Raw genomic sequence first — 71,193 nt, 5'->3', positions numbered from 1 at the left:
AAATGAAATTCATACAATTTAATCATTATTCCAAGCCTAGCTGAATTTCATATGTAACAATAGTAGCCCATGTATTTCATAAAATTTAGAATTTTTCCATGAATTTTCCATCTTTCCAATTTAGTCCCTAAATCATAACTTCATCAAAATTCTATTTACAAAAGATGTTTGTCTATCAACAACCTTTCATTTTGTCCTATAAAACTTCATAATTCAACTATACTCATCCATGGAAAACCCTAATGCTTTAATAGTTTTACAAATTAATCCCCGAGATAGCTAGATTAAACTATTACGATCTCAGAAACATACAAATCATTAAAAACGAGACAAGAATACATACCTAATTAAGCAAAATAAGCTTGCTTGAACTTAGGTTTCCATGGCTAGGGTTTCCATGTTTTATTTTAAGAAAAATGATGAAAAATGATGATATTTTATTATTTATTTCTTTTATCATCATTATTTTATCATCTTTCTAATTTAACCCTTCACTTAATTAAATTTTTCAATGATGAATAATCATCTTTATCTACTAACTCCTCTAAACGGTCTATTTGCCATATAAGGACCTCCAATTTAAAATTCCGTAGCTATTTGGTATCTTTAGCTACTAGAATTCAATTTTTACAGTTTATACAATTTGGTCCTTTTTATCAGATTAGACATGAAATTAGTAAAATTTCTTAACGAAATTTTTATACGATATTCTTATCATACTGTAGACCATAAAATAATATTAAAATAATTTTTCTTTTGCCTCAAATTTATGGTCCTGAAACCACTGTTCCGATTTCATTGAAAACGGGCTGTTACAACTCTCCCCTTTAAGAAATTTTCTATAACACACCTAACTCATATCTGTCACCGAAACAGGGTTATAAAGCATTACCTAAATTTACAGATCAAATATAATTATTTCATATCATTTAACATCCTTGTCAGAAATAAAAAATGTTCAATCATTTTTGTCCCTTACATGAGCCATTGAGGCCCAAAATATGCATTGGAAACAAGTCGGGACTAAACCAGGTACTTAGAGAACTTTTCGCAAAATGTCAAAATTTTTCCTAGGTGTAGGGGACACACACCCGTGTGGCCAGGCCATGTGGGCATTCAAAATATGGCACACGGCCGTGTCCCAGCCCGTGTCTACACTTGTGTAACTCTCTGACTTGGGTCACACAGCCAAGTCACACGCCCGTGTACTAGGCCATGTGTAGGTGCAGGGGTCACACGGCCAAGCCACACGCCCGTGTGTCAGGCCGTGTGAAAAATATTGAGTATTCAATTTTGAATTTAATGATGTAGGGGACACACGGCCAGATCACACGTCCATATGCTAGGTCGTGTGTCATACATGGCTGAGACACACGCTCGTGTCTCTACCTGTGTGGACGAAAATAGGTCATTTCCAAGGCCACTTTTCTCACCCAAATTGTCTTCCACCTAAATCAACACTTTAACACATTCACAAGGCAATAAAAATCATTCAAATTAAGCTAAAACCAAGTTTTGTATATGTTATAACATCCCATGTATCCAAGTATTCAATTTCCCCTAATTGAACCAATTCACATACAAGTATATCTTACCAATTATACTAACTCAAACCAATTAATAATGAGCCTATATAATTTCCATCATTTAACCAATTCAAAGGCTCATCAAACACATTAAAACCATATATAAACACATCAAAATATGTCATTCACAAGTCATTCCAATGGCTAGTTACAACCAAACATTTACATTGCCATCATTGGTCATATTTAGCCTATGCATGCCATTATAATCAAAATTAGTTTACTATATATATACTGAAAAGTCTACGGGATAATGTGATGTAGCTCTGACCAGCTTCCAACCTTTATAAGCCTCCAAGTACTATAAAACAGAAGAAATAAAACAGAGTAAGCATTTAATGCTTAATAAGTTCGTATAATAGGAAATTAGCTTATCATTCATTTACATTTAAGGTAAGCATGCAAAATTCATCCAAAGAAATTTGGCAATTAGCCTAATCACATATAACCGCATCAAACATGTTAGTCATGTACTTCATGTAAATATCAAGAAACAAGGATGAGCTCACCATGTAACAATTTTCATATACATATTTCCATATAATATGTACATTTCTATAATAATTCATTTCAAGTTCAGATTATCCCATGTCAGAATTTTGCCCGTTGAATTTATTTGAAATATCGATGGCTACACAGGTAGTACACTCGAAGTGTACAAAACTGTAATCCGTCAATTCATATTCGAGAATGCTCATATGAGCACATAAACAGGAAGCTCTCTCTCGAGTTATATAATAGGAAGCTCATGTGAGCCATGTAATGGGAAGCTCATAAGAATCATATTTAGGATGCTCATGCGAGCCAATAACGGGTAGCTCCAAAGAGCCATTAACGGGAAGCTCCGGATAGCCATATATCGGGAAGTTCAAGCGAGCCATATCAGGAAGCTTCGGAGAGCCATTAATCGGGAAGCTCAAAAAGACCCTTTAATCGGGAAGCTCACGAAAAGACATATATCGGGACGCTCATAAGAGCTACTAATCTGATACTCTCTTTTCCTCGATCTAACTCTGTATTATGTCTATCCGGATCTATACGAATGAATTTAACTCAATTTAATAAAATTCATATTCAATTCAATCTAATACGCATCTTTGGAAAAATTACTATTTTACCCTATACTTTCAATTAATTACAATTTCGTCCCTAGGCTCGGAAAATGAAATTCATACAATTTAATTCTTATCCAAGCCTAGTCAAATTTTGTATGTAATAATAGCATCCCATGTATTTCATAAAATTTAGAATTTTTCCATGAATTTTCTATCTTTTCAATTTAGTCCCTAAATCGTAATTTCATCAAAATTATTTTTACAAAAGTTGTTTATCTATCAACAACCTTTCATTTTCTACCATAAAACTTCATAATTCAACTATAATAACCCATGGAAAAACCCTAATACTTTAATAGTTTTACAAATTAATCCCCGAGATAGTTAGATTAAACTTTACGATCTCGGAAACATAAAAATCATTAAAAATGGGACAAGAATACATACCTAATTAAGCAAAATAAGCTTGCTTGAACTTAGGTTTCCATGGCTAGGGTTTCCATGTTTTATTTAAGGAAAGATAATGAAAAATGATGATATTTTATTATTTATTTCTTTTATCATCGTTATTTTATCATCTTTCCAATTTAACCCTTTACTTAATTAAATTTTCCAATGATGAATAATCATATTTATCTAATAACTCCTCTAAATGGTCTATTTGCCATAGAAGGACCTCCAATTTCAAATTCTATAGTTATTTGGTGTCTTTAGCTACTAGAAATCAACTTTTGCACTTTATGCAATTTGGTCCTTTTTATCAGATTAGACATGAAATCAGTAAAATTTCTTAACGAAATTTTTATACGATATTCCTATCATACTGTAGACCATAAAATAGTATTAAAATAAATTTTCTTCTGACCTCAGATTTGTGGTCTCGAAACTACTGTTCTGATTTCACTGAAAATGGGCTGTTACAAAACTTCTCCCCCTTAATTAGTGAATTAAATACGATTATAACCAAGTATTGAACCATTAATGCATAAATATGGAACACATTAATAATGAAAATAACATTAATAATAACATAGAAAGTTTCACCCTTTGTAGTTCATTGACAAACATGATCAATATGAAAAAAGGAATCAGATAACTCAAAATTTTGAGAAAACATCGAAGATAAACTAAAATATGAATTCAAAGTAATTCAAAGCATGTTACTCTAGCATCTCCTTTTTTTTGTTCCAAAAATTGTTAAAGGACACTATCTTGGGGCAAGAATGTCCAATTTGTAACGTTGAGCTCAAGTCCTCAAATAATGAAGCACCCTCAATTGATTCTATAGATATTGGATGCTTTTATTCAACCCAATAATTTCCTAATCTAAGTTTTGTAGAAAAATGTTTTATGCAATCGGGATAGGTTTGCAATTATGGGGGAAGTTACAATTGACTTTGTATCTACTCCGATATCAACTTCTTATTCTTCATCAATGACTTCCTTCATATCAGCAACAACATGTTTTCCTTACGTCCATTCAGAAGAATAATTCAACTCTAAAGGATTAGGAACATAGACTTCATCTTCATCAATAATCTTAGAATTCTACAGTATAAAGATCTAAAAAATCAAGGATAGGAATGGTAGTGATAGTCTGGGAATCTTTCATTTGACATGCTTGACTATTATATTAAAAATCATTTGCCCTAAGTTAAATTTGTTGAAACCTTGCAAAGAAAGATAACTATCTTTTTTGTCACAACATTCTATTGGTTATTGGGTCACCAGTTCCTTGTTTAATCACATAAAGAGCTGCATAGGTAGGAGGCAATTCAGAAGCTTTTAAGTTTTGGCCTTCTGGGCATGTTGCTTAAATGCCATTAATCAATTGAGTTGCAATTTCATCGAAGGGCTCGTGCATATCAACATCATCAATGCACTAGTGGTGCAAAAAATCACTTATCTTTTCAAGATTCGAGAAAACCAAAAATCTCCAAGTTTTGAAAATCGACAAGAGAACATGTTGTTGATGTAAAAACAAGAAGATACTTTATCTTACAACACATCTAATCAACTTGTGACTAGCAACAACGATAATTGGATGGCTTCCTAACACCCTTAAATAACTTGTACCTAAAACCATGGACAACAAGGAATTAAATAAGGTGAATCTCTTAATCTTAAAAATAAAAACTCATGGCTAAATTTATTAAATTAAGATCTTTATCCTTTACAATGCTTGGCTAGTCAAGTATTTATAGGTCTTTAAATTCTAAATTTTAAAAGAAATTAAACTCCTAAAAACAAATTTAAATTTTTTGTACAAATCTTATATAATTAAATCTCGAAATAAATATTTAACCTCCTAACTAAGTAAGATAAAATTTTAACTAAACTATCATAACTAACCATAATTAAGTAGTTTTATTTACAATATTTTTCTAATAATTAAATATAAAACTCCTTTAAATAATAAAAATCCTAAAATAAGATAAAAATCTAGTTTGGTGAACAACATAATCTTTCACAACATAATGATAAATAAAAATAACAACTATATAAATATTATTATAATCAAATAGTAGTAAAACCATCAAATATCAAATAATAATAAATAAACACCTCAAATAATAATGAAAATTATACATTTTTTGTGATGAAAACATAATCTATCAAATAGTGCTAACATATTGTTTTTTTCAATAATTCTTTAGATGATGTTTTGAATGAATGTCTTTCTAAGATATATATTTATAGTCCTAAATATTAGTTATGATTGGTATATAACTATAACACTAATTATGTGATAATTAATCTAAAATAATAAGTGTAATTTAATATGGATTCAAAGTCTAATTAAGTGATAATAACTAATACATAGATAATGAAAACATTAATAAAATAATTGTTTTTATATTACATTACATTATATTATATTATTGATTTTATAGATTTAAAAAAAAATGAGATAATAGAAGTGGGCATCCTTCGACATCACTACATCCTCCTTGCACCCATTCAAGATTCTATTTGTGTTTGTGATGCCGTGGTAGAAGGGATATGGAACGTTCAATGGCTTGATTTGGTTCTCCCGAAAGAGATAATAAAGTGGATATTGGCATATAGTCCTCCGCCTTTGGAACCAGGGGAGGACCACATATAATGGATATGGCTATTTAGAGTAAAATTCTCTTAGAATCATATAAAAATTTAAATAGTAACAAGTGGCCTAGTTGGAATGGCAAGCGATAAATTCATATGGAGAATAAAGGCACCACAAAGGGTTTGAATGTTCCTTTGGTTATTAGCCAGAAACCGACTCTTGACGAATGAAGAATAAACTAGGCAAGGTATGTCCTATTTTCCTTACTATGATCGATGTGGATTGGATGTTAAGTTAAGTTTACATGCTGTTAGGGACTGCGATCTCTCGAGATTGGTTTGGAAATCTGTTGTACTTAGAAGCAAATCAAATATATTTTTTAGCTTACTGATTGAGTAATGGATTATTTAGAATATTGTTAATGAAGATAGTATTAGTTCCCAATATGGTGAATGGCCCACTTTTTTCTCTATCACAACTTGGTTTCTATGGAAGAGTCAAAATGATTCTATTTTCAATTAAATGAGTCATAACAACCATTCGATCGTATCTTCTTTGGAGATTGGACAATGTCTATTTTTATTAAAAAAGTGGCTGGAAATTGGGCATGTATTTCCATGACAAAGGATCATTGGCAATTCCCGTCTCAGGGATGGGTGAAAGCAAATGTTGATGGTTTGGTGTAAACTTTTAAACGAGGAGCAGCCATAGGTGGAGTGGTGAGAAGGTTGGATGGTAGCTGGATAGCGGGTTTTGAAATGGTGGTGAGTTTATCAGATATCTTTCAGATTGAAGCTCGAGCACTACTTGAAGACTTAAAGTTTGCTTGGGCAAAGTGGCGTCGTAGAGTGGAGATTGAGAGTGATAATTCAGTGTTGGTAACCATTATTCAGAATGGTGTAGCAACAAATAATAACTGCAATGAAGTTAAACTCATTCAAGATTGGTGCCTTAATAAGAATTGGGAAGTGAAGTTTCGACAAATACTGAGAGAGAGTAATAGGGTGGCAGATTGTCTCGCATTAGAAGACAGAGGCGAAATGGAGCAGTTGATTATTCATCAGGAACCACCGGCGAGTGTGAGGAGTTTATTAAACAACGATAACCATTGCGCTTCATATCATTTGTTTGAGGGAGTCTGATGTAATCTTAGCTTAATGCTTTTCCTTTTTCACAAAAAAAAAGAAACATAGATAATACAAATACTAATTATTAAGTGGTCTATTTTCTTTATATTAAGTTCTCTTATATATATGAATCATACTATTTTTCGAGTAAGAATTTTCGTTAAATCAAATTGATTTACTTAGATGTACTTAGTATTTATAAAAAAAATAATATTTAATTTTATTATAAAATCTATTTATTTCCTTTTGAATTTTGATATATAAATTAAGAATAAATAAAAAATTTATACATTATAGGTTAGATTACCATTTTATATAAAAATGATATTTAATTTAATTAAAAAATATATTTAATTTCTCTTATATATAAAATGTTAATCTGGCAAATTTAATTTTTATTAATTAAAAAAATGATTTCAACATTATTAATTTTAATCATATTTATATATAAAAATTATATTTATTTAACTAAAAACTTTTATTTATTATTTTTAAATCTCCAATTATATTCAATAATTTTGTATACTTATAATGTTATTAATTAATAATATATTATGTTATTTTTAAGTAGAACTTTAAAAAGATATCACCAAATTAATTAATTTTGTATTGATATGATATTATATTAATTAATATTATATTAATTATTATCACATAATAATATTAATAAATTATTATTTAAATGTTAATTTAATAATATATTTAATAATAAAAAGTATTCTTATCAGTTTAAAATTTTTTCTAAACTCATGTATTTATACATATTATAGTTTAAACTTTGATGTTATTTTTCCATATGTGATATAATCATTTATTATTTATTGTATAATTGCATAAGTAAAGATGTTTTGGGTAATGGCAGTAAAATCCACTGTTGGGGAGATATTTGGATTCCAAGTGTAGGGCATTTGCTTAAACATACCCCAGCTAGTACTATTTTGATTCTCATTGTTCCCTTAATGAGATGGTCACAGAGGAAGGGTCGTGGAATCTTGAGTTGTTTCGGGTTTGGTTATTAAAAGATGCGATTTAGCACATTAAGGGTATACCCTCAATGCATGCTCGTGATGAGAATTGGGATTGGGTCTCTGAGTATAACCGTTACCTACGGAAGACGGAAGTGTTCGATCTTTGACGTCAAACTTTGGGGCATTTTGGAGGGTCTTAAGCTAACCCAACGTGAAGGTCATGTCAAGGTAATAATCAAATTTGATAGCTTGGAGGTTGTTAAAGCCATTCAAGGAAGCATTTCTAGCATGTCGAATTCGGCTTTGATTAGACATATACAAAATATTTTAGTACAAGAAAAATGGTGGCTCTTGCTTTAAATTCCTAGAGAGCAAAATTAAGTTACGGACTGTTTAGCCAAACTAGCTTTAGTCAAGAAAGAGGATTTGCATTTTTTTATACCCCTCCTAAGACGGTTCTAACCTCTCTAGGACTAGACAAGTCAAAGGGTGTTTTTCTTTTTCTTTTTCGAGTACTTCTATATAATTAATTAGTTAATATTTTCTTTTCATAAAAAAAAAAGATATTGTGACTATACCAAGTAAATTTTAACGCGGTTAGCATTATTGTTGCAGTAGCATATTAAGAAATGTGGATTTGAATATGTTTAAGTGATAATACTTTAAAAATTATATAAAAAAGTGTGCAAATCACATTATGATTCAAGACATGCATACAAAATGAGTATAGCATAAACAAAATGAGTGTTAATCCATAAATAAAATGAATACAAGCGAGATTATAGCCTTTGTCCATCAAACTTAATAAATATTATTAATTAACAGTTGACTTATTAAATGGAAGTTATTTGCGGTCCAAAACCATAAAAAAGAATTAAGGAAAGAAAATAAAAGTAAAACCTTCAAATGCCAAACCAACTAGATAGAATTTTATTGTAATGAAAATTTTGGGAAAGATGAATACTCCACTAATTAATAATAATATTAAAGCTTAAATGAATAATTATCCTTAAACTATATTATTTTTCTATTTAGGTATTAATTTTTTTATCAAAATAACGGCAATTAAAATATAACACATGGAATTTTTTATTAAATTAAATAAAAAATAAAGTAAAATATTTATCCTTTAATAATTAATATTTACTTTCCCCCCTTTTTTTCATTTAATTTCTTCCTTGCTATCTTCATCCTTTAACCATTGCTTCACCTTCATTACAACCTTCAAAGACAACCGTCACCCTAATAATTTATGATAACAATTTTTAAAAATATGCAAATGTTAATAGAATTAAAATAATAATAATAAAGTCATATTTTCTTGCACCAAATATCCTTCAATTGAATAAGGTGTATGTAGTGGTGGTAAGGGCAAGTTGAGGGTTTGATACAAACCTTCTTTTATTTCTCTTTGAAACTCGGGTTGTTCTATTATATAGCCATGAGTGCATTCATAGGTGTTGTTCTTCACTACTTTGGTATTTAAATATCTGCTTTTGTTTCTTCAAAAGTCTTCAACTTTAATAGCCAAAAAAAGAGGAAAAAAAGTCATCGTTGTCTCATTGTGTTTGGAGGTTTCGAAGAAACAATAAAGTGATACGATCGAATATTTAAGCAGAAAAAGTGCAGAGAAAGAGAGAGTTCAGAGAAGAAGGATGAAGAAAAAAAATATACATATTTTCATAACCATCTACTCCTCCTATTGATGGGTGTAATTAAAAGTAGAAAATGGTTTAGAAATGACAGGTTGTCGTTGTCAGTAACAGCTGCCCAATTCGCACCGTTTAAACTAAACGTCATGACTACCAAAACATATCGTTTTAATGAAAATTAAACAAAAGGTAAACAGAAATGTAACAGAGATTGAAAAATATGATCATTATTTATCTTCATTCCATATCAACTATTCCTCCCTAGGAATACGATCCTTGTCCTTAAGGATCAAACTCTGGATATTGTTCTTGTAGCTCAGTCAGTTTCTCCCAAGTAAAGTCTTCAGGGAAAGTATTGGCATATTCCACCAAAACTTCGATTGCTGCATAATTCCCTTGTTTCGCCATTCTTCTCTCAATGATTCGTATTGGTGTCTTACTCAGAGCACCATGAACACTTGTAGGAGGAAGTGTGGTAGTACTCGCAACTAAACCAATGTGCTTTTTGAGTTGTGAAACGTGAAAGATAGGGTGAATACGAACACCCACTGGTAGAGTAAACTTGTACGCAACCTTACCCCTTCGAGCCTCCACTAGATATGGACCAAAAAATCTTGGACCAATTTCTGCTTGGTTTTCTTCCTGTGAGAATGTTGCCGATATAGGTGAAGTTTAAGATAAACCATGTCACCGATCTAGAACTCTCTGTCTGATCTGTGTTTGTCAGCTATCTGTTTCATATGTTCTTGGGCTCGTTTCAAATGAAAGTGTAACATATTTCTAGCCGCCTCTATGTTTTGCAGTTCACTATCAACACTCTTCACTTGAGAAGATCCGACAAGATAAGGCATAAGGTGCAGGGTGCCTGGCCATAAAAGGCTTCATAAGGAGTTGTTTGTATGGCCGTATGAAAGGTGGTACTCTACCACCACTCGGCAAAAGGTAGCCACCGAACCTACTCACGAGGTTGTTCCATTGACATGCATTGTAAATAGCTCTCCAAACTATAGTTTAAGACCTCAGTTTTCCCATTTATTTGAACAATGATTGCCAAAATACACTGATAAAAATCTTATCTCTATCCGACACGATACTCTCAAGAACTCCATGGAGCTTGTACACATTGTTCAAGTACTGTTGAGCCACTGTAAGGGCAATAAAGGGATGGGATAAGGTTAAAAATGATCGTACTTAGTTTGTCAATGACCACAAAAATCATGTCTTTTCCCTTAGATAAAGGCAATCCCTCAATAAAATCCATACTGACAGCTGCCTATGCTCGAGTAGGGATAGGTAAAAGTTGCAGCAGCCACGGATTTATAGTGGTATTGTGTTTACATATTTGGCAAGTCTCACATTCGGTGACCTATTTTTTTTGCATCAGTCAAGAGTTGTTAGAAATCAAACCCACTCCAAGCATAATCTAGAAGCATGAGACGTGGAGCAATTTTGTGCCATGCAAAGTGCTGAAATTTTAGCCATACAAAGTGCTCCATTATTGAGATGTTTTGTGGCTGGAAATTAAGTGGATTAATAGCCACATTTGTTGTCACTTTATCAGCCTATAAATAGAGGCTTGAACTTGTGTTGTAATAAAAAAAATGAGAAGAAAAAAGAAATAAGAGAAGCAACGTGAGTGAGAGTGAGAAGGTTAGCAAACCTTGAGTGAGTTAAAATCTAGCAGCAGCTAGACTATCTAGTCATTGAGAAAATATTTGTAATCTTCGTATTGTAATATATTGAGTGTGTAATAAAAAGTAAATTTTCGGCCCATCACGTTTCCAACAAGTGGCATCAGAGCTACGGTTCGGAGCTTGGTTCGGAGTTCGGTTCGTGTCCGGTTCGTGTCCAGTTCGGAGTACCTTTGGTGTTCATCTAACAAGTCGATATGGGCGACGTAATTCAGCTACAAGTTCCACAATTGACGAAGACAAATTATGGAAATTGGAGCATTCGAATGAAGGCTTTGCTCGGTTCGCAAGATTGTTGGGAGATCGTTGAAAAAGGATACATCGAGCCCGGAGATGCCGCTACAGAAGCAGCTTTATCAAATGACGCTAAGAAGGCGTTACGAGAAGCACGAAAGAAGGATCAAAAGGCCTTGAATAGTATCTTTCAAGGTATGGATGAATCAACCTTCGAGAAAATATCAGATGTGAAGAACGCGAAGAATGCATGGGAGATTTTGCAAAAATCATTTCAAGGTGTAGAAAAAGCTAAAAAGGTACGCCTTCAGTCACTTAGAGCTGAATTTGAAATGTTAAAAATGAAGAGCTCCGAGAATATCGATGACTATGCCAATTGTGTAAAATCGGTGGTAAATGAAATGAAACAAAATGGAGAAACTCTTGACGAGGTAAGAGTGATGGAGAAAATTCTACGGTCACTCACACGCAAATTTGAGTACGTAGTCGTTGCCATCGAAGAATCAAAAGATTTGTCAAAGATGTCGCTCGAAGAACTTGTGGGTTCTCTGCAAGCCCATGAGCAAAAGATGAAGCTAAATGAAGATAGTGAAAATCTTGATCAAGCCTTGCATAGCAAGTTGTCCGTCGACGACGGGGAAACAAGTAATAATTTTAGCCAAGGAAGAGGAAACCGCAGAGGATACCGTGGAGGCTACCGTGGTGAAAACAGAGGAGGAAGAGGATCACGAGGACGTGGAAATCAATCATATGGGAGATATCAAGAAAATAAAGATTATCAAACATCCAACCGTGGACGTGGATCTAGAGGTCGTGGCCGAGGCAGATTTCAAGAAAATAAATCTCAGGTACAATGCTACAACTGTAACAAGTATGGACATTTCAGTTACGAGTGCAGATCAACACACAAAGTGGATGAAAGAAACCATGTAGCAGTCGCAGCAGAAGGCAACGAAAAAGTGGAATCAAGTGTCTTTCTCACTTACGGAGAAAATGAAGATCGCAAGAGAAGTGTGTGGTATCTCGACAACGGTGCAAGCAACCACATGTGTGGAAGAAAGGAGCTGTTCACAGAATTAGATGAAACAGTTCATGGAAAAATAACTTTTGGAGACAACTCACATGCAGAAATCAAAGGAAAGGGCAAGGTTGTTATAACACAAAGGAATGGAGAGAAGAAGTACATCTCAGACGTTTACTACGTACCAGCTTTGAAGAGCAACCTGATCAGTCTTGGTCAACTCCTAGAAAAGGATATGAAGTTCATATGAAAGACCGCTCACTCGCCATCAGGAACAAAAGTGGAGAATTAGTTGTTCGAGTTGATATGACGCGAAATCGTCTTTTCACCCTCGACATCGAGTCTGGAGAAGTAAAATGCATGAAGACGGATCTGAAGAATGAATCATGGTTGTGGCACTTAAGGTACGGACATCTCGGATTTTCTGGCTTGAAGCTGTTGTCGAAGACAAATATGGTGAATGGATTACCAAGTATTAATCATCCAGATCAACTGTGTGAAGCCTGTGTCAAAGGAAAGCAGCATAGGCAGAAATTTGAAGTAGGAAAATCTCGAAGAGCTAGAAGACCATTGGAAATTGTACACACCGACATATCTGGTCCGTACGACATTGAATCACTCGGTGGAAACAGGTACTACCTAACTTTTATTGATGATTATAGCAGAAAATGTTGGGTTTATTTTCTCAAAGCAAAATCGGAAGCCCTAGAAAAATTCAAGGAGTTCAAAGCAATGGTGGAAAAACAGAGTGGTCAATATTTGAAGATACTCAGATCCGATAGAGGAGGCGAGTATACTGCAAAGCTTTATGAAAGTTTCTGCAAGGATCATGGAATCATTCATCAGTTAACAGCCAGACGCACTCCACAACAAAACGGAGTTGCAGAAAGGAAGAATCGGACAATTCTGGATATGGCAAGAACATGATAAAAGGTAAACACCTTCCGAGAACTTTCTGGGCTGAAGCCGTTGAATGCGCAGTTTATCTGTTGAATCAATGTCCAACAAAAAGTGTAAGACACAAGACACCAGAAGAAGCATGGAGCGGTCACAAGCTAAGAGTTGGACACCTCAAAATTTTTGGATGCATTGCATATGCACACGTTCCTGAGCAACAGAGGAAAAAGCTTGACGATAGAGGAGAGAAGTGTATCTTTATAGGCTATGACAAAAGAAGTAAGGCCTACAGACTTTATAATCCTCTTACTAAGAAATTGATTATCTCAAGAGATGTCGAGTTCGATGAAGCGGATTACTGGAGATGGAGTGAAGAAGAAAAGAAAGTGGAAGGATTATTTTTCAACGAAGACGACAGTGATGTCATCAACCAAGAAGAACAAGGCGATGATCAAAGTCCTGGTACAACAGCCCCTTCGTCACCAACCAGCAGCAGCAGAAGCAGCAGCTCAGATGAAGCACCCACAAGAACACGGAGTTTCAACGACATCTACAATTCTACGGAACCTGTAGAGACGCAGTTCGATTATTCACTATTCTGTCTAATGACAGAATGTGATCCAGTGACATACGAAGAAGCAATTGAAGACAATAAATGGAAGAAGGCCATGGACGAGGAGATTGCTGCAATAAGAAGGAATGACACGTGGGAGCTAACAAGTCTGCCAGAAGGACATAGCCCGATTGGTGTCAAGTGGGTGTACAAGACGAAGACCAACAAAGAAGGAAAAGTAGAGAAATACAAGGCAAGACTAGTCGCCAAAGGCTACAAGCAAAGACAAGGAGTGGACTATGATGAAATATTTGCTCCAGTCGCAAGAATAGACACAATTAGGCTTCTCATAGCGGTCGCAGCACAATACAAATGGAAAATCTATCAGATGGACGTCAAGTCTGCATTCCTGAATGGCTACTTGGAGGAGGAAGTCTGCATAGAACAACCACCTGGATATAGCATACAAGGAAAGGAGGACAAAGTCTACCGATTGAAGAAAGCTTTGTATGGATTGAAGCAAGCCCCAAGAGCATGGAACACAAGGATCGACGAGTACTTCCGAAGAAATGGATTCATCAAAAGCCCGCACGAGCACACCCTGTACACAAAGAAGAATGGATATGGAGATATCATGATCGTATGCCTATATGTGGATGACATGATCTTCACCGGAAACAATCCAGGTATGTCTGATGATTTCAAGAAAGCTATGACTAAAGAATTTGAAATGACAGATATCGGTGAGATGTCATACTTTCTTGGAGTCGAGGTGAAACAAATGCAAGATGGAATTTTTGTCTCTCAAAAGAAGTATGCGGAGCAGATTTTGAACAAGTTCAAAATGAAGGATTGCAAGCCAGTAGTCACGCCAGCTGATCCAGGGATGAAGCTAAGTGTTGATTCGACAAGGGAGTCGATAAATCCGACGTTGTTTAAAAGTCTCGTTGGAAGTTTAAGGTATTTGACAATCACACGACCAGATATTACATATGCAGTAGGATTGGTGAGCAGATTCATGGAGAAGCCGAAGCAAGACCACTTAATTGCCGCAAAAAGAATTTTGAGATATATCAAAGGTACGATGAACCATGGTTTATTCTATACCCACTCACAAGATTCAAAATTAGTTGGCTACTCAGATAGCGATTATGTGGGAGACTTGGATGATCGGAAAAGCACTTCCGGATATGCATTCCACATCAGTTCCGCAGTTTTTTCATGGTCGTCAAAGAAGCAACAAACAATTGCTCTCTCAACATGTGAAGCAGAGTATATGGCCGCAGCAACTTGTACATGCCAAGCAATGTGGTTGAAGAATATTTTGGGAGAAATAGGTGTTTCAAATGAAGGTCCAATTACCATCTACGTTGACAACAAATCCGCTATATCACTTGCCAAGAATCCGGTGTCGCACAGCCGAAGCAAGCACATCGATACAAAGTATCATTTTATCCGAGAGCAAGTGAAAAACAAAAACGTGGAGTTGGTCCATTGCAGGACAGAAGATCAACTGGCAGATATTTTCACAAAGCCGTTGAAAGTGGAGACATTCAACAAATTCAAAGAGAAGCTCGGTATGAAAGTTGGGTTTGAGGGGGAGTGTTAGAAATCAAACCCACTCCAAGCATAATCTAGAAGCATGAGACGTGGAGCAATTTTGTGCCATGCAAAGTGCTGAAATTTTAGCCATACAAAGTGCTCCATTATTGAGATGTTTTGTGGCTGGAAATTAAGTGGATTAATAGCCACATTTGTTGTCACTTTATCAGCCTATAAATAGAGGCTTGAACTTGTGTTGTAATAAAAAAATGAGAAGAAAAAAGAAATAAGAGAAGCAACGTGAGTGAGAGTGAGAAGGTTAGCAAACCTTGAGTGAGTTAAAATCTAGCAGCAGCTAGACTATCTAGTCATTGAGAAAATATTTGTAATCTTCGTATTGTAATATATTGAGTGTGTAATAAAAAGTAAATTTTCGGCCCATCACGTTTCCAACAAGAGTCCCCTCCAATATAGCAAACTGGAGAGTCTGTGTCAAGTAGCATGTATCCCCGAATGGCCACCCAAGGCATGCCCATGAAATAATTCAAAAAGTTTTTTATAGTAAAAAGTTTTTTACTGTAAAGGCAGTAAAGGGATGTGACAAGGTTAAAAAATGACCGTACTTAGTAAGTCTGTCAATGACCACAAAAATTGTTTATTTTCTCTTGATAAAGGCAATCTCTCAATAAAATCCATACTGAAAGTTGCCCATGCTCGAGTAAGGATAGGTAAAAGTTGCAGCAGCCACGGATTTACAGTGGTATCGTGTTTACATCTTTAGTAAGTCTCACATTTGGTGACCCATTTTTTTACATCAGTCGACAGTCCCCTCCAATATAGCAAACTGGAGAGTTTGCGTCAAGTAGCATGTATCTCCAAATGGCCACCCATGCCACCCCCATGAAATAATTCAAAGAGTTTTTTCCTTAGCTCAATATTTTGTCCCACCACTGCCTTCCCCTTTCGACGTAAGACTTTTCCATCCCACGAATATTTTGGATGAAGTTGAGGTTGCTGTTGTAGTTCAAACTTATCTTCTATAGAGTTGGACCAATGAAATAGGAATCTAAAATTTGCCCCCAAACCTCAAACCATGAAATACTTCCCACGCATTGCAATAATTGTCCTTCTTGTGAGTGATCTATTCTCGATAATGTATCGATAATTGTATTTAAGTGCCCCTTCCTGTAGGTGATGGAGTAATCATACCCCAACATCTTTGCCACCCACTTCTGTTGGTAGGGAGTGATAGCTTGTTTGTCAACTAAAAAATGAAGGCTTTGGTGGTCTATCTTGATATGAAAATGGCGACCAACGAGATAAGAATGCCATTTTTTTTACGACCAATAAAACCACAAACATTTCCTTATCATAGATCGACAAGGCTTGATGGCGAATTCCTAGACCTTTACTGAAAAAGGTAATAGGTCTCCCTTTTTGCTGTAGGACAACTCCCAATCCTTGGCCACATACATCAGTCTCAACAGTAAATTCCTCCTAAAAAACTGGAAGTATAAGGAAAGGACCTTGGTAAACAGCCTGTTTGAGTTGCTCAAATGCAACCTGAGCATCGTGAGACCAATTCCAGGGAACTTCTTTCTTTAGAAGAGCAGTGAAAGGCTTGGTTATCACACCACACTATGAAATGAATATTCAGTAATAACCTGAGAGTCCCAAAAATCCTCTCAAGCCTTTAACCAAACGAGGAGTTAGCCAACTACACACCCCATCAACCTTGGTAGGATCCATATAAATTGAACCAGCTGAAATGATATGTCTCAGGTATTCGACTTGGGTGGTGCCAAAGCTGCATTTCCCTTTTTTGGAAAAAAGTTGATATTGTTGTAAGAGCTCCAAGACTTCTTTTAGATGAACTATGTGTTGAGACCAAGTAGTGGATTATACGAGTATATTGTCAAAGAAGACAAGTACAGATTCCTCAAAATATGTTTGAAGACTCGGTTTATCAACGATTGAAAGTTAGAGGGAGCGTCTGTCAGCCCAAAGGGCATGACAAGGAATTCATAGTAGCCCTCATGAATTCTAAAAGTTATTTTGTGGACATCTATTTCTAACATTCTAATTTGATGATACCTAAAACGCAGATCCAGTTTGGAGAAGTAAGTAGCTTACCCTAACTCGTTCAAAAGCTCCTTAATAACTGAAATTAGAAACTTATCTTTTATGGTCAATCGATTAAGTTGTCGATAGTCCACACATAGTCGCTAACTACCGTCTTTCTTCTTGACCATGACAATGGCAGATGAGAAAGGACTGTTACTGTTGCGAATGATCCTGGTTTGCAACATTTCGATGACCAACTTTTCAATATTAGATTTTTGGATAGCAAGGTACTAGTAAAGCCTAACTTTAATTACTTGAGCCTCGTCCTACAACGGAATGCAATTATCTTACATTCTGGAATGGGGCAACCTTTTTGGGAGTTGAAAGACATCATCAAATTTTGCAAAAAGCAACTCTATATCCTGATGAAGGGATGATGAAGGCATTGCTAAAGTTGTCTGATGACTGGTTGTGAATAACATAGGCCAAGGTCCATATTTAATCATTGTAACACACTTCAATATATGTGGTGTAGTCAAGATATGAAAACTGCCAGGGAGTATGCCTTGAAAAGTGCAGGATTTGCCTAAATAATCAAATTGCATGTGCAAAGATGAAAAATTCCAAATAATTGAGCTGAGAGATAACAAACACTGAACGCCAAGAACCAAGTTACACCTTTTGACTGAAAGGATCAAGAAGTCAGTAGAGAAGGTACACCCTTGTGCTTATCATGTTACAGCTCGACATAGCCCTTGTGTTGATAGTTGAGCCCCATTAGCTACCGTCACTCTCAAATGACAGAATTGGTCAATTGGAAAGTTTAACTTTTTGACTAAGCTAGAATCCACGAATTTATAGGTGCTACCGGAATTCACTAAAATGATGATTGTAGCAAAAACAATCGTGGCAAACAAATGCATGGTATTGTGATCCTAAGATCCATGCAAAGTGTGTAAGGATAAAACTGGTGCGACGATATCACCTTCAACTTCCACTGTGCCTAGTTTATCAAGACAATCTTGAAATTCCTCAAAGGTTGGACTCTGGTTATCATTCTTGTGTTCCTAATGAGCGGTTATCACAAGTTGGTACAACTAAGACCGATTGCATTTGTGCCCTGGTGTATGTTTCGCAGCACACAAAAAACACAGTCATTTTCTTCTCTTCTCGTCCATCTCAGCTTGGGAGAGGGCTTTGGTAGGAAGCTTATGACCCTGGGACGTAGCAGGACGAGCTACTGAGGGCGAAAAACTACCAACAGTACTAGAATCCTGTCCTTTGTGAGCAGAAAATAGTGACCTTGCATATCCAGAAGTGCCTCCCGCAAGAGTTAATTTTTTAGGATTGCTACCAACAATATCTTCCATTTCAAGAGAAAGTATGTACCCTTGTACTATAGTAGTAGGCTTAAATAATCATAAGTACTGCCCAATCTCAAGCTTAAGATTATAAATGAAGATGCTTAAGGCGTAACTCTTAGGTAAACGCGGTCAATTAAGGAGACTCACAAAAGTATCATGATAAAGCTCCACTGTACTAACCTGTTTAAGAGCCACCAATTCTGTCATAAGATCCAAACACTTGGTAACACCGAAACAGTCTTTCAAGCCCCGCGAGTACAGATCCCAAGTAAGTTGGTGGAAGCCCCCGTGCCTTTGAGCGAAGAAGTAATGCCAATCAAGTGCTTTACCTTCTAAGTTCAACATGACTATCTTAACTTTGGCATGGTCCCCCACATCCTTAGCCTCGAAGAATTGTTTGAGTTTAAACCACCACCCCCGAAAATTTTCCCCATCGAATCGAGGACAACCCCACTGAATATGACGACTCGCAAGCTCTATTGAAGTGGTCTGAGAATGAAGACCCAAATGCGCTAAATCAGTAACAGGGGACATAACCAAACTCTCTTTAGGCGGAAAACCAGAAGGTGGTGTCTCCAGAATTCCCTTACCACGTGCTGACGATCCACTACCATTTGGGTCTGGCACTTGATTCAAATATTGAGCAAAAAAAGAGTGAAGCTCCGATCGAAGCTCACCTTTGAACTCATCACGAAAATCTTTAAAGCGAGAGTCGAGTTTGGCATCCAATTGAGTGAACTCTTTCCTGAGCTAAGACAGGTCTCGCTGTAGCAACCCCATTTCCTTTTGTTGACGTGTGGTAACTCCATCGGTGGCCATGAGGATCGGTTGTCTCTGATACCTTTGATACGATCGAATATTCAAGCAAAAAAAGCGCAGAGAAAGAGAGAGTTCAGAGAAGAAGGATGAAGAAGAAAAACAACATACGTATTTTCATAACCATCTACTCCTCATGCTGATCGGTTTAAATAAAAGCAGAAAACGATTTAGAAATGACAGGATGTTGTTGTTAATAATAGCTGTCCAATTCGCACCGTTTAAACTAAACATCGTGACTACCAAAACACATCGTTCTAATAACAATTAAACCAAAAGTAAACAAAAATGTAACAGAGATTGAAAAATATGACCATTATTTATCTTCATTCATATCATAAAGCAATAGCGATGACAGTGATGGAGATTGCGTTCGAGGTTTTATAAAACCAGTCATCTCTTTTTGGGGATTAAGGGCTCCTTTGGATGCCCAGTTACTACCAGTGCAGCACGTTTACTCTTGATCTTGGTGCAATCGCACCACGTATAGCTGTTTGGATAACATTTAAATTTGGCCAGTTAAAATCCTTCAACGCACTGGAGAGGAAATTTTAGACTGGAATGTTAAACACCAGTAAACAAAAAGAAACATCAGTGGGTAATATTTTTACCATTTTATTTTTCATATGAGTGTGAAAATAAGACATTTTAATATTTTAATGTTATAACTATTATTTAAATAAATACAAATATAATAATTTATAGGATAATAAATATAAATAAATAGAATATTAAAAGATACATTTTAATATTTTATTAAATGAATTTATAAATTCACATATTTTAATAATTTTAAAAAAGTAAAATAATTTAAAAAACTTATATTATATATCAATTCTAATTTGATGTCCTTAATAGTCATTTCTTATTCTCATCTCACCGCTACAGCTGCGTTTGAATCCAAACACACACTCCACCATTGTTTCTAATATCACCGCTACAGTATCCAATCTCACCGCTACAGTAATTAATCTCACCGCCACCGCTATTTTTAATCTCACCGGAGGTAAACACACCACCCATCCAAACTAGCCCTAAGTTTTATAAAACAAAAGGCATTAATTAAAAAAAATTCTTTTTGGCGAGGAAGAAGATGAAACGTGGGGAGGGTGAAGGAAGAAAAAAGAAAATTTTATTTTATTTATTTTCCACTTATTACATTTTAATTGGCTTTCAAATTTTTTAAAACAGAAAAAAGTTATTCCAACTAAAATTTAAATACCACTTTTAATAATAATAAAAAAAAGTAATAGAGCTTGAAGGTAAATTTTGGGTGTAGGCCTAACTTTCTTTTGACAGTCATATAGGCCTAATATTAATTAAAACAATTGATGAAATCATTTAGACAAATAATAAATGCATCCAATAGATTCATGCCCACACAAAACAAGAGAAATAATATCACTCCATCAAAATGTCAAAATCATCTTTTTAGCATTGATTTGAATAAATAATTCATATTTTTTCTGCTACTTATATTAGATTTATTTGACGAAACCAATTATATAAATTTAAATTTTTTTTATTATAAATAGTATAGTTATATATAATTGATGGAAGTAATAAATTTATATACTAAAATATAAATTTATAAATATAAAATTAAAATTTTAGTTGAACTGTAAATTAAAAGTTTTATTAATGTACTTGATGTAGGTTCGAACCTTTTTTATTACGGAAAGATATTTTCGTAATTCCTTTAATCGAGTTAATACCTGATTGACTCATGACACTAACTTAATTAGGAGTTTAAATAAATAAGATATACTAGCAAATTATAAAACAATATTATGTGTAAGCATAAAATTTTGATAACTAGATAACTTATTTGATCAACACATCCTCTTTCTATTATTAGTAAAATATTTGGGCCACTATTAAACAATATCTTGTTTCAAAAATTGTTTAAAAATATAACTTCTATTTTATTTTAAAATTTATTGAAAATGTAAAATATTTGGACACATCCTACATATAGGAGGTATTTTCGTCCCAGTTAAGCACATTCCTCAGACGCATATTTTAAAACTGACCTTAAAAAACCTAATTCCTAACCCTACATTCGAGAATCTTGGGATAAAAAATCAAAAGCTTGAGAATCTTGGGATAAAATTGACACATCCCATCTAATCTTTTCCGTGGCAAATAATAATGTTATCTTTTTCAACATTTTGAAATTATGTTTCATTTTAATTGTATTATGCACACTTTATTACCTCCGTCAATTGTATATATTGATAATATTGTTAATTGGCTTGATGTCACAAGTCAACTCAACATTAATTCAAGATTGATGACAACATCAAGATAAATAATTGTAGTGGATTTAGTATTCTTAATACTATTTATATGTTTAAATTTAATTTTACTCACAATTTAATCTATTTTTTTTCATTTTAATATCGTACGTATTTCATGCGTTATTATTAATTAGTTTCAAGTCATACATTTTATTATCGGAATAATATTTGGTATATTATCAGTAGAGTTTTTATGCTTCACAAGTAGGGTTAAGAGGTTGACAAGTATCCTATAGAGGCATAGTATACTATTAATATAAAAAGAGATACATGACAAGTATACTGCTCTTTATTTTAAATTTTTTTTATATTTATATTATTTATAAAGTCTTTTATTGAGTTAGAGAATTTTTAAAAAAAAATTGTAAAATAAATTATATGATTATATGAATGTTTTTAACTTTTTTATATTTTTATAAAAAATTGAAACTTGTCCGATTTAAACAAATAACATCATGCATATAAATTTTTTTATTTACAACTTCAACTAAAGTAATTTTTAGTTTTTATGTGAAATTTTAATATATATATTGTTAGATAATTTTATAACAAATTTGGATATATTAATAGTCACATTTATGTTTTAAATATATAATTCCTACGTATGCGTGATAAAATTATTAGTATCGATAATAAATTAAGTTTAGAATATATATATATATATATATATTAGGTATACTTAAAAAATGTGTAAAAGAACAGGATACACATTTAATTTTTATTCTCAAATGAGAGTAGTTTTAATCTTTTTTTTGCCTTAAATTGGGTCTTAATACAAAAAAAAAAAAAAGTGTTGTATCTATGTGGACATTATATCATTGCCTAAGTGGCAAGTTGCCATTCATGCATTCAGTATTACTTTTTATCTTTTTCAATTTTGTTTACTTCAATCCCCTAAATATAACACTCCAAACAACACTTAAGTTTTTTCCTCTTTCTCATCAAATTGGCAGTTGAATTTATTTTAATTAAAAATTTTATTTTCTATCAACATTTTGTTTACCAATTGTATCTACCTACTTGTGTGTACAATAACGGATTTAAAACCTTTTCTATTAGATATAAATATTTTGTTTATTTTTTTAATTTAATTTATTAATAACTTCATGTGTTCTTGATAGATCTGATCATGGATCGGGTTACTTGGTCCGACCCGAAGGTTCATTCGAAAAGTAAAAATATTTGGGTAAAAATATAGGCCCGAAAAATAGATTTGGACAAAAAAAAGATAAATTTTTTTGGCCTGGACCCAGCTTGACTCGGCTCGAATTTGCAAAAGAAAAAACATGTTTTTTGTTGTTGTTGTTTTGATGTCGTTTGCTATTATATTGCTATTATATTGTTATTTTTGTTTGGATATTATATAACTTTTGTTTTATTGTTAATTTTGCTACTATTTTAGAAGTATTTGTTTACTAAGTTGCACCATCTTAGAGTTATTTAAGTATAAATAAAATTTTTAATTTATTTTCAATTTGTGTATTTGATGTATTATATCTTTCAAATTTATTTTTATATAAAAATAATAATATAAAAATTTAATACAGGCATGCTGGACCGAGCTCAAATTTTAAAATTTTTATTAATGTCAGATTTAGGCAAAATTTTAAGTCTATTTTTCAACTCAACCCGATTATTATCATCTCTAATTCTTGATCTAATAGCATTTATGGCTTCTCAATAAATAAATAAACACGAAAAGAATTATTGTAGCTTTTCTTTTGCTATCAGAAGGTGCATGGCTTTTATTTTACTAAACAAATATGCATGGGTTTTTATAATAAACTTGTAATAGATTGAATTAATTTGACCGAATTCTTTTTTTTTTTTTTTGGAAATAGCATTTTGATTTGATGTTTGATAAAATGCCAATAAAAGTTGTTTGGGTGAAAATTGAAAATTTTAATTATAAGGCTTAACTCATAAAAAGTAAAGGAAAATCAAGATATACCGGGTGCCACGTAGACAATATAACTACGTGTGCAATGTAAAGCATTGACATGGCATAAAATACCCAATTTTAAAATATTGTTTTTACAATAAATTTAAAATGACTAATACCTACTACTACTACTATTATTATTAGTTACTATGACATTTTATTATTTTATTATCATTTCGTTAAATTCTGTTATTAATATCTATACTTTGTAAAAGTTGTGAATTTAGTTTTATATCTTAAGTTGATCAATTTTCATCCCTGTACTTTTAAAATTTTAATCCTCACCAGACAATAACAATTAAATCACCAAGTTAAGTTTTATTATTTCTAAAATCTGATGTAGCAAACATATGTGTGATGCTACATTAGTTGTTATTTTCACAATACTCACTAAAAATCTAGTTGATGGATTAACAAATACCATTTGGATCAAAATTGTAAATTTAAAATTTAAAAAGTATAAAGACTTAGAATGATTCAATTAGAGAATATGGACTAAATCTATAACTGTAAGCGTAGTACAGGGTTGGTAATTGAATTTAACTGAACAAATTTAACTACTACTATTTGGGTTAGGATTAAAATTTCAAATTTAAAAAAAAATGATAAGGACTGAAATTGACCAATTCAAAAAGTATAAAAACTAAAATTAGTCAAATTAAAGTATATAGACTAAATTCACAATGTTTGTAAAGTACAGGACCTAATTGCAGAAATTAACCTTAGTATTTAAATATTCAGTTTTCAGTTATGTATCCACGTAAAACTGCACGCCTGTCGCCGCATCAGCATTTCTTAGACCGATTGAAACATTTTTTTTGAAGGTGACTAAAACATTTTAAAAGAAAGTAAATAAATACGAAAAAAATAATTTTAAAAATTTATATAAAATTAAATACGATTTTAATTGAAATGATAAATTTAAAATGATAAAAATTATAATCTTTTAAAATCAAATCCATGATTTTCTTACTTCACAAAATAGGTGAGTCTTTAATTATTTTACAAATTAAAAATTCATTGCTTTATAAAATTATTATAATAGTCTAAATACATAGATAAAAATAAATTAAAAAATAAAAATGGATTTTTATCTAGATAATATAAAAATGTTAATTACGAAAATGAGGCATGTTGTAAATTATTTACAAGAATAATATTTTTTATAGTAAAATTAAGTATCGCTAATGCATCAAGTGAAACCACTTATAAAAAAATAATTTAATAAAAATAAATAAAATAATAAAAAATTAGAAATATTTTAATTTTAAAAGGGATATTAAAATGTTGGCACCCTTTTTCATCCTCACTCTTATTTTTTAAAAATTGGGGGTAATTATGGTATAATTTTTAAATTTCATACTTCTATTTTATGAAAATTAGAAGTTAGTCCATTTATTTTAATTTATCATAATTTAATCTTTGTATGTTTCGGATTTAAAAAGTTAATTAAATTATTTAATACTATTAAACTCGATCATCAAATTACTTACTTTAAGATAAACTGTTCATCAAATTCATGTGAAAAAAGTTAATTAAATCATCAATTCAACAATTAATTTGTCATATAAACTTGAACTATTGATTCTTATCTAATTTTCCACATATAAATTATTGAATTGATGATTTTATTAATTATGTTTGATCTTGAGGTAAGTAATTTGATGATCGAGTTTAATAGTATTAAATAATTTGACTAACTTTTTAAATTCGAAAACATATAAAGATTAAATTATGATAAATTAAAATAAATGGACTAACTTCCAATCTTCATAAAATAGAGATAAAGTTTACAAATTATACCACAACCACCCAATTAAAAAAATAAGTAAAAATAAAAATCAGGATGAAAAAAAAGGTGCGGTATGAAGGGCAATTTACCAAAAAAAGCCTATTTTTTTTAAAATTACCGAAATGGGCCTGGTATTTTATTATTTACCGGAATGGGCCTTTTCTGGCAAATCGCGTCCACGTCAGCGCGATGTCAGGGGACGTGCCAGGAAATTGCGGCCACGTCAGCGCGCTTTGCTGACGTGGCAATAAATCGCGTCCTCGAGGGGGCGATTTGTTACCACATCAGTAAAGCGCGCTGATGTGGCAACGACTTGCCCATCTAATGAAATTTCATGTATATAGTTGCACTAAATTATTTATAATACCTAAATTATCCCTATTTATTTGTTATATTACATAAAATACTCCTTTGAAAATACAAAACATTATGATAGCTAATTTAAAATTTATTCTCCACAACTAATGAAAATCATTTAAAATGCTAAAACTAGATCTGTCTGAACAAACTATAAGAAAATCCCTGGAATGCTGTGATTTCTTCGTCTTCAACAAAAGATCTCGAGAAAGATCACGGTGAGGAAAGCTTGTGCTTAATGAGGAAGCAAATTTGGCCATTCGGAATCATCTAACAATTATGCAGAACAACAGTCGTCTTTCTTCACAGCTGAAACATCATACCGAGAGCCGACATTGATGGTTTGTCCCTTGGGCAATGTTGTTTGATCATTCCCTCCTTCGAGTGCTTTTCGACTGATCACATGATGTATTTGAGTTAGTATTTCAGTGAATGCATGCTCAACATTTGTAGATTCAAGGGTAGATGTTTCCATAAAGAAGCACGTACACGTGGGCGCGACTTATTTGTTTACTTTTTTCTCCAAAATCCTAAAATCCTAAACCCTAAAATCCAAAAACCTACAAATCAGGAAATCGCGGCCACGTCAGCGTGCTTTGCTGATGTGGCAACAAATCTCCCCCTCGAGGACGCGATTTGTTGCCACGTCAGCAAAGCGCGCTGACGTGGCGGCGATTTCCTGGCACGTCCACTGACATCGCGCTGACATGGACGCAATTTACCGGAAAATGGTTCATTTCGGTAAATAATAAAATACCGGGCTCATTTCGATAAATTTATAAAAAATCAAGCTTTTATTGGTAAATGGCCCCGGTATGAAATCATATTGATGACACCTAATTTTATAATAGAAAATATATTATTTTCGTAAATATGTTACATTTTCGTAATTAGTATTTTTATAAAAAAAAACCATAAAAAAGTAACGGTATAAAAGAGTAGTCCAAAATTAAAAAACCGTGGAAAGTAGTGAAAGGCACTTGGAAAAGCAGAAGCGCCCATAGTTCACGGTGTTTAAGACGCCCGCTGCTTCAACAAATCAGCCTACCCCTTTCTCGCCTTATAAAACAGAATCTGAAACCCCCCCTGATTATTTGATCACTCTCTAAAACCCCAGCCAAACGAGTCTTTCCAAACCCAATGGATTCTGTGTTTGCCTCCATTGTTCAAGCTCCTGAAGATCCCATTCTTGGGGTAACTCATCATCCTCCTTTCTTTGAATCAGTAACTCATACTTAATTTTAAGTTTGATTCAATCATCTTCGTTGATCGGATCATTACGTGTTCGATCGCGGCTAACCATGAGCTTTATGATCAAATGTAACCGAGGAATTTCTTTTTATTTTTCTTATTTGCCTCTTGCTTTAATATTGAATATTTGAAGTTTCATTTTAGATTCGCTTTCCCGTTTTTTTTTTCTTTTAGAAAATAAATAGAGGAAGCTTCGTTTGGTTGGTTGATTGATTGATTGATAGGTGTTTCATTCGTTCATTCTTTTATTTTTTTATTCTTAATATTTTATTTGAACAAACAGGTGACAGCTGCTTATAACAAGGATCCAAGCCCGAACAAGTTGAATTTAGGTGTTGGTGCTTACAGAACTGAGGTATTTTTAAGTTTTCTTTAAGAATCATCTTAATAATAAAGTTGATCAGTCTTCTTCTTCTACTACTTAATGTTGATTCAGTTGATCTGTTTGTGACAACAACAGGAAGGAAAACCTCTAGTTCTAAATGTTGTTCGAAAAGCAGAACAGCTTCTTGTTAATGACCAGTAAGTTGTTCAAACCGTTCTATTCTTCATGCCTTGCTAGCGTTGTTTCATTGATCATGTTTTATGTACTTTCAGGTCGAGAGTCAAGGAGTATCTTCCTATTCTTGGTCTCGCAGAGTTCAATAAATTGAGTGCTAAGCTCATTCTTGGTGATGACAGGTAAAGGAAGAAATTGAAGAAAAAATGAAAGTGCCTTCTTTTAGTTTAGTTGAAACCATTCTTTTTGTCTACTTGCCCATTTCTGTTGTATTTTATTGATTTCTTAATGGATGCTTTTTGTTTGTTGCTTTTGGGTAGTCCTGCTATTCAAGAGAACAGAGTGGCTACTGCTCAGTGCTTGTCTGGTACTGGTTCCTTGAGGGTTGGAGCTGAGTTTTTAGCAAAGCATTACCACCAAGTAAATTTGACTGGTTTTTTAATTTTTGCTTTAGTAAGCTGTTATCATTTTGAAGAGCAAGTGATATTTATTTTGCCCATCTTTTTGTTTTCCAGCGTACTATATACATTCCACAGCCATCATGGGGAAACCATGTGAAAGTTTTCACGATGGCAGGGTTGTCGGTGAAGAATTACCGCTACTATGATCCAACAACTCGTGGGCTTAATTTCCAAGGTCTGAGATAATGGTTTTCTGTAAATAGGCCATGCAGTGAATGCGTTGCTGCTGTTAATAAGTTGATTAGTTTAAGAAATTTTTGGAGAAACAATTGATGCATTCATTTATTTCAGGGAGAGTTTTAAAAAAAAAAAAAGCATATTCAATATAAGATCTTGGCTACCGTCCAGAAATCTTCCTGCAAAAATGTCATTGCCTTTTAATTGCCTGCTTTTGGTTTCAAGTTCCTTTAAACTAGTTCTGTATGGTTTATGTAACCAATATCTTGGTTGTGGTAAGCTAATAAAAGTAACGGCAAAATTTTTGGGAAACAGGTTTGCTAGAAGATCTTGGCGCAGCACCAGCTGGAGCTATAGTGCTTCTTCATGCCTGTGCTCATAATCCAACTGGTGTTGATCCAACTGTTGAGCAATGGGAACAGATCAGACAGTCGATGAGATCTAAAGGGTTATTGCCTTTCTTTGACAGTGCTTACCAGGTAATCGTCTGTTGTTGAATAAACTTAGTGCTGTTCAACGACCTCCATTTATGTTTTGTTATAGTTTTGATATGTTATTTTACAAACACTTGAATTTTGACATCCAGGGATTTGCAAGTGGTAGCTTAGATGTAGATGCACAACCTGTTCGCACGTTTGTTGCAGATGGCGGGGAATGCTTTATAGCTCAAAGTTATGCAAAAAACATGGGACTTTATGGGGAGCGTGTTGGTGCTCTCAGCATTGTAAGATGCTGGACTAATAAATTCTGAGTAGATTTCTTTCGTTATATGCCTAAGGCCTCTTTCATATAATAATGATAATAATTTTACAGGTCTGTAAGGCGGCTGATGTTGCAAGCAGGGTTGAGAGCCAGTTGAAGCTTGTGATTAGGCCTATGTATTCCAATCCACCAATTCATGGTGCCTCAATTGCAATGACTATCCTCAAAAATAGGTGGGTTCTTTGTCAGACCAAACTACCTGAACTTGTTAGATGACAGAGAAACGAGTAGGATTGGTAAATTTTTAGAAATGAAACGATTGCAACAAATTTATCTTGGTGTTAAATTTATCTCATTACTGGTAATCCTTGCCCATGTCATGTGATATTAATTAGAGGAGGAAAACATGTATTCTTCTGTTTCAATTTAATTTTTCATCTATGAATGTTTTGTTGTACTTTGAATAAGATCATTACTCAAATCAAGTAAATTCTCTTGTGGATTGCATATAGTTTCTCTTTTAAAATTGTTCTTTTATATATATATTTATAATCTTGTTCTTTATTTTTACAGTGATATGTATAACGAGTGGAAGATTGAACTGAAAGCCATGGCAGACCGAATTATTAGCATGCGGAAACAACTATTTGATGCTTTAAGTGCTAAAGGTTTTGCTTAATCCTTTCTTCTAATGGTATTTGCATATATGTGCCCCTTTTTTTTGTTAACCGGTAGGTTTGAGCCGTAAGTTTGATAGGTAAGAGTCAGTCAAAATATGTTGTATAAAAGAAATTTGCATATTCTTTTCTTGAATTTTCTATACTATTGTATGGATCTTTGGTGTACTCCATCAAGCAGAAACTAAACATGTTTCTATCTTCTTTCTTACAGGTACTCCAGGTAACTGGAGTCACATTATAAAGCAGATTGGAATGTTTACTTTCACAGGATTGAACAGTGATCAAGTTGCTTTCATGACCAAGGAGTACCACATCTACATGACATCTGATGGGTAAAAAGATCTTTCTTTTAACCTTTTGTAATGACTCCCCCCCTCCCCCAAACACTTTGGGGATGAGAGAGGAAGGTTGGGGGTTTCTAGATGGTTTTGTAAGAAAGGCTTTTGTTTTGTCTAACCAAAAATCCGCATTTTGCCCTGAAAAATCAGTGCCAGGCTAGAAAAGCACACCTTGAGGTTTCCCCTCCAGCTCTCAGTACTCTTGCACGAGTCATAATAAGATCATCTGACGTGGATGCAATGAATGTTTTATATGATTAAAAGTTTTCATTCAACATTAAGAGAGTTTCTTTACTGCTATAATGAAGTTGTTTCTGCATTGCAAAGGAATAGATTTACGCACCTTACTAAAACGAGTTTAGCACTTATTCTAGTTATCGATTGGTAATCTCTTCCTCCAAATTTAGCGACTCTCCATCTCCCCTACTCCCACACATACCCCAGGCACCGTGTTAATGGCTTACGGTTAGAGTTGTAGCAGTCTCTTCTTCTGTTTCATTTACTGTATCCCTTAAACCTGAACTTCATTTGCATTTGCATAGTTGATGATATTTCTGAAGACTGTCTTACCTACTGGTATCCATCTGTAAATGCCTACTTTAATTGAGATGCTAAATTAAATGAGAATTTCTTTATATTGCATGCAGGAGGATTAGTATGGCAGGTCTTAGCTCCAAGACTGTGCCTCATCTTGCTGATGCTATACATGCTGCAGTGACCCGTTGCTGTTAGAAAGCAAATTTCAAAGTTATGTAGCAAGTACTTTTGGGTTTTAGCCCCATCCATGTCATGACTGTTGTCTTCTTAACTTTTCAAGCACATATTATTTTCCATAATAATTGTTGGGTCTGGATTGGAACCAGATTTTTGATATTTCGATTTCAATGTTATACTTTACACGTCCTTTTAAACTTCATCGTAAATGGCATGCTTGCAATTGGTATCAATATTTTTGTGAAGAAGTTTAATTTGATTTTGGTTGGGCAGGGTTATTTTTCTGAAGGGGTTACTGTTCATTTCCTGGTCTTTGAGAAAAAGGAATGTGACGTGACTGTTTTTATTTATTTTTAATTTTTTAAAATATTGTATCTATAGGCCCGATGACAATGGATTGAACAATTTTTCCATTTGATATCAATGTTGATATATTTGTAGTTAAAAATGTAAAGAAATAAGAAAATGAAGTTGAACTAATGGTTGCAGTCCGGATTATAAAAAAAGAAGTTATAATCCTAGAGCCGGAATGCAATCTCAAAAAGCATCAATCTTAAGGCTTCCCTGTCCAAGTTGTGAAGCAAGAACGATGTAAGGTGTAGAAAGGTGAGTGCCCCAAAGGAATCCTGCAACATGGGGCTGACTCATATATACATTGGTTTAACTCTACATATTTCTCTCCCTCTTCTTCGTTATCCTTGTAATTCCTCTTGTTACCTTCCTTCCAAATTTACCATTTTTATCAATCAATCTGGATCATTCCACAACTTCTTAGCCCGTTTAAGTTTTTAATCCTCTAGGTAGGAACCTTTGTTGGGGGTGGAACCATGTGATGATGGTTTGGACGTGTTACTCTCCTCATTATCAACCTTAATGCAGATGTCTGGATCACTTGATCCCGAGAGTATCAGTATCTCCGGAGCAATCAATCTCGCTGCACCTTACTGTTCGAGTAAGGGAGTCAGCATGAAGAACATCCTCAATTCTTGACATCACTGAGAAAGCCAAGCTCTCCAGTACCCTAGAATAGCTCTCCTGGATAGCCAGTCCTACATCCTATTGAAAGTTCACACACTAGTTAAAACTAAGTTTATCAAACCTGGAATACAATTGAGGAGAAGGTTAAGCTATTGTACCCTATTTTCTTGGATCTTTGAAATATCAAGTGAAGATTGTGCAACTCCAGGGAATTGCTGTTTGAGTAAGAGTAAGATAGTCTCAGCCCTCACTTCAAACAGCTCCCTTTTCCCAGAACTGATACCCGAACCCCATGGATTCCATCCATCTTTCTGGTTCATCTTCCTTTTCCAAATCAAAATGGAGGCTTCAATCCTGTTCTTGAAGTCGAGTACTTTGTGTTCGGTCGAGAAATCCATAGCTGACAGAAATTGTAAGGGATCAAAGCTATCCACTGTGATGCTTTTATAGATTGAATCTCCAAGGCTTTCTCTTCCATTCTAAGTCAAAAGTGAATATTTGTTGCTTTAGTACAGATTAACATTCTAGTCTATTATGTAGAGTTCCATTGATTTATTTACCTTGGGGAGGGAATCAATGTAACTTTCTGGGATTTGTATTTCAGATAAGACTTGAGCATTGATGTTCATTGCAGCTTTTAGCACTTGGTTTACAGACTCCTTTTGATATTGCAGCCGTTTTCGTGATGTTTCCGATAGTCCATTTTCGGGAACCTTAACGATAGGATGCCACCATTTGTCATCCCTTTGGCTGCTGTTGTCCATGTCTTGATTTTCATTTTTGGACACGTACCAAAACTCTTGTTCTTGTCCAAAGTTGTCAAGAGTCTCCTGTTTTCATTACATACTTTTTGATCAGCAGCATATCATATACTGTTATTCTTTATCATCATCAGGTTAGCAAGGATTAGAGATACCCACGATAAGAATCGCGTCGAGTTTGAGCAGGCCGGGTATATTCGCCAGCAGATCGCTCCGTTGTCTCGTGACCATAACCTGTTGAGTTGAAACAAAATGGTTGGGAGTTAATAAGCAATGGTGAAATTGTAATCAAAGATCCCAATTTCTTTGAGAGATGATGATGGTATATACCTCCATATTGGTACCATCCTTAGATATCTGTTGTGAAGGAACAAATTCAACAATGTGATCAGTTACAGATAAAAGCCAATCCATTTCTTTTCTCCACCTTGCTTTCCTTTCCGGAGCCAAGGGTTCTAATTTCCCTTTCTCTCCAAATATCGATGCTGCAATATAATTGGCCACCATTATACATACATACATACATACATACATACATACATACATACACATGCATGCATACATACATACATTCATTCATTCATTCATACAGGAATATTACCTGCTAGATTAGTGACAGCATTTGACAAAGCCAAAGCTGAATAAACACCTTTCCCCCCTCCAGACATATCTTCACCCAAGAGCAACTTTGCAAACCTTTCCTTCATCATTTCCATATCAGATTGCAGATCGTGATGGGGAGTTCCTGCTCCTACATTTTGATGCACCATTGATTGTTCTTCATTTCTTATGTCCATACCATCATCATCATCATTGGCATCTGGGATCAGATTCTGGTGGTACTTTCCTGAATTATCAGACGACATTCTCGTACGGTTGCAAGATGAGGAGGTTCGAAGGGTGTACCTACGTGTTAATGTTCGAATCATATTGTCAATCCAAAGCTTCTTCTTCTTCTTCTTCTTCTTCTTCTTCTTCTTCTTCTTCTCTTTGTGTTGTTTAAACAACAAAAAAACAAAAGAAGAAGAAAACAAAAGCCAAAAAAAAAAAAGAAAAGAAAAAAAGATGAACTAAAAAAAGAGGGTTTATGTGAGGGTTGAATAAATAGAGGCTGAAGTGGTTTAATGGCGTTTACTGTATTTACAACAAGAGAATGTACGGTGCATATTTTCAGAAAACATAAATTTGAGGGTCGGTTCTAACAAATTAAACATAAATTCTAAACAACGGTTTTTGTCTAAAAACAATAAATAAAAATGTTAAGATGGATGAATGGTGCAAAATGTTCGGGAAAACATACAACTTTTTAAACTGATTTAACTAACTTAACTCCCTTTTCATAAGCTAAAATTTGCATGAAAATGGAGGCACCACGACCAACTTTTTCATTCCATAGGCATTTCCGTTGATGAAAGTATTTTATACATATTAGCTTTCAAAGGTACAGTTTGACTGCATTATTTGACGAGGGACTTTTGGTGAAGATATGGACGACCCACTTTTATGTGTGTCAAATGAACAAATCTGCTCAAAATTAATGTTTCAACCTAACAAGATTGTGAATTAATTACCACAAATTTAAAATGCCCCCAAAAATGGCTCAAGAGAAAGCAACATAATCCAAAGGTACATTAATCATTCAAACAAATTTCAATATTTTCCTTCTTTTCTAACTCATATTTTATTTATTCTTTATATTCCGTAATATTACATCCATCTCAAAATCTATATACATTTAACTTTAATATACTTCATTAAGTGAATCATTTAGGATGTCTCACCTATAAGAAGATTTAAAACATAATACGGGAACCATTATCAAGTCACGTCAGCATTAACACATTCAAATAAGACGTTTCATAACTTAACCAATAACTCTCGAACATTTACCTATGAAGATGACCCTTCATAAATCATTCCAATAAATTATAATACCATTCAACAACCAATATCTCATTTATTTATATAATAATCTATTCTCCCTAATTGCTCAATTTTGATTTATGGGTATTGGTTATTAAGTCATTTCTTTCTTCAAATTATTTTTTAGTGAGTGGTTTTTAAAGTATTCAATTAATTAAAATTTGATTATTAGATTATCATTACAGCTCTTTTTTTATGTTGGGTTAGTATTGTTTGCTTATATTTTCTATAATTTAATTTAAGAAAAATATGTATTTATATCATATATTTAAATAATTTATCTCAGCTGTTTGTGTTCAATACAATATTAAGAGTAAAAAGATGGAAGTGATACATTTTAAACTCCTACGAAATAGATGTATGACAAATTAATATTTATTATGTATAGATTTTGATTTTTTTGCCCGCATGTTATATATTAATTATTTTACTATGTTGTATTTGCATCATGTCTTCATTCATTCATTTTTTTTATAATTTATCACACTAATTTGATTTTGACTCTAAATTGTACAAAATAATTAACATATAGCATGCCACGATAATAGACTAAATTTATTACATTTAACTCTTAATGTTTACATATTTTTCAATTTGATCTTTTTTTTTACCTAAATTTGATTATTAGCTTTTTAAAAGGAGTGTAATCGTTCCTTTTTTTATCAAAAATGTTGACAAAAAATATTAACTTTTTTAGTAATGTTGGCATGACAATCCGTGTGGCAATGTATATGAACTTCATACTGACATAGTACAATTTGTCTTATATATCACATCAACAAATAATTTAAAACTTATAAAAATATTTAAAATAAAAATAAAAAAATAATATGAAGTACACGTGGATTGTTAAGTGAGCTGCTATGTTTAAATCTTCAACATTTTAGTTAAAAGAAAAAACAACAATTTGAATTTTTTTTCAAAATTGATGATCAAATTCAAATTTGTTTAAAATTAAAGACCAAATTTAATAAAAAATAAAAATAAAATTGAAAAAGATATTAATAATATGTAATTAATATAAATTGGAAGCAGGAGTATATTGTGAAATTTAAATTTAAAATTTAGAAAGAAAAGCGAATAAAACAACGTATATTTCAATAGTGAGACATTCCCTCCCGCTCTCTCTTATGTTTTTGTGATAAGACTTTCGCCCAATTACCTTTTATTAATGTCCGCATCTTATTATAGATATTTACAAATAGGTTAAATTTTCCATAAATTCCTCTACTTTGCAAAATTTTGAAATTTAGTCCTTTTAAATTTTTATAAAATAAAGAGACACTTTTGACTTTAAAAAAATATTGAGATAATGTGAAGTTAAACTGAAAATAAAATTGAGCCATACTAAGTACAAATACATGTTGAATGTTAGTGATTGTTTTTGGTACTAATTTTGGGAGAATAATTACATGACCAAAAATGTGAAAATATATGGCATGTGCATGTGATATGATTCCCAACACTACTCTATTTTTGTCCTTAATTAAACTGCTTTTGAATTATTGGGCATTACAAGATTCGGGGGAATGTATAGCAGCATTTCCATTTTTTTATTTTTTCTACATCAAAGCTGCTCTCATATAATATATAAACCCATTCATTTATTTTACACTATCAGCATTTTACTATTTTCAATACCAACTTTTACTCTCAGAGGTAATGCCCCTGCTTGCTTCCAATCTTTCTTTCTACCCATATCACTCCAATGAATACCTTTTCTGCTAATTCAATTTTAGGTTTGCCTTTTGGAACCCACAATATCCAATGACTCCGCCCCCCCCCTTTTTCTTTTTTCTTTTTATTTTTTATAATTTATAAAAATTTAAATTCGTAATAGTAAAATTGCGTTTTAGTAAGCTTAGCCAAGCATTAATGATAGGCTTAGCCAAGCATGGCGAATAACCATACATAGAGTTAGCAGCAGCAAAAACGATGGTGAGGATTGAATTGCATTAATGATAGGCACCACCAAAAGTAGTATTAACACCATACCTTCATATATGTATAGTCATAGCATGACTCTTGTGAATGCATTAAACTTGATTGTAATCCTGGTAGAGTAAAATGAGGTAAATGGATTCCGCTGCTCCCAAACATTTCAATAGAGGCTTGGGTCAATTGGGCGTTTAAAAAAAATATTTTAATTTTGAAGAGAGTCAGAGGTATTTTCATACCTATTTTACCAAATATTCATTTTCAAAAGAAAAGAGGCTGCATTGTTTAATTTTGCTTTGTTTTTGTTTTTTCTCACAACTCACCCTAAGAGAAATAAAAAAGGTGGCGTTTGGTATAGAATATGATATAATGTTAGCTCTTAGCTACAAGTAAACCATAGTTGATTGGTGGGACTAGGATTTCAACTTCTCAGCTCTAAATATTACTTTTTTAACTTCTTTTTTGGCTTATTGTTCATAATTTTGATACCAATAAACTCTTCATTTTAATTGATTAGAATTTCATTTTTATACTTTACAAAAACCCAAATATTAATCATGAATTTGAATTATAAACAATCAAATAATTGTGAAAATTCATAATTTTAATTATTATACAGTGAGGTGGTTGTCTTTTCTATCCATCACAAGCATCATACGTTTTGTTTTTTCAAGCAGTCTGTTTAATGTACACAATCAATTTAACAAGAACAGAAAAGAAATTGAACTTCTGTTACACTAGCCTATTACCCATATTCAATTCTTTCATTTCTCTTAAATAATCTTACCATAATTTACTTAGCCGATGCATTTCTATTTTTTTTCCTATTTTAACTAATTATATATTAAATAATCTTCTAAATGCATTCATTAAACAAAAACCCTAATTAAAAAATTACTAAAAAACTGAAATAATCCATATTTTTATAAAGCGATTCATATATCACGAATTAACTTTTTCACATGTACAAATATTTTGAAAAGAATACTATTTTATTTTCACCCATATCGCAATATAAAAAAGAAAGGTTAAATTCTTCTATTACTCCTTCTACTTTGAACATTTTGTGTATTTAATCTATTTACTTTTTTAAATTTTAAAATATTAGTTCTTAAGAAACAAGACTTGTTAAATTTATTCAGTTAAGCTCTGGTATTTCTAAAATTGAATGCAACATATTATCATCTGTAATACAATATTAATTTGTTATTTTCACATATTACCCAATAAAAATGCAATTAATGAATTAACCCATATCATTTGCACTAACACTGAAATTCTAAAATTTGAAAAATATAAACTAAATCTACAATTGTACACATAGTACAAGACTAGTAATTGAATTTAACCAAACAAATTTAATTACTACCTTTTGGGTTAAGACTAAAATTGATCAATTCGAAAAATATAATGATTAAATTCATAACTTTTACAAAGTATAAGGATTAATAGCAGAATTTAACCAAAAGGAAATTAAAAAAAAGGGAAGAGCAGTTACACAAAGATGATGTTAAAGAAGAGCAGAGGGGTAGTTGCCAAAACTTGCGTTTACCGTGCTTTCCCTCGTCGTGCTTTCCAACAGATTTTTCCCTTCCTTTTTACTCTTTTTTTTTTTTTTTTTTGCCTTTATTCCTGCAACACGCGTACGACAAATTATAACTATAAGTCCCACCGCCATGAAATCACGCCGCTTGCTAAGCTTCCTCCTTAACCATCTCATTTCCCCCGATTAAACTAATCTATTAAGCTGTTTTTTTTTTCTTTGTTTTGTAAGAAAAACTGAAGGCGCTTCTTGTTTCACACACACTCCCTTCTTCATTGCTTTAACAACAAAGTCAATGCTCCTCACTGCTTTGGTTTTCTCTTTGGATCTGAGTCTCTGCACTTTCACTTTCAGCTTTCTACAAGGTCAGCATTCCCTTCTTAAATTCTTGGCTCCTGCTTTTTTTTTTTCCCTTTTTGCATGCATTTTTCTTATCTGGGTCATCTTCCTTTTGCCTTCTTCTGGGATGGTTTAAAATGGTGAAAATGAGAGGAAATTGTTAAATTCAGGTTTTTGTCCATTAAGTTTTGGGGGGAAAACTGATTCTTTACTCGTTATATAAAGATGACACTTTTGCTTTTACTTTGTTAAATTTATATACTTTTTTCAATTATGTAATTGTATCATATAAGTTATGTCTTTCATCTTTATTTATGGTCGAATCTAGATTTAAGGATCTATCTGGATTAACAAATCTCTGGAAGATAGTAGCTAAGGTTTGAAACATTCCAAAGGGAAATGTAATTTCATTGTTTTTTCCCCATTTTTTAATGGCATTTGGTTTTGTTTAATGGGGCGGCAGCAACTGATTTAAGGATTTTTGCTTATGTTGTTTTCAATGAACCAGAGCTGAACAAGTGTTGCTGTTGTCTGTTTCGGCCAATCTTTGAATCTGATTAAAATATCAAAAGCCTGTAAGAATATCATCTCATGAGAAATATTTTGGTACTGGTAGATTTGATATTTTAGTATTTGTAAGCTTCTGACTCACATTATAAAATGCTTTGGATATAAACAGAATATGCCTCAAGACAGCCTAAGATCAATTGTTTACAGATCATTTGTTGTGTGTGATGATCCGAAGGGAGTCGTAGAGTCCGGAATGATTAGAAGGTCTGAAAGTGATTCAAGGAAGATGGAGCATAAGAATGAAGGCCGAAAAGCACAGAACAGATTGGATGTTTGTGTTGCAAGTAAGGCAGGAAGAGAAGAGACAGTGTCTAAGGGTCCCATGGAAGAACTTCATAGCTCATCTTCCTGTCAGCTCTTGGAGGTTTCAAGAGGAGCTCACAAGCTGAATCAGGTGACCAACTCATGGTCCGGGGGGATTTGGTGTGACCGGCATTCAAAAGATCTAGCAAAGGATCTGTTGAAAGGAGCTCTGGAATTACAGGATTCTTTACACATGCTGGGGAAGTTACAAGAAGCATCTCATTTGGCTAGGTTGAAGAAGAAAGAAAAGGAAAAATCTGATAAGGTGCGAAATGATCAAGTGATTCAGGGAATGCATTTGAGTTCAGTTGAAGAGCGAAATTACCGAAAGGCAATCCAGAATCCACACCTTTCAGCTGGTGTTTCTTCTAGAGATTGCATTGAGGAGCTTAGGGAAGTGATTAGAGATAGCTTAGCTAGGCAAAATCTATTGCCAAACATAAATGCTGAAGAAAAAAGATGCTTCAGTTCAAGATATCCGCTGGACTCAGCTTCAGATGTCCCATCCACAAGCTCAAGCCGATCTTCATCTGTTCAAACCGACAACTTTACTTCCATGGAGTCATCTATCTGGTCAGCAGCTGAAGAGAAGAAGGCAAGAGGCCCGAGTTTGATCGCAAAGCTTATGGGCCTAGAAGAAATGCCTCCAAAGTCATGGAAGACAAATTCCCAGAAAGATACAGAGAATAAGAAGATTTTCAGTCAACAGCGACCTGCTTTTGAAATTGATACACCGAAAGTGAGAAAGCCTCAATATGCTCTCCGGACAGAAGATCCAGAGAAGCCGCTAAAGGACGTCCTTGAAACCATGCATTTTAAAGTGCTTCTCAAAAGCAACTCCATCAAAGAGATTAAGCCTGATTCCTATCAATCAAGTGATTTCTTTTCAGGAAGCAGGTTAATTAACAATAGTCCACCTATTGTACTCATAAAACCTCGACATGATCCGTACTTGCAACCGGAAGAGAAGTTTGCACGGGTGCTTCAGGAGGAGGGAAGCTCAAACAGAGAAACTATGCTCAAAAAACCAAAAGCAAAAGAGGATTCGCCTTCAAAAATAATTGACTCCAATAATAGAGGTTTGAACTTCAGTAAAACAAGCAGAAGATTGGAAACAAAAGAAACTCCAGTGAAGAGACATATCCAGCAGGAAGGTGCAAAAGACAGCCGAGAAAACAAGACCAGACCAGCAAGAAAGGAAGTAAAGACTAAGCAAAGCCTTTCTACTAGGGTGAAAAGTTCAGGTTCTATAACTCAGTCATCGCTGAAGAAAGTGGCAACTGAGAAGAACATTGACATGATACCAAAGCCTATGATAAGCAGCAGGAAACCGTTTGAGAAGGAGGTTCCTAAACCAAAGAATTTATTGAGGTCTAAAGTTCAAGCCAAGGTTGCCCCTCAAAAGTCCAGTAAGCCTGAAAATGCTTCAAATGTTATGAAAAGTAAAGTTTCCCATCAACCAAGCGCAACTGCAAACTCCAACTCTGCTCGCAAACCACAAACTATAGTTCGTGGCCCTGTTGATCTGAAAAAGAGTTCAACAAAAAAGGCGGTGAGCAAGTCTACCGTAGTTAAAATAACTGAGTTCTTTTAAGTTTACATTCTGCTGTTATAAATCTAATTTCATTAAATAGCAATGTTGACATCTACGATTTGAAATGCCTGTGCAACATGTATTAAGCTATGAAAATAAGATTGAGAGTTCTTAAATGCAGTTCATCTTCTTTGCAGACTGAGAAGATAGAATGCAAAGCAGATCAAGTTCTTTTGGAAGGAAACAATATTAATCTTACATCTGAAACTGATACTATTTTGGAAGAAAAGAGGATTGATCTTGCATCCATTGACAATACTCTTTTGGAAGAAAGGAGAATTGATCTTACATCAAATAATGATACTCTTTTGGAAGAAAAGAGGATTGATCCTGCATCTGAAAATGATACTAATTTTGAAGAGTATAGCTCTGCAACTTCAGATCAACTTCCTAGAGAGGAGGGAGCAGAACACATTGATATTCAGATTGGAGGTAACACCCTTTAAACTGAAAATTTATTATATCAGTGTTCTAGGTGTGACATTATTACCCAGATGCCATTTTCTCACATTACAGATGTAGATACATATAGACCAGCATTTCTGATGTAATTGCATGTACAATGTCTTATGTTTAAAAATAATTTCATGTTATATTTTGCTGATTCTCTCTTCTAGTGCTGACACCTTCCTCTCCCAACCCGAGCTTCTGGAGTCAATAACATACTATTCGGAAGCCACTGCGTTCATCATGCTGAGATTCTTGACTTTTAACTCGGATAGTCAGACCATCTAACCTTGAAAGAAAAGCATGTAGCTTGAGAAGGAACTTAATTTGATATATAAACAGATATGCTTTCATATTGTAGTAAGTTAAAGAGAAATTTAAGGAGAAATGATTGAGAAAACATTCTAGGACCTCCAAATAATGGGTGGAGTTTGTCACCATTTATTCACATAAGTATAACTGCCTTTTAGGTAACCATATAATGGAATTGGAAAAATAAATTCTAAAATTTCAGTTTAGAAAAGTGAACTCCTGTACCTTATGTGCAAAATGAAGATTCTTACCATTTCTTTACTTTTGCCTTGTTTTTCTTGTAGAGCACTGCAGTGAGAGTTCTGTTTTTGATGTTACCCTGGTTACCTTTGGGGATCAGAATAGCAGAAAATCTATTGAAGTTGATGATGACCTTATCACTTCCATCGGAACTGACTGTGAAAGCTTCATGACTGGGACCAGTCTAAAGGCATTGCTATTGAGCAGTCCAGCTTTTATCAATAATGTGGAGGAACTTTTCGATCTTTGTGAAAATGTTCCTACAACTTTGCAAAAAATTGGCATCAGTGGTTTCTCAGATGCTGACACACGACTTTCCTTGGACTGTGCTAACGAAATTGTCCGACGACGAAGCAATCCTGATTCTCAAATGATTCACCCTCCTTGGTTTAGCCTGGTTGGAAATGCCAAAAGGCATATCTCTCTAGATCATTTGTTAAAGGAAACTTGTGACAGGGTCGAAGCTCTGAGAAGCTACAGTGAAGTTGCTGGTAAAAACTACCCTGCTGATAGTCTTTATTCAATGCTGGAAAGAGATATAAACCACAGTGAAGTTTTGAGTGGAATATGGGACTTGGGTTGGAGGAAAGGATTTTCAGTGGATGACACAATACAAGTAGTGGAGGACATTGAAAAGCAACTATTAAGTGGATTAATCGCTGAGATTTGTGCATAAGTGTGTGGTTTTACCAACTTCTTGAATGTTGGTTCTGCAGATCTGCACATTCATAGCTTCAAGAGGTCGGTGATGCAGCAATGGTAAATAAGCTTTACTTTGGTTGAATAAAGGGGGCAGAGTTGAACGTGTTTGCCCATTTCTCCCATTGAAAAATCATATTTTCATTGCTGTAATTGACAAAATGTATATTTAGGCTTCAGCCACTTAAAATATGTAAATAACCCAAGTTTTATTTTTACAGTGTGAATCAAAATATATCATCATATATGTAGTGAACACTTGAAATAACATCATGTGAGCTGTATTAAGTCTTTCAGGTCAACAAAGAATAGTTGCCCATTTGCTCATTCGGACCCAATCAATACTCAATCAACCATTACACCACCATGTGTCAAGCTTAGATTTCAAAAAGGGCACGGCAGCTTGACTGACTCATTCCCTTTGAAAGATAATCGAGGCTCAATCATTCATCATTTCTGGCGTTGGAGTTTGCCAACTGCCATTAATCTATAAGCAGCAGCTTGCCTACTGAAAAAGACAACCACCATATAACAAAATGCAAACAAAGGATTTCTCAATAAAAAAATAATTTACACTATTCTAACCCCACCACAGTATCAAATGCAGTTGAAATCAAGAATATTGCAAACAAGCATAGGAGACTTTTTAACAAGAAGGATATCATTTAAACAGAAATCTTGGCAACAGCAAGCATATTATTCTTTACATATCTCTGCTGACCAATAAAGCTGTTTTAGATGTGGGGTGAAGTGCCCTTTTGGCCTTCTCTCACACTCTGCTTGTCTTCGTAAGTACAAGAAAATTAAGAAGCTGCCCCCTTGAATATAAGGAAATTGAGGGTCCCCAAAGCAAAATAAACAAAAGTCCCTTTTGTATGAGTGAAGAAACACCCAAAGTTTGAACCCACCACACATTGCCATCCACCTCCATATTCGTTGTCAAATTCCTGCAAATAAAAAAAAAATCCAAACCCAAACAAATACACACACATACATGAAGATGCCCCAGAACCAAGTTTGAACCTTGTAATACTAAATTCTTAGACATAAAAAACAAACGAGGAGAAAAGGGTGTTGCAAGTTTGAACCTTCTTGATGTGAGCAGCAATAGAGATGCAGTCAGAAACATCATAAAGATCAAGTGCCTGAGAAGCAGAATCCATGGCTTGGGTTTGCATCTTCTCAGGCATATCAGTTTCTTTTATCATAGCTTTGCCTTCCAACATCGCTTCAGCTTCTGCAGAAAAGGATTCTTTTGGATGAAATTAAAGTATCATTCGGCGTTCAAACAACCAGAAGGCTTTATTGTTGGCAGAATTATATAGAAGAAGGGGGGGAAGAACATTATTGCGTAGGAAGTATACAACTTTAGAGATGGGGGCACGTACTCCAACCTTTTTAATTTGTCAGCATCTTCACCACTTTTCATTGGGGTTTTGTTTGGATATCTAAGATTCTAATCCAAAAAACCCAAGATGACGCAGATATGATAATTACTGTTGGACTCTACTGGCTGTGGGGAATTTCCTTTCATCCTTTCCTTTTCTCTCTTATTCACTCTTTTTCTTTTTCTTTAAAAAAATAATAAAAAAGTAATATAAATATCTTTTTGCTAGATTTATAATTTATTGTTTAATATAAACATAAAAGTTTTTCATTTTTTTTTAAAAACCATTAGGAAGCGAAATGTAATGACAACAAATTAGTTAAAAATAACAACTATTGAATTAAGATTAACATTGAGAAGTTCCCATAATAACATTGAAGTCTCTTCATTTACCTACATCTCATTATAATTTCCGTTTACAAACTTAGCCATCCATTCAGTTACTCTGTTGTGTTCCTTAGGGATGCGTTGAAAATAAACTTTTTAATTTCGGCATAGAAGTTGACTAATCAAACGTAACTCCGATATTATACAATTACCTGCACCACCAGCTAAGATAGTTTCCACAACAAAAATATTGTCACACTCCAATTCCGATTGTCTAAAACCAAACTCCCATTATAAATTGAGGCCTTTCCAATCCACATAGTAGAATTGCACATCCAATTGACATCATGGTCTCTAAATGCTCCTTCAATAGCAGCATTATTACTGTTTTCCGACGATGCACCATTTGTGTTCAACTTAACCCATCCTTTTTTCGGCGACCTCCAATGAACTCCCAGCACCTTCTGAAGGCGATGGAGCTCACTTGATTTTGAGTTCAGAAAGCTCCCAACCTAGACAAAACATGTACTTACAACAACATCAACATTACCATGGCTATTATTGGAAATGAAATTATTTCGACTTTTTCATTGGTAGATATAAAATAATCAATTAAGTTATCGGTGTAGTAAAATATAAACTTTTAATTAACATCTAATAGGATTGAGATTAAAATATCAAAAATCAAAGTGTTTAAATGATTAATGAAGAACGTCAAATTTCATTTTTATTTATTTTATAATCATTTTTATTTTAATGATAAAAATCAATATTTTATATTTAAAATAGTGAAAATAACTTTAAATTTTCTATGTAAAAATATTTTTTTTTTAAAAATACCATATAAAAGTTATTGATTATTTACTTAAAAATTTATTGTTTTTTAAAAATATTTATGAAAAATTTTGAAACTTTGTCAAACAATATTAAAAAATCATTGAACAAAGTTTATTTTTGTTCTAAAAATATAAATAAATAAATATATATATAAATAACTTCATTTCCTTTATCCTGTTGGATTGTAGTGGAAGTGAAATTTCCATTTTATCTTATTACAGTGTTATTCATTTCCTTAAATTGGATGGAGGGGAAGTGAAAGGTGGGAAAGAAATAAGGATATCATTTTTCTTTGTTTGGATATAAAAGGATTTTTTTTAATGTAAACTTTAATTGTTTGGATGTAAGGAAAAGGAAAGGAAAAAAAATACTAGATACTAATTAAAATCAAATAAATAAATAAATAAAAATATGGTATGTATTTTTTTTCAAAACTCTTATTGTTTTTTAATTACCTTAAAATAGATGTTAATACATGTTTGAATTGGTAAGGATTTAGATGGAAGATGAGGTATAGAGGAATGTAACTAGTAAAAGAAAATAAGTTAAGGAGGTGTCGGAGTTGACACTTTGATTATTCTTTGATATTTAAGTTAAATTATAGACATGTAATAAATTTTTTAGCTTTCATTACTTACAATTTTTTATCAATTTAATCTTTACTCTCCGGTTTTTTTTTTTTGAAATAACAATACTCAAATATTTCAACACCAGAGTTAAGATATAAAATTAAGAACTAAGCATCATAATTGTGAACAAAATGACTCAACTGGTTTGTAGTCGACACATACAAAAACATCATACCAAAGTTGAACATAACGTAGTCAGCAGCAGCTCGGCTCTCGGTTTGCTCCCTCAACCTCCTAATAGTACTCTTCACCGTCACAGCGCTGGCAATGTTCAAAGTATAAGCACCACCAGCTTTATCTTTCCCGCAATCCTTGCAGCCCCAGATTCCTACAGCCTTTCTCTTCACTGCATACTTTCCACCCAACTCGCAGAAGTACTTGCTGTGTTGACTCACCTCCATCTTCTTAATTTGCTTCCTCAAACTGGCACCATAACGGCTACCATATTTTCCTCCATCTTTGGTCCTTACTTTTTAAAAACATATAAATAGTTCAAAAAATGTTTTAAAAATTAAAAGTTTTTTTTTATTTCTAATAAAAATATAAAAATCATAAAAATGTGAAAATTAAAAACTCCTTAAAATTAAAAATGTATATAATTTAAAAATATGAAAAATATAAAAGTTTCTAAAAATTCAAAAAATGTGTTATTTACTCCATGAATAATAATAAGATCTCTCCAAACTTTAAGTTATTTGTTCGGTCCATATTAAATTTAATTTGAACAAATTTTTTAATTTAATAAAATTAATTATATATAAAAAAACATTTTTATTTAAATTTAATTCTAAAGTATATAAAATATCAGTATAAAATAATTTTTAAATAATGATACTAACTTTGAATTAGTTCAGATTAAATTTAACATTTTTTTTCTTCAAAATACACTATATTAAAAGAATTTTGTATAAAAAATGGACCCTTATTAGTTTAAAATTGCGCAGGTATGACTAGCTATTGACAAGAAGTGTTTGTACTGGTCTTCAACTTGAATCGTCTTTAATCTAAAAACAGAACATTTCATTAAACTTGAGAGCATTGTTGGGTATACAACAATCAGGAGGAGTCCAAAACACACAAAAGTTCATTGATGTTACAATATTCACTATTTAAATCACTACTCCAACATATCGCCTACATGATTTCCTTCCTTGTAGGTATACTGCAATCGAAACTAGTCCAGCTTAAACGGGAGTAGCCCCCAAGAGAACAAATATCCAAATCAGAATTCCAAACGTATTTTGTTGATACTATTGTTCAACAATGGAGGAGATGGTGGTGAAGATAAAAAAGTAGATTCACCTGTGACATAAGAGTTGAAGTATCAAAGGAGAAAGAAGAAAGGAGAGGTTGGGGAGACTGTGCTAGGATAAAATGCTTAAGGTTGGTGAAAGGGAGAAAAAGATAATCTTATCATCATGTGTCTTGAGGTATGTATACGGTGAAGGTCCTTATGCTTAACGGTACCATGTCACTAAAAATATAGATGGTGATTGTCCGTTACACATTGGTTGTTGTCAAGCATGGTACTGCTTTGAAATTCCTTTGTTGAGGTAATACGAGATTATTATACCTCAGTAGTCCTTTAATAGTCCCCTCTTGGGGATAAGTGTATACCCACTAATAGCGGGTGGCCTAAAAAGGAGTCTGCTATTAACGGATGGCCTAATGGAGGTGTGAAGCACCCAAGTGGCTAGTCAAACCCAGGTAGTGTAAGACTAAAGGTCATCATGAGTATCAAGATATAACATAATTTATAACAATTTGAACATTGATTTCCATTAGAAACTTTTTGAAATTAAATTATAAAGCAAAATTTAACCCATCTCCAAATGCCCACATTTCAATTCCAATACTAATCACATTAGATATAAAACTGATAAAATCAACCATCCAGTTTTCATGGATGTCAGGAACAATAGTCCATGCACTACCCTTGCCAGGAATATGCAAATGACTACCATTATTTGTTGAGTATTTCTTTTAAAAAGATTGCTAAGTCTTATTGATTCACAATTACATCCTTTTTTTTTCTCAAATGTGAATATTAACTATTAATAGGGTTTAAATACTTGATAAAAAAATTCAATCAGATCTTGATGGTGCTGGTCAAGATCAAAGCTCTAAGAGGTAGATGTTTTAGATTCAACTCATTTTATCTAAATCATGAATAGATTATCTCTAGCTTTATTTTGTTTTAAGGATGCATTTGAAAAGCCACATAATATTCAAATTTGGGTGTAACTGTTATGCAGGAGCTTAAAATTAAAAAATAAATATATTTTATTATTTCAGTTTATTTTATTTGCAAGGAAGACTAGAAACTTTGCTTGCAAGGAAGTCTCCTATATATACTGTAACAGCTTTTTCAACAGCAGACTTTTATTAGTATTTCTTTGAATTTAATAAAGAAACCTAAAGTTTTTCTATAACCTTACGTTTTCTATAGTTCATTTGCTTAGCCCTAATTCGTTAATTTACTGTTGTTTTCTTCCCCAATCTACATCAACTTTAGTAATCAGAGCCTAATTAGATCCTAAGGGTTATATTAGGATTTGTTATTAACCTATGGTTGGACGCATTAGTGGTCAAGGAAGATGAAATCAATGTCAAGAAACAGAATTAGCTGCGCTACGACGTACGACTGAAGAATTGTTGCGTGTAGTTTATGCTTGGTTGTGACAAGAACAAAAGGGAACCTTGATGGAAATTCCAAAAGGTGCCCACAACCAGTTTGACATTCCGGAAGGCCGTGTCACTGATAAATTTGATTTTGGCGAGTAAGAAAACCCCTTTCATGATGTTGGACTCGTAGATCATGTGGTAGGAGGTGAATTGAAGGAGCGGTCGATGCATGCCCTTCAATCAAACAAGGGAGGAATCAACGTGGAAGTTGTTGATTCTCTTTGCAAGATGCATGTAGAATAGGAAGATTATGATATGTTAGAACCTATTTATAATGAATATCCTAAAGAAAGTGAAGCAATTGATGTTCATACGGTTCATGGAGAGTCTTTGGTTGTTCATACAATCATAAACACATTTTTAGAAGAAGGGAAGGATTGGAGGCAAGTTGAAAGTCTCTTGGACATCTTAAGGGAAACCATGCCGGGTGTTAATTCTGAATAAAAAGGGCTGATTCAATTTCTACAATTAAACAGATTCTTCCGAGAGAGAATTCAATGTTGAACTCAAGAAAAAGCACGACAGCTTGAAGGCAAGTAACATCGTAAAGGTGATGCAGCCTTTTAGAGGAAAATTACTTGCACTTGATGTGAAAAGTAAGTTTGTGAAAGATGTTACTGCAAATTTGGTTCCAATAATCTCAGGTGAAATAGGCGTTGCTACATTAGGAGAGAGTCTTGGTGAAAGAAGTATAAACGAAGATTTTTTGTTGATAATTTCACATGATTGTTTTCCTTGGCATCTGAACAACAATTATTTGTTTGAACCTCTTGGTCTAGTTTGTTTTTTTTTTTCTGAGACAACTTTTAAGACTATATATGGCCTAGAAACTCCAAACATATTTAGGCGGATCATGAGTGAGGTAAGTAGAGAACTTGGCATTGCAAAACAACATGTAGCTGCTGTAATAGCTACCTTAAATGTAAAGCTAACTATTCTGAACATGAGCAATCATGAGCACTCTATTAATTTCAGTGGAACAACAATCAACAATGGTGTTAATGTTACTTCACCTGAAAAGTCAGTTTCCGCTAGGCAGACTAATATCTTGATATCGGCCAAAACTTCAGGGATCATTCTGCTTGATGAAAGGTCATTGTTGGCGTGCATAGTTCGCACAATTTCAACTGGTGGTAGAATTCAATCCAGCTCAACGTTGCCAGTTAGACTGGGGAAAGTGCTTCCACCATCACACTAGCTTGATCATAAAAAATGGTACGGGAAGTTGGATGACTTTACGAGCATTCCGAGATGCAAAATCATTAATGATAACATCAACATCAATGTTTTCCAGAAAATCCTTCTCGACTGATAAAATTGTCAAACCATTCAATCTTTCTTGTGACATTGACGACCTTAAGTAAGTTTTAATTAACTTTAGCTTTGAAAAACTTCTTTCAGATGATGCCATAATCATAGGTACCGTTAAAAAAAATTCTATAAGCAATTGAAGCGTTCAGATAGCAATATGCATATTCAACAAACTCAAGAATTTCAGTGGCTGACATTAATTCATTCGGTAAAATAAATTACAAACTTTCAATTAAGAGAAAAGATCATTTGAATCAACATCTGATGAATCACCATGAGAAAAGGTAGAGTGAAAAGTAGCACAACATTCTCTCAATTCCTTTTGATCCAATGACCTTAACTTGTTTGAATCAAAGAAAAACCCAAAAATGCTTTCAAATATTTTTAGTTTCTCAAATATGCTCTTCAAAGAAGTAATTTCCATGTCTACAATAACTAAAAAATAATCAACTTTAAATAATTCATCAACCGACTAAATTTCTTCATCCTCTTGGTTATTCTCATCGAATTGTTTTTTTTTTCTAATAACATGACGCTTTGTTGGAAGGGTAGGCTCTACATACATATCAAGTGCAATACTTTTAGCAATATTTATACTAGAAGTAAAATATTCATTTCTATACATTTCAAAATATGACAATACACCTTCTAATTGTTTTATGGTGGTGTCAACGCACATAGACTTAGATTGTAATTTCTTGCTCACCATATTTATAGCAAATAAAATTTCATACCAAATTACCATACCAAGTAAAAACTCAAGACTCTCAAGTGCATTGACCACCGCTTCACTATTTGACTTTGCATCATCATAAGATTCATATAATTTCAACAAAACCAATCTTCTTTGGGGAATTTGAAATCTAATAGCTTTAACACTTTTAATTTGACTCGCCCAACGAGTATTAGATAAAAATTTCACAGTTAATTCAATGACATTGTTGAGCAAAATTTTCCATCTTTTTGTAGAACCCGAAAATAATGAATATATGCTTTGAAAAAATTCCAAAAAAAAAAAAAGAAATAGCTCTAATGCAAGAATGTGACATATCACTAAGAGTAAGATTCAAACCATGATAAGTACAATGAATGTAACACTCTTTAACACTTTTAATTTGACTCGCCCAACGAGTATTAGATAAAAATTTCACAGCTAATTCAATGACATTGTTGAGCAAAATTTTCCATCTTTTTGTAGAACCCGAAAATAATGAATATATGCTTTGAAAAAATTCCAAAAAAAAAATAAATAGCTCTAATGCAAGAATGTGACATATCACTAAGAGTAAGATTCAAACCATGATAAGTACAATGAATGTAACACCCTGGTTATTTAACTTTGTTTTTGTGAAATATATCATAATTGAGTATTTGTTTTAGTGGTTAAGTGTTATGGGTTTGTGTTTGAGGTATTGGGTTCAAGCACCATTGTTAAAAATTTTTGCTATTTTGATCCTAGCATATCCCTTGACGATTTGGCTTATATCCTATTGTTAGTTAAATTGTATTAGAATGAGCCTGCTGGTTCGAGTGGTAAGGTGTTAGCTTGCTTTGAGATTTCATGTTCAAATTTTTGTATGAGCGTGGATGATAATTTTTGTTTCGATGGTGTGAGAGAGATTTGATGGAACTGAAACTCTGAAGTTGTTGGATGAGAATCTGATATCGGTTTTAATGGGTTAGTGGGGAGTTCGGATTCTGGTTATCTTAAAATTTTTTTTTATTTTTTTTATTTTTCCTTTCCTCAAATTTTCCCTCTCCACTTTTCTTTTCACGTTTATTTTTTTCCTGTTTCCCAATCCTTTTCTAACGTTCTCTCTTTTCCTTTGCTTCTTTTACAAATTTTTATTGTTGTTCCCTCCTTCGATTCTAATTGTCATCATCGTGCTTTTAGGGGTTCCTCGATTCGTGCTGATTAGGTAAGTTTTTTACTAGTTCTTTTCAGTATTGCGTTGTGGGGGATTTCAATTCTGTTTTATGGAATCCATTGATGGTGTTCGTTATTTCTCGTTTAGGGGAAAGACAAGAAGTGGCTAGTGCTCCTCCATCGTTTTGAGTGTTGAGTGTTTTGCTCGTTGGTGGTAAGTGTTGCACATAATTGGGTTTTGAGAGGCTTTAATCAAAATTAAATTCTTGGTTGAGTTCGTAAATTTATTGCTAATATAGCGTTTGGGTTGCTGTTTCTAGGTTCTGGTGGTTTCGGGATTGCTGTAGTATCGAAAACGAACCAGGTGTGTAACGAAAACACGAGGAAACGAGATTTAGAAAAAGTTGAAAAAGTGGTATGTTGACGCCATATGGGCATGTGCCTGGCCTTGTGCGACACACGACTGTGTATTAGACAAGTGTGTGGTTGTATGGGTCACACAGGCTAGGTCGATTTGGGCATGTGGGTTGTGGGCCAGGCCGTGTGGGCCACACGGGCAATGCTAATTTGGGCGCGTGGACCCAAAATTCTAAAATTTTCCCTAGGGTCACATATGTTGTTTTGATTGATTGTGGGCCTTCCATAGGTTCGGTAAGGGCAAAACAAACCTTAATCCATGATATCTGCAATTCTGATAGACTGATTTGAGCATTTAGAAATTGATATGTATGATTTGACTGATTCGTAATATCATGTATGTTATTTGTATATAAGCATGCGGGATATGTTAGTTCTATTATATCTGTTATCTGTTATTCGTATCTATGTATGGGGTGGGATTAGTATATGTGGAGGAAGTGATCTGTGAGGCAACATTCCGCTGATATACTAGCAGTTTGACTGCAACTATTCTGATAAGTGTCGTAAAGACACTATGTGGTGTGTTGGGATAGGTGGATATTTTAAACCCCACATGGTGTGTTGGGATGGTCGAAGATGGTGTGTAAAAAATGGGGTAGGATTTTGCATATCTGTATGTTCTAATAACCCGAGTCTGATATGATCTAATTCTGTTAAGGACTTATGTCTGCTTCTATTCTGATATATTGAGAAATCTAAGTTTATGTGCATGCATGTCTCTGTTAAGTTACACACTGAGTTTTTGAAAACTTACATCTGTTTGTCTGTTTTGTTCAGGTAATCTTCAGGCATAGGCGGGTCGATACAACGGAGGCTCAAAGGTGACCACTAGTCTGAAAATTATTTTTAACTAGTAAATTATTTAATTATTAGGATTTTCTAAGAGTTTTGTAATTTTGGGGCTCTCTAGACTGTTTGTTTATAATTTTGGTTTTGGATGCGTTTTGACTTTTAAATTGCTACGTTTGGCAAACAACGGTTTTACGCAACAAATGTTTTTGAAAATACAAGTTTGGATTTCAAAAACGACGAGTTTCAAACTTCCGCTGCAAATGCTACGTTTTACTTAAAAAGACAAACAATTGACAGTTTTATAAAGGAGTTAAATAATATGTTTTCCTAAAATGTGGACTCCCTTAGTAACAACTAACACGAGAAATTTCAACTTAAGATTGATTTCAAAACCCTTATTCGTAACATTCCCAGGCTCGACCATAACGTCTAGGCCAAGTTTGGGGTGTTAAAAGGAATATATAATGTTCTTGAGTTTATTTCAAGAAATCGCTTTTGAACACCTTGGTGCTTCGTTTTCATATTGGAACTATTATCATAACCCTGACCCCTTACATCTAAGGGTGAGCAAAATCCAATTTGATTTTAAAAACTCGATAAAAAATTTAAATTTTGAATTAAATAGTTCGAGTTATTTAAGTTAATCGAGTTATTCAGATAAACTCAAATAAAAAAATCAAAAATTTTTATTTAACTCGAATATGAATTACACAATTCAAGTTATCTGAAAATCCGAATAAGAAAAGGCAAAACTACATCGTTTTGATAAATATTTACCTTTTCTAAAGTTAAAAGTCAAAATCATTAAGTTAAAAGGCAAAACTACGTCATTTTGATAAATGTTTACCCATCAGCCTTACATTTGTAGTTAAATAATCTTGTATTTCGTCTACTAGTTAAATAATTAGTCGATGTAAACGCAATATTGAGTATAAATAACAGGATCTATTAACTTGACTCGAAATTTTTTTATTCAATTTGAAAAAATTTCAAATTGACTTTGGTTGCTAAAATATGATTCATCAGCTTGACTAACTCAAAATTTGTTTGACTTGATTTGACTCGACTCAATCGAATGCTCAACCCTACTTATGTCTTCAACATTAAGATCAAGAGACTTCAAAACATCTTGTAATTCATTAAAAAGTCTCAATCTAGATGTATCATCCACCTTCAAGAACTCTAAAAAGCACTCCTCAATTTTTATTTTATTAGTTGACATATTCACACATCGTACTATTAGATTCATTTGTTCTTAATGACCAATATCAGGGGTACAAGCAAGAATTATAGAAAAATATTTTGCCTCTTTGTTGGTCTTAACTATAGAACTTTTAACCCTATTGGCCAAAAAGGAAACCAACTCATTTTGAATTTTATGCCCAAGATAATGATAATGAATTTCACGGTTTTGAATGCGTCTAACATGATCTTGCATTATCACATTGAATTTTGCAATCATTTCAATTAATCCCAGGAAATTATCGTTGCTATCTTGATAGAGTTTTTTATTGGATCCTCGAAATTATGAGCAGCAAGACATTTCACAACTGAAAATATTCTAAATAAAACTTACCTTTACCGCTCTTTCTCTTTCATAATCTATTCTTGCAAGTTTTTATCAATTATTTCATTTTTATCCAACCTTACTCTCATTTCATTCCAAGTATTCCTATCAGTCATATGCTCAACAATGTTTTCATGTTGTGTGAGCCTATCACAAATATGTCTCAAATCACTTAAACCCTTATTTGCTAACAAACTTTTATTACTAATAGATTTAAACAACTTACAACAAAAACAAAAGACTTTGTCAACATGTTTGGAATAAACCAACTATTTTCTATCTCTAATCTCACCATTGCTCAACTTCTTAGAAAAATAAGTGTATGAAAAATGCCTATTATTATTATTGAGAGGAAAACCATGATTCATTTCTCTTAATATAGGCCCCTTTTCATCTAAAATGCCCATTGTTTTGTTATTAAGATAGTCTAATTTCTAGGATCATAAATATCCAAAGAAGGAATTGTTTATTCTTCGCAAATGCTAATATCAAGAGGAATTATTTGTTCTTCATTAAGACAAAGATTTTCAATATTGGATGCATTAGGCACGTCATTAGGCTTATTTGGATAACTAATTTCATCATTCTCGTTGACATCATTATGCAAACTTCATTTGATTGATCCAAATTTTAATCAAAAACTACTTTTTTAAAAACAAATTTATCAATAGCACATTGTTGTGATTTTTTTAACTTTTTAGCAATTTTCTCTTTTTTCTTTTTTCACTTCTAGATAAATGATTTTTAAGTAACATTGTATATAAAAGATAAATCAGATACTCAAGTAACACAAGAAAATAAAATAATAGCACCTAATAAAAGAATTCCAAATTGAACATTTGCTTTTACATTTGCTAATAATAATCAATTGCAAATAGAAATAATAATTAAAAATATCCAATTATTTGTGAAGGAAATACAACTAAAAAATTAAATGAGTAACAAAAACAATTAAAAATTCAATTGCATAAAGTCACTAAGAAAGGGTATGCAGTACTATATTGTACTATGGTTCAATAAAAAAAATTAGGGAGATAAGCTATATATAAGGCTAACTTAATGACTTTATTAGTTAAAACCCAAAGATGTCATCAAATTAAGAACGAAAAGATTACAAGAAAAAAGAGGAAGGGAGAATTATACCTGCAACAATGGTAGATTCGACAGACCGTAGATAGGAGGCACCATGGGCAACAAGCAGGCGCAACGGTCAGTTGAATATTAGCAATCTGGCACAGCCACACAAGATGGCAAGAGAGAAAAGGACAACCGCGCCAAAGCCGTTGTTGATCGCCCATTTTTTTTTTAAATCTCAAACTCTCAATCTCTCAGATATAAAGTAAAAATTAATAACTTCAATTGATTGATTCTGATGACTGATGAATAGTGTATTACTCAAATGAAATTTGACCCTATTTAACTTGTAGAAAATTTCTCCTGTTGCCATGGTTATAGGAAAATAGAGAAGGTTGAATACTAGCAACTGTTGATTTTTTTGGGGGGAAATTGAAATTCTCCATTAGCTTTAATGGTAGGAGTTGGAATTTGAGAACTAGAGGAGGTTTGGAGAAGCCCTTGGAGATGAAGCATTTATGGCAAAGAATTGAAGGCCCTTTTTATTTTATTTTCTTTTTTTTTCCTGTCTACAATGAAGTGTCGATTAGAAAACTTAAAAGGTTGAAGATTTTTTCCCCACGTTAAAAGCTAAAGAAATTTTTTTATAGGGGGCCCTTTTCAGCCCTGGGCCTTAGGCAGTCGCACTCCCAAACTACCCCCCGGGCTGATGTTGCATTCTAGTGAAGGACAAGGAAGTCACTTTCATCCTAATTTGGTCAAGGTTGTTTCGCTGAAATTTGGAAGGTTGGTGATCAAGGTTTGAGCATAGAAGGTGTTTTATAGTTTACTATTCTGTAATGGTTAAAGCTGCTGATAACTTTGACCAGGAAATCTATGGAATGAAGCTGCATGGGCATACAAAATTAGGAGAAGGAAAACATAAAAACCAAAATTGTAACCTCCCAAATCTGGCCTAGACGTTATGGTCAAATCCTAAAGGTTACATTAGCCACCGAAATGGCCAAGTAAAAACGTCCGGCTTAAAAATCACTATCTTGAACAATTTTTTGGAAAATTTAGTGCGATTGCATTAGATTTGTTAACAACACAAGTTTATTAGGTCATCTATAATTTAAGTCCAATTTATTAAAAAGTCGTGTCGTTTGAAAAAAAACTCAGTTGGCTTTGTCAACAAACTTTTTAAAAACCTTGTTTTACTATTATGCAGCGGGAAAAAAAATGTTGCATTCGAATTTGTATAAAATCCATATTTTAAGTCATGTTAGGCCAATTATTTAATTTGTTCAGTTTCCACTCAAATATCTCATGCATGCAAAAATCCCAAATAAAAATCACCCATACCATAGTCCATACTTAATAAAAATTACAATCCCTAAAATAAACCAAAATGAATTAAGTAAAATTTGAAATAATGTATTATGTGAAAATCCGAGATAAAACCTTCGAATGTCGAGTCCAACCCTAGTCCTGAGGGTTATCTGTAAAGAGTAAACTAGAGGGTGGGCTTAAAAAGCTTAGTGTGAGTCTAAGCAAAAATAAGGATACAATGCATACTATTAACATACAGTTCATACAATTTAACATGGCATATCAACATATGCATATGACATGCTTAATGATATAGTGCAATGGTCCTACCCATCCATCCGCTATACACCACGAGTTCCCCAGAACCCGTCATCTGAACACCAAAACAATAAGAGTCAAAGCTCGGTGTGGTTAAACCACCAGTAACAATATGCAGTTAAAACTATCAGTAATATGCAAACAAGCTACAGTAAGATGCGATAAGTCGCCAGTACTCCACAATACTCTAGGGTGTAGTATACTGACCAACCAGTGTTGCGGATAAACCCTCGGTACTCCACGGAACTCCTTCATCACCCAATCAATACTCAAGCCCCATGCAATGCAATATGACATACTTTCAATGAAGCAAATCACACTTTTTGATATCAATCTCAATTTGGTGGCATGCTTACATGCATTAAATTTATCGGTAACGGTGCCATATTTTTATGCTTTCGATATTAACAATCTCAATCAATGACATGCTTTTATAAGCAAACAATAAACAATGTCAATCAACAACATGCTTTAATACTACACATTATACAACTCAAATATCACACCATCAGTCACAATTTTAGGCCCTAACATTTGATCATTACCTCTTATTACTTACCAATCTTGGTATAGCTCTTAAATGTCACCAAGTTGTTCGGTCATGTCCAAAATCAACATGCATAACTAGTCACATGCATAAAATATATCATTTTTTAAACACTAATACACACAAAGGTCAGATCCACACTTGATTTTACGTGAATCTGATGCACTAACGTAACTTCAACTTCTAGAACTTAGATTTAGACAACTCTAGATTAGATCTATACACAACATGAATGAAACTTGATTAAAACCAGCTTTTAGACACCCCTATAAGGTTCGGACAGGACAAGGATTAACAGTGTCAAATCAAATTCAATTGTCAATCATTACTTACTCTATTTCGATATATAATAAAGACACTAATGAGTTTCGATGTCATTGTTGATCCTTGATGATCGGATTAGGTCCTTCAATCAAAATAACACTCAAAAAGTTAGTATAGAATATTCGACTATGACAACAGTAACATTCAGCCAAAGCAAAAAATAAAGGAAAAAGGAAACGAGATAAGATCTGACCAAAATAAAAACTACTTACTCCATCAGAACGATAGATTCGAAGAACCAATGAAAAATTCAAGCAGTGCTAATGAATTCAGCCAAGGTAATAAGTAATTTGGCAAGAAGAAAAGAAAATGAAGAAGAAAACACAAGGGGGCAACACAATGGTGAAGAGAAAATAAGGGAAGAAAAAGGGAGAAAAGAAAGAAAATTGAGAGAAAATAGAAGGGTAGGGGACAACAATAGGGGAAAAGAAGAGAAAAAAGATGAAAAAAAAACTCAACATAAAAATTAGTTTAATCTTTTAAAAAAACTGATAGCCTTTTGATAATTCAGATAAAGTCTTTGATTTTCCAGTGTTTGAGTCAAACTGAAATCTGACAAATTGCTAAGGGTGAATAGCACAAACTTAAAAAAAAAAATTACAAATAAGGAAATCAAACTTGAGTCATAAGGATAATTCTGGGTTACAAGGATAATTTCATTAACACTTAACCACTAGGCCAATAACTCATTTACATCCAAACTTATTTCCAATTGTTTAACTTCGGGGCATATACAAGTTGGAAAGGAGCAAAAGAAAGGTATTAATAAAATATACAACATCAATGGTAATCAAACTCACGACCTATTAAAGCATTAAGAGTTTCTTAACCAACTATTCAACTTCAAGCTTTTCATCAACCCTTGAGTTTCTAGAAGCACTAAGCAGACCAGACCAGACAACTATTTATTTGTCATTATTTGTCTTCCTCAATCCACATCAAATTACTTGTAATTACACATTTATGGTTATGTTTGAGTAATTACCATAATTATTGAGTTCTTTGGATGAGGTGTAATTGAAGCACCTAACTATGCTATTCAATTCTTGGAGAAAGGGTGAGAATTTGAGTAATTACGTAGATAATTACAAACAATTACACTGAAATACAATTATTCTATGATTTTCCAAATATGTTTTGTGCATGATTTAAGTTTAAAGAGTTCTTTTTTCTACAATAGTAATAGTATTTTAATTTTAAGATATATATATTTTAATTTTTAAAATATAATGATATGCTATTTTACTAATCTCTTTTAAATAATTTGAAAATTTCTTGATAAAAGATAATTTTTATACATTTTGACCTACTAAATAATTAACTAATTACCTAATACTTATTTTAAATTATTTATACAAAATTTAACTAAGTTATATATTATTAAATATTTATACTTGGTCAAGCATGAATCGATGATAACAATGAGTATATGTTTAATTTAGAGAGATAATAATTCAATAAATATGAAATGCTAAAGTAATTAGATAAAATTGCTTAGAATGTTTATTTTTCTTATTAATTTTATTAGTAATCGTATTGTGAATAGACAAATTTAATGGCACATGGAAAACTCCATATTTATTTTAACCTTTTATTTTTCATGTGATAAGTTATCAAAAAAAAATTAAAAAGAAAAATATTTTTAGAAATTTTATTTGAATCCCTTACTTTTCGAACGGTTTAAAATAAAAATTGAAATATACAGAATAAGTATTATTGGTTTGATTTAAAAAAACATATCTATATATAATGAAAATGAACAAAGGAGTGAAAGTTTGGCTTTTATAGTTTGAGTTAATGGAGAAATCCCAGCAAAAGTCCCTCTATGTTGTCCTATTATTTTAGCCTTTTGCCTGTTTTAATTGCAACCTAGGTCCTTCTTATTTTATATTTATTTGAAATTTCAGCATAACTAATTGTAGCATTTCACCCTGTGTGTTTTTGAAGATAATTTTGAAGGGTTTCCGTTTTTAAATTGATAACTTTTGTCCTCCAAGGTTTTAAATGTTTTAGAATTTTAAAATCATGGCTTGATTATTTGCCCAGTAAGTCCCTTATTCATTATTATAAAATTTAAAATTTATTTTTTTTCCATTATTTATTATTTACAATTTAATTTATGTTTTGTTTAATAAACTGTGCAGAATATGATAAATATAATTATTAAAAATTTAAAGGTAAAATATTTAAAAGAAATGAAATCAAACCCTTATTTGTTAATTTGATAGCTAAGAAGATGGCATGATATGAAAAACTTAATCCAAAAATCATCATGCATGTTAAATTGGGTTCATCTACAATGACAATCTTCCTATTACCAAAAATACTTGATTTTAGTGAGATAAAACCCTTCAGTTTCCCTGGCTACTACTCCACTTCCTTTCTTCATTTTTTTGGTGGTGACCATATTATCCTACGGAATGTGGTAGCTTTAAACCTCTCATTCATGTGCTATGTCAATGAGAATGAAGGAACGATCCTAATAACACAATTTGTGTTCCTTTGCATATAAGTTGAGAAGCAATTTCTAAGCCTTCTCATAATGATGTTATTTGTGTGGTGTAATAGAAAATTCACATCTCAAAATGAAAATTATAAGTTCAAATCTAGAGTTATGGAAGACTCACTAAACTTAAAACATAATTATAATTGATTTATGATTATTGAAAGTAAAAAAGAATGAATATTAATGTAATATGATATTTTAATTATTTACAAATTATGATTAGCTAATTAAATACTTTTCTAATTTTTAAAATAAATTAAAAGGATATAGTAAGCTGTCATCAATTCCTTTGTATTTTAAATTTTACGTTTGAAAAGATTTAATTTTTTTTAAATAACCCTAAAAATTTTAATAGATAATAATAATCATAAATTTTAAATTTAGATAATAAAATATTTTAATATTTTTTATTTTATTTATTTTTATAGTAAATAATGTATCTTTTAAATTTTTTAAAATTATATTTTTTTGAATTTTTAGAATTTAGACTAAATTGAAAGATTGGCAAACTTGGGGGTTAAATTTTTTGAATTTTTTAAAAGTATGACCAAATTGACAGAATGTGTAAAGTGTTAAAGGCTAAAATTGTTATTATACCAATCAAAAGACGACCACGTCAGCATTTCGTCTGGTGATTAAATGCATTTAACAATAGATTGACTAAAATTGACAACTTATATAACTAGAGTGATTAAAATAATAAATTTTTGAAATAGGTGACCAAAATAGGAACACAGGTAAACTCGGGTGAATAAACAGGTACTTTGCCCTATTTTTAAATCTAAAATGTTGAAAAAATATTTAAAATTAAAATTAAAATATTACTTTATCAACAATATTAAAACTAAATTGTTTTAAAATAAATTTTTTGCATACATTTTAAAATTAAAAAAATGATTTTAAATTTTTAAACAATTTTATATTTAACACTAAAAAAACATTTTTAAACACAATATAAAAAATAATTTATTAAAAGTTTTATGCATTTTAAATGTTTCTAAAATCTGAAATACTATTTTTGAAACAAATTTTCAAGATTTTAAAGTTCAAAATATTATTTATATTTTTTATAATAAAAAAATTTTAAACAACTAAATAAAAACACATCTTATAAAAATTTTAAATAAACTACATTAGTTTAAAACAATATTTTTATGACGATGACTACTAAATACTTTTAATTCTTATTTAAATAATAATTTATAAGACATGTGACCATAGTATATTAAATAAAATAGTTTAATTTTTAACTTTAGTTATTTGTTTAGAGAATTTTCTTTAAGTATTATTTATAATTTTAAAATAATTAATATCTTTTTAAAAGTTAAAATTATTTTAATGTGTAATTGCAATTTATATTATTAAATATAATATTGAGAATTATGATGTAATTTTAAATCTATCTAGATAATTAGAATTCCAATTATTTTGCGGTGTCCAAACATAAAAGCTTATCATGAATTTGTGTTATCTATTCTAATTGTAATCGACTCATACATATATCATTTATAAATATCTTTTATATACATATAAACACGGGTTTGGAAAAACTTTTTTTTGGTGATAAATAGAAAGAAAGTTACATTAAATTACTCCATTTGCCACATGCTCTCAAACTTAATAAGATATATGAAATGAGATATTTATTTATTTCTTGAATATTTATGTACTCTTAATTTTTTTTAATTTACTTGTATAAATTGATTTCTTATGCAACTTTATATTGATTGAAATATGCTTGACAAATTTATTCAGAGTTTGACATAATTATCACTAATTTACATACTAAGAACATCACATAATTATCACTAAAAATATAGTTTACAATTATATGGATACACTATTAATATTTATCAATTTTCACAAGGTTAATATTTGCAAATAAGGAACTTAAGAAATTTGTTTATTTAAATTTTCAAAAATATTACTAATTAATTTCCATAATAGATGTTTTAATTCCTTGATAATAGAGTTTTATTTAAATAATTTAACCTAATAAAGACTAAAGTATTATAAATGAATAAATACTTAACAATAGTATGTGTCATGCCATTATTTGTCATTTTGCAAATATAGCTTTCAGCTAAGTTTTACTAAACACTCTTAAATAAACAATTAATAGAATCAATTGGTTAAACTAGCCACTACAATCAACTATCTACCAATTGCCAAACAGAGCCATTGTTAATTTTATTACTATATTGACACTAAAATAGTAATTTATTAGCATTATAACGTGATAATAGTAAAAGAAAATTATTTAAATATTAATTAATATGATAGTATATTAATCTAAAATTAATTAATTTAATCATATCTTTTAAAAGTTCTACTTAGAAAAAAAAAACATAATACAAATTAAAAATTATAATTATTTTATTAATAATATTTTCATTATTAATGTAATAGTTACATATTAAATTACAATTATTATTTTAGCTAAATTATCAATTAAAACTAATATTGAGTATTATAAATATATGCATTAACAATGCATTTTCATTGGGAATAATTTCTAAGTAACTACTTGAAAAATTATATTTTAGTATTATTTAATAAGTTTTATTTTCATTAAAAAAAGTATGATTTTCATCATATGTTTAACTATTTTTATTTTATATTGTGAAATTTCATGTCAAAGACAATGAAGTATTAAAATAATGATTTTTTGTAAAGTAATATTGTTTATTATTTATTATTTTACTATCAATTGTTTTTCAGTTATTTATTTTCATTATTTTAAATAATAAAAAATATTAATTAATATATTTAAAAGGTAAATACATGAAATCACATACAACCCATGCCAACCAGTAAACTTAAAAAAAGAAGAAGAAGAAGTGGTAATTGGAATCAAATTTTAATAAGAGTTTGTTTCCTCAATAATAATTCCAACCAAATCCATCATCATTCATTTGGATAAATAATAAAATAGGATTACAGAGGAGGGTATGGAGGCAAAATGCTGGCACCCAATAATAATCAACGACAGCTCATTTACATGACAATATCAGCAAACCAAAGAAAACACAAAACTTTGTTTATCTCCTTAAAACCCTTAATTAGTGACCAAACATTTCCTTGGAAATCCTCACATGGCAATACCCGCCCCCGTTATTTTACTAATTATTATTTTCTTAAATAAATATAAATACTTAAATTAAATACAAAAACCAAGTACAAATACTGTCACAGGAAGCGGCTTTCAGACTCTCTTTTCCCTATCCCCCGTTTCGATTGCCAAAAAATTGAAATTAGCTTCTTCTCTTTTAAATGTATAGCTTTTTTATTTTGTTCTTCTTGATTTGATTCATAAACGGTGACTTGGGAGAAAGGGTGGAAGCAGGTTAGGGTTTTTGGGATTGTTGAGAAGGAGATTAGCAGCGTGGTTTCCAGGTGATGGGCGATGAGAAATCGATGATCGTGATGGCGAGTAGGGATAGAGAGAGTAGAGATCGGGAGCTTCTGATCCCGGTCGCTGACGCCGTCCACGATGATTCCTCCAAACCTTCTCCTTCCTCTTCTTCCCATCACGCCGGCCGCGAGGTCCTTTTTTTTTTGTTAATTGACGCTACATTTGTGATTGAATTCGACTTGACTTGGTCTGCAGCTGTTTTTGTTGCTGATGGAAACGTTGTAATGCATTCTGTAAATTAATACTTATATTATGGAGCTTAATGCGATTTTTTTTGAATGTTTGCCTATTAATGGAGAGAAATTTGGGTATTGATTTTCATTGAGAATTCATTGATTTTAGAATATCAATGAAATTGAACTGTTCTATTGTGTTGTAGGATTACCGCATAATTTACTGGAGCTGTTGAAAACTTGGAAATTGTTTTCCCTTTTTTCCCCCATTTGTCCGAGATTTGTGACAATTGTTGCCTTTTCTCTTAGAGGCTTTCTAAGTTTTTATGTATACGAGATTTATATTTTAGCTTAAGATGCTGTATAACGGATGTTAAAGGCCATACTAGAGAGTATATGATTACTGATATCTTTGTATTCGATCTCTCTTGTAAATGCTCTCAGATAAGTTTAGGATTAGGATATTAAATTCTTGGCTTGATTTTGAGGTCACCCTTCCGCTTATGGGACTTGTTAATATTATTTCCTTTGGTTGATGGAGTAGGTTAAGAAAAATTTTTTATGGTTCCTACTGAAATCTTGTAAAAAAACATGTTTTCAGCCGCTTGCCTGTACAGAAAATATACCTATGTACTCATGTAATGACACATGTACATTATCTTTTGAAATTGTCTGAAAAGCTTTGTCTTATGCAGACCTTTTACAAAGTTTTCCGGAGCTGGGCTTCAAAGAAGTTCATGACGGGATGGTAAGCAGCATTCTTTTTATCTCCTTGCTTTAGATATATGGACATGATGGATATTTGTGCAGTTGTTATCTGCATAATGATTTGCATTGTGCTTTATTATCTTCTTACCAAAGAAATAATCCACACACACCTCTAGTTCACCTTCTTGTCTTATATCCTTGATCTTGAGTGAAAATGCTTTCACCAACTTATTGAACCCAAATATCTTTGTTTTTCTTTGAATTATGGTTATAGTAACTTTTTGAACTTTGGAGCTGTTAATTCTTGGAATAAGAGATAAATTTAAATCACTTAGAGGATTTCCCTAATTATTCAGCTAATTCATACACAACGTGCCTGGAAAAGTAAGTGTTTCAGTGGAATGGTTGGGATGCATTGAACTCTCTTTTTCTTGGCCTTATTTAGCCATTATTCAATATAGTAATTTTCTTGCTCATAATGCTTTCATGGGATATGCTGAAATCTTCATTTGAGAAGTGAACTGGAGGTGGCATGTTTAATCTTTTGACTAGCCTTTATTTCGAAGTTTAATAAATAATTTTTTTTATATATCTCTGTCATATTTTTTACATGAAATCTGTGTAGATTGACACCTTCATTTAGCCTTTCTTTGTTTCCACCTTTCATCTTAATAAGATTCTCCAGAATTGGTCGGTTGTCTTGGATTTCCTCTGCTACTTATCTGTCATCTTACAAAAATTGTAGCTCTTACCATCATGAATTTCTGCTAAACTTGTATTTGATAGACTCAGAAACTTTGTAGGTTTGGTTTCTAATGGTGAATATATATGTTAATGGAATTTATCTTATAGAATTTTAGTTGTCATTCACCATACTGTTATAGCAGTAGCTGATTCATAGTTGTTTTGCAGTGTCATTTTGTTTCCTATAGCAATCACTTTCTACATAACGTGGTGGTTCATTCACTTTGTGGATGGCTTTTTCTCTCCAATTTATGCTCAACTTGGCATTGAAATATTTGGTGAGCATCTCATGTAGCTGTTTAAAACCTTTTCTTTTCCTTTCTTATCTAGACCTTTGAACTTGTTTCATAGTTCATTAAATCTTTTACTCTTTTCCTCCTTTAATGGGATCTTGGAGTTTGTAAATTTGTGTTATCTTTCTTCAAGGCTTCTGAATGACGAGGATTGCTCTGTCCTGCAATTTTTGAGAGACTGTGGACAGTATCTGTGATAATTGTGAGAGCTTGGATGATATTCTTTTAGACTGGAGGGATCTTTTGTTGTCAACTACAATCTTTTCATAAATTTCCTTTATGCCCACAGCCTACATGCCTATTGGCTTTCTTCATATAAAACTTCCAAGAATGAGACATTGATAGTGTGGAAGTAAATGGACAAACTTACAAGCACACACCCATTATATGTATACACAGGACATTTTAACCTAGGACAAAGTTTATTGAATTGTAGTTGTATATATCTTTAACATGATATCTTATTAAATATCTATGTACTACAATGCTAAATTGGTTTTCAAACAGTGGCATTTTGCAAATACACTTACTGCATTTGATAATATTGGTAGTTGTCATTTTTATTAGGAATGCCTCTTTTAAGGGTTCGAAGCTTCTGGTTAACTTAACAGGCCTCTTGATGTTTTCTCCTTTGCTTCTTTGATAGGTCTTGGATTTGTAACTTCTATAACATTCATCTTCTTGGTTGGGGTATTCATGTCATCATGGTTGGGAGCATCTGTCCTAGGCCTTGGTGAGTGGTTTATCAAGCGGATGCCATTTGTTCGTCATATCTACAACGCCTCCAAGCAGATTAGTTCTGCTATATCACCAGGTGTGCATTCTACCGGCTTTCTTCCACGAAATAAATTAGTTTAGTAGGTGATATTAAAATTGATTCAGTTAGCAACAATCTCTACTCTACATCTCTTTACGTTTTATATCTCTATTGTATTTCAGATCAGAACACACAGGCATTCAAGGAAGTAGCCATCATAAGGCATCCACGAATTGGTGAATATGCATTTGGGTTCATTACTTCATCTGTTACTCTACAGGTAGGCAAATGAGGTTTTTGTTCCAAAATTATAATTTCTGCATGGCTTCCCCCTGTTTTTATTTATTTATTTATTGTTTTCTTGATTTCATGATCATCATGCATCATATAATGTTATTGGCAGACATGTCTAAATTGCTTGTTGCCGAGTGGTTTGGTTCTTGTTTCCATGGCATTCTTGTTGGGAAAGACTTTCCACTATACAAAAATCAATTGCCTGAAGCTAGTGATATTCTCTTCTCTTTTTGTCTCATTATGTACTCTTTTTTATTTGGGCGTGTGTGTGAATTTCCTTTATCTACTTTTATGTCCTAGAAACAGTTAAATAGTTGGTTGCTTGACTACAATTTTAAAACTTTCACAGTGGAAGAATAAGATATAATAAGACTCATCAGACAATTGCAATATCAAGAATGTTGTTTTTACTATTATTTTTAAAAAAAATGTAGAGCTACACTGGTGAAGAAGAGCTATGCTGTGTCTATGTTCCCACGAATCATCTTTACATCGGTGATATATTCCTCATCAATACAAACGATGTTATCAGACCAAATCTATCAGTCCGTGAAGGAATCGGTGAGGGATTCATCTTCTTTTGTTGTCATAATTTCTGTATTGTGTAGCGTTGAGGGTTATATGCATGAAGAAAAGAATAAAACTGAAATAGAGCGAAAACATTTCTTTAACATCTCCTGCTTCAAACTAAAAGCTCATTATAAGTCGTACATTGTTCCATGGCAGAAATTGTTGTGTCAGGGGGGATGTCGATGCCTCAGATACTGTCAACACTAGATTCACGTTTGCCGCTGGAAAGAAGTAGATCTAACAGAAGCTGATCGTTGCTTGTTTACATAGAACAGTGTTTTGGTTTGAAATATAGATTGGTGGAAATTACGGGGCAGGTAGGCAGGGTTTTTTTCTTTGGTGTTGGATTGTGTTTATTTGAACCAATTAGATTGACAATGTTATTGTATCTGAATATATGGTCTAGTCTCCCTATATAATAATATATATAGCCTGATCTTCATTCTTCAGCTTAGCTATATTTTGATTCATTGAGCAATTGACGACTGATGAGAACAATTGAAAATTTGAACCAACTTCACTGGATTATGCTAAAATTCTTAAGTCGAATTAATCGAATAAAATAACCACTATAACTTTATTTTTAATTAAATATCCTTTTTTTTTGGTTAAATAAAAATGGTGGAACAAATGGAATAAGGTGAATTGAATTTAAACAGTTTTGGTCAATGTATTTGATAAACTGAAATTTTTGCTCAACCCTATGGACTAGATTATACAGGGGAAGCCTGTTGAACTATTTTTATTTTAATTTAGTATAAAATTTATTTATATTCTTATTCTTTAAATGTTAAAAAATATCTCAAGTCAGTTAAGTCCTTAATAAAAAATTACAAGTCTTAATCGAAGTTGAATATCAATTAAACCCTTGAAATTATTTTTTTTCGTCTCTAACAATTCTTCAAGTGATGATGGAAAATGGTAAAAGTTTTGAAGAAACATTTCTTGTATGCTAAAGATGTTACAGACATTGTAAGATTGAGGAGAAGGGAAAATGATCCTTTCATTGTGGAAGAGCTGCATGAATCTTCTTCACTCAATTATACCGGCAGCAGAAGAGGATTTCCTTCAATTTTGGTCCTATCCATTGAGTCTTACAGGCGGAGGCTTTAAAATCTGATGAGAGAGCAACAAAAATTGTAAAGGGAGATTAGTGGAAGAAGACGGCGGTTGCAATTGAGATTTGCATCTTTGTTTTTATTCAAGTTTTGTTACTAATTATGTCAGTTTTTTTGGTTGAAAGTATGTGAGAGCAACCCAGCGTCCGAATGTCATTTCTAGATTATTGCATTGCTTAAAATCAAAAGCTGTACAACGGGTAGAAGAGCATATTTTTGACAACGACGTATGTTTATTTTTCAATACATACTTTGCTTAAGCGAAAGTTATGTTTGTTAATGCATTAATATTTTTCAATACATTTTTTTTTATTTTTAATTTTTGAAACTTGTCTCATGTTTTGTCCTTTGTGGAAAGATTATAATCAAACTCATCTCATCTTTCTTTCTACTCAATTCCCAAGATTTCTGCAGCCCCCCCCCCCCATATATATATGGATAGCATCACCTCATTATAGTGGTAAGAACAACAGCAAATTCCATAGCTGCAACAGAAACAACAATAGTAGTTGCTTCTACATTTGCAGTGGTAACAACTCCCTTAACTAGACACAACTCCAGCAGCAGCTCTCCCAGTTGTGTTGGTTGTAGGCCCCCATGTGTGCCACTAGCTGTGGGAATGCACACAACCTTTGCGCCCTACATATATAAGTTATAGGGGCTAAATAGACACTGTGCTGCATGTCAAAGAAAAAAAAACGAAAGTGGGAGAAAACAGCTTTTTTTTGTGCCCTTCGTATTTTTTTGTAATTGGAGGTTCGTTAGAACTGATTTTTTAACGGTAGCTTGTAAAAAATATTTTTAACGTGTACGGGCCTATTTCGCTTGGATATTGTAGCTTCGGGGGTTTTCAACTTTTAAACTCAATTCCTTTTTGGTGATATTCTCAACTTTTTTCTTAAAGTTTACTTGAAATTACTTGTTGATAGCTTTGTTTGAGTTGTATACTTTTTATCATGGCTTGGTTGTGATATGTAGTAAGACTTTTATTATAATGGAATTTTTGGTGGACATTCAAAGTCCAGTAGTTTTTACCCTTTGCTTTAAAGGGTTTTCTACGTAAAAATTATGTCTCGATTTATTATTTTTGCTTACGATATTGTGGTTTATTTGCATTGATTGTTGATATATTGTGTTATTGGGATTGTCGTAATTACCAAATTGATTTTTTGTGAGTGAAAGATTACCAATTGTACTTCCGCGCTATTTCGTCGGATTCGGTTTCATTCCAACAAATTGGTATCAGAGTTTGGTTCTCGTGTTTGGTAATCATGAAAATTAGCATTTTCTTTGGTATCAAACTCAAAGATTTTTAACATGTATTATTTCATTTGGGGTACTGTAACTTTGAGTTTTCGACTTTTAAACTCAACCCCTTTTTGGTGATATTCTTGTTGCAATCATGTTAGTTAAATAAACAGCAATGTAAAATATTTATTTAAATCACAAGATCGAATCAAAATAATATAGATACACACACATATATATATAATATGAAAAAAAAAACCAGAAATAAAGTCTGGATTGAAATATTATACTTGTAGGTAGGCAGGAAAAACAGATTGGTAGTTGAGGCCTATTTTCACAGTTTCCTTAAGACAGACTCGACCGCTCCTTTGGTGCTGGAGAAACGTTGGTAGACTGTCTCCCAGGATACAAGAACGAGATGAGCACGACAGTACCACGACTGCAGTGATCAACGAACTGTAGCCTTGCCTTCGTCTATTACCAAAAAAGGTTCGAAAAATATGCAAGGAAAAGATGTCTTTGAATTTTGGAAAATTTAGTGTGTCTTTTCCTACAAATTATTTGGTTTTAAATAAAATTCAAATGAAAGAATTCTTGAAAATTTTGACTAATGAAGCCAATACCGTCCGTGAATTAAGGAGTAATTAACCTAAATTAATGTTTAAATTAAAGGAGCCATTAACTCCTTTTAAATCCAAACAGACAAGCTCTGCTGAGGAAAAAAATAAGATTACGTATTGGGCTAAAATATTCACAGGTTTAGAAAGGCCCGATTGGTCTGAACATTTCGTGTCGCCCATGTCATGCGGGTGTGCCTCCAACCTCGGCGTGTTTGGATTTGCACCCCCTCTTGCACGCTAGGGAGAGCATTAGTTTAGTCATTCAATAACCACCAAGTTGGTTCATATATAAAAACATATTCCACACTTGATATCTAACCAATGTGGAACTAAGCTTTCCATTTTCCTCAACATAATTCACAAGTGGCTTATTTTGAGCATCAATTTCTCATTCATCACTTAACTATTTAGAGCATATGCCTCAAAGTTTACAAAAATATATTTTTTCAACAATCTCCCACATGAATGAAAATTGATAGTTTTAATGAAAAACATTGACTCGATGTGGTGATAGAATCTACAATCGATAGTTGCATAGGATAGGTAGGCATAAACCCTTGAACCTTCCCTTGTGAAAGAATATTTACTTTACTAGCTAACTAGTAGATGCAATGTCCTTGAATTGTTCTATCGTTTGTGTAAACAATGATATACCTCTTACAACTACCTCTCTAGCAAGGTTTTAGTTCTCATGGGTATGTTCATATGGCCGTGAACATCTCTGTAACACACCTAACCCATATCCATTGCCAGAATAGGGTTATAGGGCATTACCGGAGTTTACAAATTAATTTACAAACATTTCATTATTTGATCAAGCATTCATATTTATAACCAATCAAAATCAAAACATTAATGAGCTAACGTTGGCCAAT

At 32.6% G+C, this 71,193-nt stretch overlaps 7 protein-coding genes and 1 long non-coding RNA gene across 10 annotated transcripts; 4 read left to right on the top strand and 4 right to left on the bottom strand.

Annotated features, from left to right (window-relative positions):
* Positions 1–11,322: 11,322 nt before the first annotated feature.
* Positions 11,323–13,230, top strand: LOC121218375 (uncharacterized). The gene is made up of 2 exons (XM_041095548.1): positions 11,323–12,094; positions 13,154–13,230. The coding sequence occupies exons 1-2, from the start codon at positions 11,323–11,325 to the stop codon at positions 13,228–13,230; spliced, it is 849 nt and encodes a 282-aa protein (XP_040951482.1).
* A 3,639-nt stretch (positions 13,231–16,869) lies between these two features.
* Positions 16,870–17,882, bottom strand: LOC107899979 (uncharacterized). The gene is made up of 4 exons (XM_016825710.1): positions 17,788–17,882; positions 17,606–17,667; positions 17,098–17,189; positions 16,870–17,010 (listed from the first exon to the last, which is right to left on the bottom strand). Exons 1-4 carry the CDS (start codon positions 17,880–17,882, stop codon positions 16,870–16,872), a joined length of 390 nt encoding a protein of 129 aa, XP_016681199.1.
* A 9,080-nt stretch (positions 17,883–26,962) lies between these two features.
* LOC121218468 (aspartate aminotransferase, cytoplasmic) lies at positions 26,963–31,062 on the top strand. Its single transcript, XM_041095657.1, has 12 exons — positions 26,963–27,201; positions 27,542–27,613; positions 27,719–27,780; positions 27,856–27,939; positions 28,078–28,177; positions 28,273–28,393; positions 28,711–28,874; positions 28,982–29,119; positions 29,209–29,330; positions 29,671–29,765; positions 29,989–30,109; positions 30,763–31,062. The coding sequence occupies exons 1-12, from the start codon at positions 27,148–27,150 to the stop codon at positions 30,845–30,847; spliced, it is 1,218 nt and encodes a 405-aa protein (XP_040951591.1). The 5' UTR covers positions 26,963–27,147; the 3' UTR covers positions 30,848–31,062.
* Positions 31,063–31,234: 172 nt separating this feature from the next.
* On the bottom strand, positions 31,235–33,719 carry LOC121218467 (rop guanine nucleotide exchange factor 9). Its single transcript, XM_041095656.1, has 6 exons — positions 33,170–33,719; positions 32,899–33,053; positions 32,728–32,802; positions 32,368–32,637; positions 31,966–32,286; positions 31,235–31,885 (listed from the first exon to the last, which is right to left on the bottom strand). The coding sequence occupies exons 1-6, from the start codon at positions 33,495–33,497 to the stop codon at positions 31,718–31,720; spliced, it is 1,317 nt and encodes a 438-aa protein (XP_040951590.1). The 5' UTR covers positions 33,498–33,719; the 3' UTR covers positions 31,235–31,717.
* Positions 33,720–37,978: 4,259 nt separating this feature from the next.
* On the top strand, positions 37,979–42,795 carry LOC121218466 (uncharacterized). 2 transcript variants are annotated; one of them, XM_041095654.1, is made up of 5 exons: positions 37,979–38,337; positions 38,820–38,886; positions 38,991–40,736; positions 40,916–41,210; positions 41,822–42,795. In XM_041095654.1, exons 3-5 carry the CDS (start codon positions 38,994–38,996, stop codon positions 42,451–42,453), a joined length of 2,670 nt encoding a protein of 889 aa, XP_040951588.1. In that variant the 5' UTR covers positions 37,979–38,337; positions 38,820–38,886; positions 38,991–38,993; the 3' UTR covers positions 42,454–42,795. The 2 variants fall into 2 exon arrangements, with proteins under 2 accessions (XP_040951588.1, XP_040951589.1); XM_041095655.1 differs by lacking the exon at positions 38,820–38,886.
* On the bottom strand, positions 41,205–41,927 carry LOC107901247 (uncharacterized). Its single transcript, XR_001685184.2, has 2 exons — positions 41,789–41,927; positions 41,205–41,509 (listed from the first exon to the last, which is right to left on the bottom strand). It is a non-coding gene; the product is annotated as an uncharacterized lncRNA (long non-coding RNA).
* A 324-nt stretch (positions 42,796–43,119) lies between the features above and the next one.
* LOC121218469 (dynein light chain LC6, flagellar outer arm) lies at positions 43,120–44,697 on the bottom strand. The gene is made up of 2 exons (XM_041095658.1): positions 43,565–44,697; positions 43,120–43,423 (listed from the first exon to the last, which is right to left on the bottom strand). The coding sequence occupies exons 1-2, from the start codon at positions 43,700–43,702 to the stop codon at positions 43,280–43,282; spliced, it is 282 nt and encodes a 93-aa protein (XP_040951592.1). The 5' UTR covers positions 43,703–44,697; the 3' UTR covers positions 43,120–43,279.
* An 18,695-nt stretch (positions 44,698–63,392) lies between these two features.
* LOC121218465 (protein CONTINUOUS VASCULAR RING 1) lies at positions 63,393–67,781 on the top strand. Of its 2 annotated transcripts, XM_041095651.1 has the most exons (7): positions 63,393–63,924; positions 64,662–64,714; positions 65,587–65,696; positions 66,358–66,525; positions 66,651–66,748; positions 67,197–67,323; positions 67,489–67,781. In XM_041095651.1, the coding sequence occupies exons 1-7, from the start codon at positions 63,778–63,780 to the stop codon at positions 67,581–67,583; spliced, it is 798 nt and encodes a 265-aa protein (XP_040951585.1). In that variant the 5' UTR covers positions 63,393–63,777; the 3' UTR covers positions 67,584–67,781. The 2 variants fall into 2 exon arrangements, with proteins under 2 accessions (XP_040951585.1, XP_040951587.1); XM_041095653.1 differs by lacking the exon at positions 67,489–67,781 and having other exon boundaries at positions 66,872–67,276.
* The last annotated feature ends 3,412 nt before the right edge of the window (positions 67,782–71,193 follow it).

Source organism: Gossypium hirsutum, chromosome D06 (assembly GCF_007990345.1).
Source record: "Gossypium hirsutum isolate 1008001.06 chromosome D06, Gossypium_hirsutum_v2.1, whole genome shotgun sequence".
In the NCBI taxonomy this organism is placed as follows: Eukaryota; Viridiplantae; Streptophyta; class Magnoliopsida; order Malvales; family Malvaceae; genus Gossypium; species Gossypium hirsutum.
Note: the sequence above shows the minus strand (reverse complement) of the source record. Positions and strands in the feature narration are given on the sequence as shown.

Excerpts from the sequence above, each read along its gene's own strand:
- LOC121218469 (XM_041095658.1), bottom strand. The coding sequence starts at position 43,702 with ATGTTGGAAGGCAAAGCTATGATAAAAGAAACTGATATGCCTGAGAAG. Across the intron at positions 43,424-43,564 it reads TTGCTGCTCACATCAAGAAG|GAATTTGACAACGAATATGG; the intron begins GTTCAAACTTGC and ends TTTTATTTGCAG.
- LOC121218465 (XM_041095651.1), top strand. The coding sequence starts at position 63,778 with ATGGGCGATGAGAAATCGATGATCGTGATGGCGAGTAGGGATAGAGAG. Across the intron at positions 65,697-66,357 it reads ACTTGGCATTGAAATATTTG|GTCTTGGATTTGTAACTTCT; the intron begins GTGAGCATCTCA and ends CTTCTTTGATAG. Across the intron at positions 66,749-67,196 it reads CTTCATCTGTTACTCTACAG|AGCTACACTGGTGAAGAAGA; the intron begins GTAGGCAAATGA and ends AAAAAAATGTAG.
- LOC121218466 (XM_041095655.1), top strand. The coding sequence starts at position 38,994 with ATGCCTCAAGACAGCCTAAGATCAATTGTTTACAGATCATTTGTTGTG. Across the intron at positions 40,737-40,915 it reads AGAGTTCAACAAAAAAGGCG|ACTGAGAAGATAGAATGCAA; the intron begins GTGAGCAAGTCT and ends TCTTCTTTGCAG. Across the intron at positions 41,211-41,821 it reads CATTGATATTCAGATTGGAG|AGCACTGCAGTGAGAGTTCT; the intron begins GTAACACCCTTT and ends TTTTTCTTGTAG.
- LOC121218468 (XM_041095657.1), top strand. The coding sequence starts at position 27,148 with ATGGATTCTGTGTTTGCCTCCATTGTTCAAGCTCCTGAAGATCCCATT. Across the intron at positions 29,120-29,208 it reads GTGTTGGTGCTCTCAGCATT|GTCTGTAAGGCGGCTGATGT; the intron begins GTAAGATGCTGG and ends ATAATTTTACAG. Across the intron at positions 29,331-29,670 it reads ATGACTATCCTCAAAAATAG|TGATATGTATAACGAGTGGA; the intron begins GTGGGTTCTTTG and ends TTATTTTTACAG.
- LOC107899979 (XM_016825710.1), bottom strand. The coding sequence starts at position 17,882 with ATGCCTTCATCATCCCTTCATCAGGATATAGAGTTGCTTTTTGCAAAA. Across the intron at positions 17,190-17,605 it reads CATGGTCAAGAAGAAAGACG|GGAAATGCAGCTTTGGCACC; the intron begins GTAGTTAGCGAC and ends TTTCCAAAAAAG. Across the intron at positions 17,011-17,097 it reads ATCCTACCAAGGTTGATGGG|TGTGGTGTGATAACCAAGCC; the intron begins GTGTGTAGTTGG and ends TTCATTTCATAG.
- LOC121218375 (XM_041095548.1), top strand. The coding sequence starts at position 11,323 with ATGGGCGACGTAATTCAGCTACAAGTTCCACAATTGACGAAGACAAAT. Across the intron at positions 12,095-13,153 it reads AGGAAGAGGATCACGAGGAC|ATCCGATAGAGGAGGCGAGT; the intron begins GTGGAAATCAAT and ends GAAGATACTCAG.
- LOC121218467 (XM_041095656.1), bottom strand. The coding sequence starts at position 33,497 with ATGATTCGAACATTAACACGTAGGTACACCCTTCGAACCTCCTCATCT. Across the intron at positions 32,287-32,367 it reads ACATTGATTCCCTCCCCAAG|AATGGAAGAGAAAGCCTTGG; the intron begins GTAAATAAATCA and ends CTTTTGACTTAG. Across the intron at positions 31,886-31,965 it reads CAAAGATCCAAGAAAATAGG|GATGTAGGACTGGCTATCCA; the intron begins GTACAATAGCTT and ends AACTTTCAATAG.